The 60,000-nt window shown below is 39.6% G+C and overlaps 1 protein-coding gene and 1 long non-coding RNA gene across 2 annotated transcripts; both read right to left on the minus strand.

Annotated features, from left to right (window-relative positions):
- Positions 1-22,601: 22,601 nt before the first annotated feature.
- On the minus strand, positions 22,602-24,785 carry LOC131348948 (doublesex- and mab-3-related transcription factor A1-like). The gene is made up of 2 exons (XM_058384198.1): positions 24,413-24,785; positions 22,602-23,606 (listed from the first exon to the last, which is right to left on the minus strand). Exons 1-2 carry the CDS (start codon positions 24,783-24,785, stop codon positions 22,840-22,842), a joined length of 1,140 nt encoding a protein of 379 aa, XP_058240181.1. The 3' UTR covers positions 22,602-22,839.
- Positions 24,786-25,590: 805 nt separating this feature from the next.
- LOC131348949 (uncharacterized) lies at positions 25,591-51,645 on the minus strand. Its single transcript, XR_009204003.1, has 4 exons — positions 51,009-51,645; positions 29,650-29,716; positions 28,521-28,565; positions 25,591-25,837 (listed from the first exon to the last, which is right to left on the minus strand). It is a non-coding gene; the product is annotated as an uncharacterized LOC131348949 (long non-coding RNA).
- Between the last annotated feature and the right edge of the window lie 8,355 nt (positions 51,646-60,000).

The following is a 60,000-nucleotide window of genomic DNA, read 5'->3' on the forward strand; positions in this document are numbered from 1 at the left end:
GTTGGTGTTTGATGGAGTGTGTTGGTGTTTGATGGAGAGTGTTGGTGTTGTGTGTGTTGGAGTTTGATGGAGTGTGTTGGTGTGTGTTGGTGTTTGATGGAGTGTGTTGGTGTTGTGTGTGTTGGTGTTTGATGGAGTGTGTTGGTGTTGTGTGTGTTGGTGTTTGATGGAGTGTGTTGGTGTTGTGTGTGTTGGAGTTTGATGGAGTGTGTTGGTGTGTGTTGGTGTTTGATGGAGTGTGTTGGTGTTGTGTGTGTTGGTGTTTGATGGAGTGTGTTGGTGTTGTGTGTGTTGGAGTTTGATGGAGTGTGTTGGTGTTGTGTGTGTTGGTGTTTGATGGAGTGTGTTGGTGTTGTGTGTGTTGGTGTTTGATGGAGTGTGTTGGTGTGTGTTGGTGTTTGATGGAGTGTGTTGGTGTTGTGTGTGTTGGTGTTTGATGGAGTGTGTTGGTGTTTGTTTGATGGAGTGTGTTGGTGTTGTGTGTGTTGGTGTTTGATGGAGTGTGTTGGTGTTGTGTGTGTTGGTGTTTGATGGAGTGTGTTGGTGTTGTGTGTGTTGGAGTTTGATGGAGTGTGTTGGTGTTGTGTGTGTTGGAGTTTGATGGAGTGTGTTGGTGTTGTGTGTGTTGGAGTTTGATGGAGTGTGTTGGTGTGTGTTGGTGTTTGATGGAGTGTGTTGGTGTTGTGTGTGTTGGTGTTTGATGGAGTGTGTTGGTGTGTGTTGGTGTTTGATGGAGTGTGTTGGTGTTGTGTGTGTTGGTGTTTGATGGAGTGTGTTGGTGTTTGATGGAGTGTGTTGGTGTTGTGTGTGTTGGTGTTTGATGGAGTGTGTTGGTGTTGTGTGTGTTGGAGTTTGATGGAGTGTGTTGGTGTTGTGTGTGTTGGTGTTTGATGGAGTGTGTTGGTGTTGTGTGTGTTGGAGTTTGATGGAGTGTGTTGGTGTGTGTTGGTGTTTGATGGAGTGTGTTGGTGTTGTGTGTGTTGGTGTTTGATGGAGTGTGTTGGTGTGTGTTGGTGTTTGATGGAGTGTGTTGGTGTTGTGTGTGTTGGAGTTTGATGGAGTGTGTTGGTGTTGTGTGTGTTGGTGTTTGATGGAGTGTGTTGGTGTGTGTTGGTGTTTGATGGAGTGTGTTGGTGTGTGTTGGTGTTTGATGGAGTGTGTTGGTGTTGTGTGTGTTGGTGTTTGATGGAGTGTGTTGGTGTGTGTTGGTGTTTGATGGAGTGTGTTGGTGTTGTGTGTGTTGGTGTTTGATGGAGTGTGTTGGTGTGTGTTGGTGTTTGATGGAGTGTGTTGGTGTGTGTTGGTGTTTGATGGAGTGTGTTGGTGTTGTGTGTGTTGGTGTTTGATGGTGTGTTGGTGTTGATGGAGTGTGTTGGTGTTGGTGTGTGTTGGAGTGTGTTGGTGTGTGTTGAGTGTGGAGTGTGGTGTTGTGTGTGATGGTGTTGTGGAGTGTGTTGGTGTGTGTTGGTGTTTGATGGAGTGTGTTGGTGTGTGTTGGTGTTTGATGGAGTGTGTTGGTGTTGTGTGTGTTGGTGTTTGATGGAGTGTGTTGGTGTGTGTTGGTGTGTGTTGGTGTGTGTTGGTGTTTGATGGAGTGTGTTGGTGTGTGTTGGTGTTTGATGGAGTGTGTTGGTGTGTGTTGGTGTTTGATGGAGTGTGTTGGTGTGTGTTGGTGTTTGATGGAGTGTGTTGGTGTTGTGTGTGTTGGTGTTTGATGGAGTGTGTTGGTGTGTGTTGGAGTTTGATGGAGTGGTGGTGGTGTGTGTGTTGGTGTTGATGGAGTGTGTGTGGTGTGTGATGGTGTGGGTGGTGTGTGATGGTGTGTGTGGTGGTGGGTGGTGTTTGATGGAGTGTGTTGGGTGTGTGGGTGGTGTTGATGGAGTGTGTTGGTGTTGTGTGTGTTGGTGTTTGATGGAGTGTGTTGGTGTGTGTTGGTGTTTGATGGAGTGTGTTGGTGTGTGTTGGTGTTTGATGGAGTGTGTTGGTGTTGTGTGTGTTGGTGTTTGATGGAGTGTGTTGGTGTTGTGTGTGTTGGTGTTTGATGGAGTGTGTTGGTGTTGTGTGTGTTGGTGTTTGATGGAGTGTGTTGGTGTTGTGTGTGTTGGTGTTTGATGGAGTGTGTTGGTGTTGTGTGTGTTGGTGTTTGATGGAGTGTGTTGGTGTTGTGTGTGTTGGTGTTTGATGGAGTGTGTTGGTGTTGTGTGTGTTGGTGTTTGATGGAGTGTGTTGGTGTTGTGTGTGTTGGTGTTTGATGGAGTGTGTTGGTGTTGTGTGTGTTGGTGTTTGATGGAGTGTGTTGGTGTTGTGTGTGTTGGTGTTTGATGGAGTGTGTTGGTGTTGTGTGTGTTGGTGTTTGATGGAGTGTGTTGGTGTTGTGTGTGTTGGTGTTTGATGGAGTGTGTTGGTGTTGTGTGTGTTGGTGTTTGATGGAGTGTGTCGCTGCTTGATGGAAAAAGTTGTAGTGTGTTGAAAATGAAATGATGTTTCATGTTGATGTTTGTTGAGGTTTGATGAAGAAATATTGGTGTGTTATTGTGCTGGTGAATTCTGGCCTGTAGTAAAGTCCAAAATGCTTTAAGATGGGGTTATTCATCATACTGAATTAGTGCTGGAGTTATACAACGTTCACAGCCACAGAAAAAATATACCCACAGAAGCACATACTGTAATGGAAATAAAAGACTTGGCCGAAGCGTGTCTCGCCTGACAGAGAAGGATGTTTCCTGCAACTTAGGAAAATGTTTTATTTGAAAATTTTTCTGCTCCTGAATTAACTTAAGCATTCAAGGGGATACTGCATTTATCACAGGAGAGAAAACATAAAAGCACAAATAAAGGTGAGAGATACGCAGTGTGTAAGGGTGAGATGAAGACAGATTAGCGGAAAGACAGGAAGACACACAAACAAAGGATGATCTAGAAGGATGTCACTCAGATGCAACTGAACAATCAATATCCTGCTACGGATTGTAGAAAATGCACACGCGCAAATGAGTAGATCCTGAGCTGAACTGGATGAACCCAGTGCAAAAATCAGTGTACTGTACTGTTGATTGTCGTCATCGCGAGGAACTGCCAGGAGTCTTTGATTACAAGTGGGTGCTGTATGCTAAAAATAGCAAAAACTGCAATCAGCTCCTCTTATCATGGCATGGATTCATCCCGTGCCATCAGCACACGAAGCATGATGGGAAAATGTAGTTGAGAGCTCCCAACAGGAGTGATCCCAAAGCAGGAATCTTAGTCACATATTCAGGAACCAGGGCTGGTCGTCATAGCCCTTGTTCAAGAGGACTTGTTTTGTGACAGGAAACTATTCAGGCTGAGTGTTTAGACCGTAAAAAGCTTCTAAGAATGATTCACGTTTTTCATTATACTATTTGTGTGTTTTTTGAACAGACATGGTATGGCAACACAGAACATTTTCACTTCTGTTTCTACGAGAGTGCATTTTGTACATGTTTTCACTGACACACTGCCTGCAGCAAAAATAGACATAAAGCGCGAAACCGCTATGTGCTACATAAATATTAACATCGTGCTCAGTCTTTTTTTATTTACCCAGTGTTGCCAGATTGGACTGGTTTCGCCCAATGGGGCTCCTTTTGGTCACGTCTAACCGGGAAACAATGCATTAGGCGGGTTGATAAAATTTGGGCTTGTTCTTGATGCAACTTTTTATTTTAGACTATAAACATGATCAATCTGGCAACCCTGTACTTACCTTGTTGCTGTGTTTTTGGCGTCTGCTAAAATGATGTCGGGTTTGTGTCCCCTCAGTTATTTGTCAGTACTGTCCTGGTGCAGTGGGAATGTAGAACAGGAACCCATTCTTGAAAGTTCAGGATCTCAAAGGAATCATAGCCCTTGATGAGACACATCATTTACCAACCTTTAATTAACACAGTATTCAAATCACCAAATATCATTACATGCTAAGCAGAGCTTCATTATCCTGTACACTGTGAATGACGGTGGGAAACACCTGACCTCCTCCATTATCCTGCATCATAAGGCTGACATACCCATATTATAAACATCATATGGCAGTTGTACACCTCTCTTTCATATCAAAGACAAAAATACAACACCTATCAGGCATAACATTATGACCACTGACAGGTGAAGTGAATAAGACCGATGATCTCCTCATCATGGCACCTACTAGTGGGTGGGATATATTAGGCAGCAAGTCAACATTTTGCCCTCAAAGTTGATGTGTTAGAAGCAGGAAAAATGGACAAGCGTAAGGATTTGAGCTTTGAGTCTGAGGAAGGGCCAAATTGTGATGCACTGGATCAGAGCATCTCCAAAACTGCAGCTCTTGTGGGGTGTCTGCAGTGGTCAGTATATATCAAAAGTGGTCCAAGGAAGGAACAGTGTGGTCCGATCCAACAGACAAGATACTGTTGCTTAAATTGCTGAAGAGGTTAATGCTGGTTCTGATAGAAAGGGGTCAGAATACACAGTGCATGATGGGTCAGGGAGACCCACACACTATTAGGTAGGTGGTCATAATGTTATGCCTGGTCAGTGTAAGGTCTAGTTTGTGGCACTCACGTTAGTTTTGCGAAACCAAACCACAGCATCGGCAATGGCACAGATCCTGTGGCTGAATTCTTTCTAGTGCAGACTGTAGACTTACGCTATCCGCCAGTGTCAGGTGATTACATGATGAAACACAACTAATCTCCATTTTGCCTGATATTTTTCAACTGGCTTTACTATGTGGACTTGTTATGTGATATGACACTATACCAAGACATGAGACTGTAAATACTGCCCTCTGTTTTACCCGGACTGAAAATGCCAATCATATGCCAAATGACTTGTGTCCAGTGCAACAACATTCACAGCTGTTCGGCGGCTAACGAGGGCGGAGATCTGTTGGAAATCTCTGTGTGTTGCATTTATCTCCTAACGCACAGTACCGTGTTATGAGTTCAGCACTCCCCCCCCCCCGCCTTTTCTATATGTAGAGCTGTGCTATTTGCATTTCTGTTGCATCTGCTCGTCGAGGCCATTAACGTCGTTGCTTATGTAAATTGCTCGTTAACCACAATCACTGGCGGTCGGCGCAAAAAACGCAGAGCTTGATAGTCGCTTCTTTTGATTACAGCTAAGTGTGTATTTGCATGCTCATGCATATTCATATGTTTGGCATGTAAAAAATAAATAAATAAATAAAAGGGGGGAAAAAAACTCATTATAATTCATTGCCGTTCAGCTCTTTGTTCTCGGCGGTTGACAAAAGTCGTTATTAGTGAGCCGTTACGGGTGTTCGCATTTCCATTAGGATTATGATGAACTGCAGGGTAAGCCATTGCTTAAGAAGCATTAGACACATTCCAGTGGGTGAGAATCATTCTGAGTAAAATAACATTACTGGAATTTGACATGGCATTTAAAGCGACTACTCATACGCACGGAAACATATATTTTCACAAGATCATCAGTACCGTGGCCAAGTGTCACTCTACAGACCGCTGATCTATAATGTACATACACCTGTAACCCTGTGTATCCATGGGGGCATAAAGTGCATAAGTTCTCTTTTGTTTGTCTCAGTCTCCATCCCTGACTTTGTTCGTGTTCTCGTCTGCCTGTATTGATCTGTTTTTGTTTCTGTTTGGCACTTTCCTGTATCGTCTGTTAATTGTAATTTATTAAAGTTCTCTACTAGGTCGATGTGCTCAGAATCTAAATTGTCTTTGAGCTGTGGAAAGGTGCTCTGTAAAACAAAACATTATTACTATTATTTTTTACTATTCTTCTTATTATTTAATCATAGTGATTCAGTTCAGGATGGTCACATGTAACATCAGAGTAGAACAGTTTCAGTAAGCATTAGTTCTGCTTTGTCGATGAGAGAGGGTCAGAAGAGAAGAGGTATACTGTTCCAAGCTGACAGGAAGGATCGGGTAACTCAAATAACCACTCTTTCGAATGTGGTGGATTCCTGTTTTATGTACAAATGCATAATGTGCAGGTGGATGGTCAGTAAACACCCATTGTCACATTATGACCATTACATATAAGAATATCAAAATATATATTATAATATCAAGGATCAGCCATAACGTTCTGAGCAGTGAGAGGTGAAGTGAATAAGACTGATTATCTCCTCATCATGGCACCTATTAGTGGGTGGGATATATTAGGCAGCAAGTGAACATTTTGTCCTCAAAGTTGATGTGTTAGATGCAGGAAAAATGGACAAGCGTACGGAGTTTGATGAAGGGTCAAATTGTGATGGCTAGACCACTGGATCAGTGCATCTCCAAAACTGCAGCTCTTGTGGGGTGTTCCCGGTCTGCAGTGGTCAGTATCTATCAAAAGTGGTCCAAGGAAGGAACAGTGATGAACCGGTGTCAGGGTCATGGACGTCTAAGGCTCACTGATGCACGTGGGGAGTGAAGGCTGGCCCGTGTGATCCGATCCAACAGACGAGCTACTGTTGCTGAAATTGCCAAAGAAGTTAATGCTGGTTCTGATAGAAAGGGGTCAGAATACACAGTGCGTGACGGGTCAGGGCTGTTTCGGCAGCAAAAGTGGGACCAACACAATATTAGGCAGGTGGTCATAATGTTCATGTTAATATTTGTGTGAGGAAAGTTATGACTATTTAGAGACTAGTTGATATTCTGGGTTTCCCATTCAGATAATCACAATAATCTGCCTCTTCCAATGTTGAGAAAAGACTGTAAATAAACCAGTATATAAAATACAGTTGAAGTCAATTTGCTCAACGTTGACCAATCATGACCTATAATAGTGCAGTTAGCTGTAGGTAAAATGCATGCAGATTCTGTTACCCCTCTGTTCATATAAGGCTGATCTCAGATCAGTAGCATCTTTTCTCCTGAAACCTTTTTTTTTATTCCACACAGAGACTTTTACGAAGTGTGAGACACAGTTAAAAGTGGAACAGATGGTCTTGTTCTCTTGCACACACACACACACACACACACACACTCACACACACAGACACACACACAGACATACACGCACACACACAGACACACAGAGCTTTGAGGAACACCATTTGTCTAAACTGTGCTTGTCACGCTCTGAATCCAAATGGAGGTGTTATGCATTTTAGCTGAGAACACAAGCAGAATCTTAATGAAAATATCTGATCTCTCTCTCTCTCTCTCTCTCTCTCTCTCTAAAGCTTTCTTATTCAGAGGAGCCATCGCTCACCTCTTTCCTTGTGATGGATGACACTCGGCCAGCCTTCATCCACTTTTGTTACCTGCAATACAGAGAAATGCATCTTGGTGAATTTTGATTATTCCAATAGCACCGGTCGTATTATTAATCAAATGATTACACCGATTCATACAGCGTATATTAAAGTGAGTTATTTGGTAATGTCGGTCAGGTCCGTGAAGGAGGCGTGGCCTCTGTGCCAATCACTGTATTTATTTTGCAGAGACCAAAGCAGGATGCTGTCTTATTAATGACTTACGATCAACTAATGGTACGTCAGATTTTATTGGTGTATATTTTCTACACAGGAGTTTAACACTTGATGTGAAGTATTATTAATGCTTCGTAATAAATTATTTGCACTACACCATCCTAACCCTGATGGAAATGCTTAGGGTTGATAGTGGTCCTATAGTCATGTGCTTTGTGCCGATATATTTCTGAGATCTTTATGTGGGCCAAGTCACCGGGGTGAAACGCATACAGGTACAGTTTTATTTCCTAATCTAAGAAGAAACTGCATCACCTTTTCTTTTTATTATCCTGTCTAGCCTATATCTGACATGGAATCTAATATTTTTCCTCTAGAGACAGAGCGATACAATGACGACGGAGAGTAGCCTTGGAATCAGATTTGGTCTAGACCTTTTTAAACCCAATTTAAATATTTATATCCTGGGAGGTAACCCCATAATACAACATGACTAGATATGACGAGAAATGCAATTAAAACAGATTGTCATTTCCTATTAGGGAATTACTACTCTAACGCAACTAGTGAATAAAAATAATAAATAATTAATTGAACTGCAGAGGGGAAAAGAAGATGTGTGTGTGTGTGCTGAATGTTTCGGAAAAGCCAGATTGGTCAAAAGGCGAGGCATATCACTTGATGCAGATGCTCCATATAGATGGATGTAATTATGGATATGGGGAAATTGTCTATGAGGAGATATTTCAGGAGACAGTGAGGAGTTTATTTAGAGTTTATGAAAGGAGTCTCCTGTTTAGGACACAGAGGTTTACACTTTGAGGTTTTGTTTGTTTTGTCTTGGTAAAGAGACGTTGTGCTTGTATCCGCAAGAAAGCGATAAATGGGTTGCATATGTCGCATAACATTAAGTGTAAAAGAAAAAGCAAAATGTTTACCAATAACAATAAAATATGGCAGTTCTGTAACCGCTGTGGTATAAGGGGAATAAAGCACTTTGGAACAAGCTGTTATTGGATAAATAATGGTAATAATACTTCTGCTGTATCATTCTACTGCATTGTTAATTATTTTCCTCTAGCCCCCAAGTGTTTTTCCTTACTTCTATAGCAATATATTATTTATAGCTGGATTTTAACTGCATCAGCAATGTTCTCCCAATGTTGTGGGGTATGTTTGTAGTGCATTTTGTCATGCTCTCTCTCTCTCTCGTTCCTCTCCATTTCTCTCTCTTTTCCCCCAATCCATTTTTTCCCCCCTCCCATACTCCACGTTTCATTCTTCTCTGTTCCTCTCTTCTCCTTTTTCTCCCCCTCTGTTGGTTTAAACATTAGCGATTCCTTGTGGACCCTCCTGTTTTCTAAGCCCAGAGGTAAAATTTGAACAAAAAACCCCACTGAAAAGTCTCACACTCTCCTCCTGAGCCAGAATGCGAAAAGGCCTATAAATCGTCTTTTCACCATAGAAAGGAGACGAACGATGGGAGAACAGAGATTCTCTGCTTTAACAAACGATGGTGCGAGGCTGCTGGAGGTGGGTGGACGTCCTCGCTCGCGTCCCATTCTGAGCCCATGAATCAAAATCGAGCTGCTAAAGAGCTCAGGGATAATGGAGAAAACAACCTGCTCTCGAGTTTGATGAATTAACATGGCGCGAACCTCTGCGCTGATCGATGCGATACAATTCGGTTGACATAATTGAACCGGCTCAGTGATGTGTTCGTGTCAGTATGAAAAGGCAGACGCTTCTGAGCTGAACTGCATAACTCAACAAGATCTAGAGATCATTAGCATGAAAGGAGCAAACGTACTGTACAAGCCTTGCGGTAGAGTCACGTATTTCTACTTAAAGCCGCAGTGCAGGGACACGGGCAAAGCCGTGAATAATAGTTTTATTTTTCTTAAATGTGGAAAACATATGAAAGGAATATTTGACATTATGAAATCCTTAATTAAAAACACACTCTTAGTATCTCTACACAAATGTGAGTCTCCATTATCAGCACTTTGTAACACTCAGTACATTTTCTGACATGTCTTTAAGACAGAGGACTTCCTGTTGAGAGAAAAAGGGAGGTTGGTGAGGAAACAACTTTTTTCCTAGCTGCTATACTGTGTCACGTCGTCATGGAGCGGATGCGGGTGCAGAAATCGCTTTTATTTAGTGTTGAACGAACAACTCTGAACAAAGAAAGAAGAAATTAAAACAAATGCGAGAAGACAGGAAATTAAAAGCATGTCCCTGAGTGTTCCCCTTACTGTAACGAGATGAACGTAGCAGGTTAATACACATTAGCCAACAATGAGAAATATTACTGGGTCTTTATTTAAAGAAAAATTGTGTCTATAATTAATTCCACATTGTGGATAAAATATTTCATAGCTTTCGATGTATATTATATAGTTGCCTTCAGTAATATCAGGTGAAAATCTCTTGCAAACAGATATAATATTTCTATTTCTTTCTTGACACTGTTACTAACTTCAGGCTCGAGCGACAATTTGCATTTTTGTTTTTCCCCCTTGAAAATGCTTAAAATTATTCGTCAACAGGAAAAGACAATTCCAAGCTCGAGATATTCTTAAAAATTTAAGGAAAATATTTCATAAATCTCTATATCTATATATATTTTTGAGTGCTAATATATCTTTTTTTTTTTCCCACTGTACAGCCTCGTGCCCAAAGAGGTGAAAGAGATGAGGAGGAGGAGGAGGAGGAGGAGGGCAGGAATTGCCTGAAAAGGCAATCAGGCACAGACAAAGAGAGAGAAAGATGCTAAAATTCAAGCTGCAATCAGTGGCCTTTGTACTGCCAGCTAAGCCTGATGACGGTAGCTCTCAATGTTACACACACACACACACACACACACACACACTGAATAGAAAAAAAAAACCCTCAAATCTCTTCCTCTGCCTCAGATTGGCTTTTTTTGGAGTGTGGGTTAAAGTGGCAGCAGTTGGGAAAAGAAGATCCACGTGACTCAACATGCCCTGACTAATTACACTGCTTCCGCTGTGAACCAGGATGATTTAGGAAGAGGATAATCACCAAACTAAATTTTGGGGTTGAGTAGAGGCACGGCTGCCGAGCTACAAACTCGGCAGGGAAGGTCCCAGATGTGGCCTTTTTTAAATGATTAACGTTATTCTTTTCTCTCTCTCTCTCTCTTTTTGATCAGGTACACAGGTTCGCTCCAAAAACCTAGCTAGAGCTCAATATTTTGTGCCTATGCTGTGTGTTCAACTGCCTGCAGAAGAAATAAATGCTTTCCTAATTTATCAAGTGAAGAAGACTTTGAAATGTAAGTGACAGCATCTTGCAAGTGGTGACAAACATTAAATTAAAGGCTTTACATGTGGGAGTCACTGATGCTAAAGTCTAAGAGACAAAGCCAATCAAGTGGTTCTGTTGATTCCTTGTGCCAGTCATATGGTGTGTGCAGTACAACATTTCCCAACAATCAGTTCCTATGTACAAAACAGGAAGTGAAACATATACACACGACCAGGCATAACATTATGAACTAATATTGTGTCGGTCCCCCTTTTGCTGACCCGTCATACACTGTGTATCCCCTTTCTATCAGAACCAGCATTAACTTCTTCAGCAATTTGAGCAACAGTAGCTTGTCTGTTGGATCGGATCACACGGGCCGGCCTTCGTGCCCGGCGTCCATCAATGAGCCTTGACTTATCACCACATCTTCACATCTTCACTCATCACCACATCTGTTTCATGTGGAGATGGAACAGGCATAACTGCCTAATATTGTGTCGGTCCCCCTTTTGCTGACCCGTCCTGCACTGGGTATTCTGACCCCTTTCTATCAGAACCAGCATTAACTTCTTCAGCAATTTGAGCAACAGTAGCTTGTCTGTTGGATCGGATCACACGGTCCAGCCTTCACTCCCCACGTCCATCAATGAGCCTTGACCACCCATGACCCTGTCTCCGGTTCATCACTGTTCCTTCCTTGGACCACTTTTGATAGATACTGACCACTGCAGACCGGGCCATCACAAACTCGCTCAAATCCTTACGCTTGTCCATTTTTCCTGCTTCTAACACATCAACTTTGAGGACAAAATGTTCACCTGCTGCCTAATATATCCCACCCACTAACAGGCGCCATGATGAGGAGATCATCAGTCTTATTCACGGCACCTCTCACTGGTCAGGATGTTATGCCTGATCAGTGTATCTGTGGTTAAGTCTTATCCTGTATGACAACCTCTTATTAAATGTGTATACGAGGAGATCACTGGTATCTGTGGAGAATGTTTGTGTTGTTCAGTTAGCTTGCCCTTCTAATCTGCTGACAGCTAAAATGAAGCCTGGCACATAACGTGCAAATCAAAAGCTAATTTTCGCACTGATGGACGGGTAATATTATGTACTATATACATGCCCACGAGGGACAACAGTAGCTCTGGTTTCAGAGACAAACTATAAGTGACACAATTGACATGTCGCTCACTCTAGTGAACCCAGGGTAACAGTACACAAGACTGGAAATAAGCTTTAAGGTCCTTATGTGGCGGTTGTTGTCGTTTCTACTCAATGGGGCAACAGAGTTTAGTGTCAGTAAACTTTTCTTTTCTAAATGTTTTAGTTCTAATACTGTATAGCAAAATGTATTCCAAAAATATTGCTACTAACATATTAAATTATTTTACACCAGTGCTAATGAATTTAGTTTCGGATAAAGTTCACAAACTTGCAAAAAATTTCATTACAGTTACATTTTATAGGATTATAAATTTTAACGTTAATGAAATTCCTATGTAGCTAGTTTCCTGACATGGTAACATTAGCTTCTTGGTGGAATGAAGTGTAGAGCTTGTTCAGGTTCATTCACATGTGGATAAACCGCATTGCTAACATAGCAAGCTGACGACAAATGTTCCTACCACTAGATAGGTTGCGATAGACGTTAGTCTGGTTACTAGACCAACGTCTTTCGCAACCTATCTAGTGGTCTAGTAACCAGTTAATAGTTTATTAGTTAAAACAGACACTATTTTTAAGAAAAAAATAATCCTGTGAACAGGGAAGTCAGGATCCTTGGGGTTTTTAAATATGCCTTAGTTATGCTAATTAGCCATACATGTACACATACTCACACACACACACACACATAAAAGTGTGTTTATTTCTCTGATAGAAAACAATGCAATTCCAGTCGAGGCACAAACTCCATTAGCAGATTCACATCACGTTTTTAACTCGCAGAAATAAGCTACGGTGTTTTATGCCCCGGCTTCTAAGACAGCACCTTCGGTGCATTTTAATTACTTGAGCAAAATTAAAATTCACGCAGTGGCTTATCAGGCAGCAGCGCCGAACAATAACAATAAAAAATGGCTCATAAAGTGCAGCCGATTTATTGAACAACCGATTTGATGGCTCCTGCAAGATTTGAAATTACTAATCAACGTTCTCTCTGTTTTCTACTTGTGTGTGTGCGTGTGCTTGCGTGTGTGTGTGTGTGTGTGTGTGTGTGGGTGTGTGTTGGGTACTGCAAGTGCTACTAAACTGGTGCTCAGTTCAATAAAAGTTAACTTAAGAACTTAAGTTTGGATCTAACAGTACAGTGGGCAATAATATCAAGTATCACGATATAAAGACTTCCTGTTTCCAATCACAAGGTCCAATCAACATACTTTTTCATGATATCTATATCATATCATCATATTGCCCAGCCCTAACAAATACAGATCCATTTAGTGCACTGAAACAGCAACTTCCTGAGCTAGAGATGCTCTATATTAATGAGACATAAATTGCTGAGGTGAAAAGTAATAAAACCTCGCTGTTAAAGGAAAATAAACAACTTGATTATTTTCCTATAAGAGCACACCATGATGTGTTTTATTACTCATATACCACAGCAGTTCTCTGTCATTTTATAGATTTTCTTTTTGCTGAATCAGGGGGTCACGTGAGAGTGATTAGCATGTCATTAGTATCAACAGCTGAAGGTCAGTAAGTGAGATGGATATGTACGAGCCTCCTTCAGTCTCTGAGGGGAAATTTCTCCACAGACCCAGAGGAACTGCTACAGATAATCCATCACCAGGAAGCCTGAAGAGACACAATGACTCTGCTAAATTTGTAAAACCTTTGTAGTCGTTCTACAAAATCACTTTGTTTGATACTGACTTCCACTGAAGATGACAAGGACTTTAACACAGCGCAACTCCGTGCTTTAAGATATTATTATATCTGTAGCTGTGAATCAGATATGGTGATCAACTGAATAATTAGCGCGTCTTCAAAGGCTAGGCTAAAGAAAATGCTTACACAACCAAGAATAACACAAAGGAAAAAATGCTAGCAAAATCAATGTAATGAAATGCTAGCATGTACAGGCACAAAAGAAAGTATCAATGCCTTCTCGTTGATCCCAGGAGCACCACAAATAGCAAAATGTTGTGGTAATTTATCTTGTGAACTTTTGTAAAGCAACCTACTTTTCGAAATATGTTCCGGAGCCTATACTTGGGGAACAAGACGGACACTTGAATAAATGACACTGTCCTGATAGTATTAATCGTCATCAAGACAGTGTAACACCGATCAGGCATAACATTATGAACACTGTCAGGTGAAGTGAATAAGACTGATGATCTCCTCATCATGGCACCTGTTAGTGGGTGTGATATATTAGGCAGCAAGTCAACATTTTGTCCTCAAAGTTGATGTGTTAGAAGCAGGAAAAATGGACAAGCGTAAGGATTTGAGCGAGTTTGACGAAGCCACTGCATCTCCGAAACTGCAGCTCTTGTGGGGTGGTTCCCGGTCTGCAGTGGTCAGTATCTATCAAAAGTGGTCCAAGGAAGGAACAGTGGTGAACCAGAGACAGGGTCATGGGTGGACAAGGCTCATTGATCCGATCCAACAGACGAGCTACTGTTACTCAAATTGCTGAAGAAGTTAAGGATAGAAAGGGGTCAGAATACACAGTGCAGGATGGGTCAGGGCTGTTTTGGCAGTAAAAAGGGTGACCAACACAATATTAGTCATAATGTTATGCCTGATCGGTGTATGCACACAAGTTCTTCATGTGACCTGTATATTTCCTATATTAAAATTTCTTTCCATTCCTATTTTTACATTCAATTTTGTTTTTAAAATCCCATTGCTGTTAACAGATTGTTAGAGTATAAACACATTATGTAAATAATAATTAGAGTAAGTCCCTGGCAGTGTAATGAGATAATGGTTAAATACAGACAATGAGACACGAAGAGCAGAGATAACAGAACAGAACAGAACAGCTGTCCTTATATCAGGACACAGGAAGGGTTATTATTATTTATTTATTTTTTTTTCCTCGTAAGGTTACATAAAGTGAAACTAGATCGTCTCAAAAATGGCACAATGTTAGCAGGTGCAGCAGTGACAGCTCTGAATAGCAACGTATCACTGAGTCCATCTGGATATTAGCATCTTAAACAGTGCAGCTCACACAAACAGGGTAATAAAAATAGGTTATCTATTGAAGAAATGGGGCCACGAATACGTAGGAATCTGGAGCCGTGTGTGAAACCAAGTGGCTTTTTTTACGAGTGTTGAGGGATCTGATTTTCAGTTATAAATCGCTTCCATCAAACCACACGGCTGCAATGACAAACAACTACAGAGAGTTATGGTCTACATTCCCCATCTGCTGGCACCATTATTGAAAAAAGCCAACCTGCTTGTGCATGTGTGTGTGTGTGTGTGTGTGTGTGGGTATGCCGCCTTCCATTCCAATTTCCCAAGGAGAATTTACCCATAATGCAATAATGTATTCCATCAGCACGACTTCGTCTAAGCATGGCTGCCTTTCTAGGGCAGGAGCATGGGAAAAAAAAAATAATAAAACGCAGCCCAAACTCGCCTACTGAAGAAATTAATAAGACTCTATTTCAGATATCCAGACTTCTCCCATTCTCACCCCTTTCTGTTTTTACTTTTGCATTCCTCACTCTCACCCTGTTCTCTCATTCTCACTCTCATTTCTGGCCTTTTTCAGGGGAAATAATAGAGGAATAAAGTCTATAAGGCGATGTTCTGACCTTAAACTTTACCTGCGGTTGTGGTGCATACAAAAGAGAAACTTATTTCGGATATGGAATGTACGGGAATGTAAACATTTTACCGTACATAAAATACACTATATTTGCCAAAAATATTGGGACACCCCTCCAAATCATTGAATTCAGGTGCTGTTTTTCAGGGGTTTGGACTCGGCCCCTTAGTTCCAGTGAAAGGAACTCTTAATGCTTCAGCTTCAGACATTTTGGACAATTTCATGCTTTTGTGGGAACAGTTTGGGGATGACCCCTTCCTGTTCCAACATGACTGTACACCAGTGACCAAAGCATCGTCCATGGATGAGTGAGTTTGGTGTGGAGGAACTTCACAGAGTCCTGACCTCAACCCCATAGAACACCTTTGGGATGAATTAGAGTGGAGACTGCGAGCCAGACCTTCTCGTCCAACATCAGTGCCTGACCTCACAAATGCTCTTCTAGTGGAATGGTCAAAAACACATTCCTAAACCTTGTGGAAAGCCTTCTCAGAAGAGTTGAAGCTGTTATAGCTGTACATGGCGGGAGAACTCCATATTACATTCATGTGCATGTAAAGGCAGACGTCCCAAAACTTTTGCCAACTTAGTGTATATTCCCCACTTGAAAAAGCATAGAATCTTCTCCTGAATGGTATTAAATGTTTCCAGCTAACAGTTTATTTCTTTCCAGCTAATCTTTGAGAAATTTTATCTAAGGAATCAGTAAAAAATGGTTTACGTAAAGAGGGCTTAGAATTTTTTAATGGTTAATGAATCAAGTGGGATGTTAAGGGTGCAGTTTTGGATTTAAAATGGCTTCTTCTGGAGACTAGTAGGTGTGTCAGACATTTGAGACACTGCAGTCTTACAAACAGTGAAGTATTGCGTGATTTCAGACTACGAATATTCTCTAGCTTTCTGGTATTTAATTGATTATTGTTTTGCGGCTTAAAAGACTAAGTCGCACGGAACTAAGCAATATCATCAAAATCCACCTTAAAACGAGGAGCATTCATTCTACTAATAAATCAATACAGCGGCATTGACTCGAAAAGCATAATACTCCAGTGCAGAGCAGACTCTGGAGAACACGATCTAATCTGAGACCTGTTCAGTCGATCAGAGTGACACTTCTAGGACGATGGGTGGGGTCAAAGGTTGTCCCGCCTCACAGTCTGAATCTGTCAACCATGCCGAAGTGGAGAAGAGTGTGGCAACAGCAGGACAAGCCCCTAGAGCATTGAGCTGAGCTAAACTAACAGGTGTGTGTGTCCCCAGAAAACCCTTAAGAAATACTTTCATAAAAAAGCCGTTCACGTTCCTTCAAGTTTCACTTCTAGTCAAAGAAATTCTTTCTCTAAATTTCTTGTCTTATATTCGATTAATTGCCACAAAGAGTTCTTGAAATAATTCCTGAATTTTGCATATAACATAATGTGCTCTCCATGTCAATTGCACTGATCAGGCATAACATTATGACTACCTGCCTAATATTATGTTGGTCCCCCTTTTTCTGCCAAGACAGCCCTGACCCGTCGAGGCATGGGCTCCACTAGATCCCTGAAGGTGTGCTGTGGTATCTGGCTAGCAGCAGATCCTTTAAGTCGTCTAAATTGCAAGGTGGGGCCTCCACAGATTGGACTTGTTTGTCCAGCACATCCCACAGATGTTGGATTTGGATCGAGATCTGGAGAATTAAGTCAAACTCGATGTGGTCATCAAATCATTCCTGAACCATTTCTGCTTTGTGGCACGGTGTATTATCCTGCTGAAAGAGGCCACAGACATCAGGAAATACCATTACCATGAAAGGGTGTACATGGTCTGCAACAATGCTTAGGTAGGTGTCAAAGTAACATCCACATGGATGGCAGGACCCAAGGTTTCCCAGCAGAACATGACACTGCCTCCGCCGGCTCGTCTTCTTCCCATAGTGCATCCTATCCTATCCTGCAGGTGCCATGATGAGGAGATAATCAGTGTTATTCACTTCACCTGTCAGAGCTCAGAATGTTATGGCTGATCGGTGTAAGTTCCTCTAGTGAGAGAACTGAGATTAAAACCATTACTATATTCTGTTTATATCATTTATCAGTTTTTCTGTCCATTAGCAAATTTCATTTTGTTGTTGTCGTGTGAGTTTTGCCTCATTATATGCCGTCCTCCTGCTGCCTTTTCTTAAAAGTGCCTGAGTTTTGACATTGCCAGAACTTTATCGTCTGCATTGTTTACTTGCTGTGTTTGGTTGTGTACAGGCAGCCATTTTGGACAACCAGTTTTCCTTTGCTCCTATCCTTTTGTTTATGATTTGTTTATAAGGAAGCGGTGGCTACAATTTTGATTCTGTTAATTAATTACCTGCTATAATCCCTGTCCCTTATCGGTTCAGTAGTGCATGATGGGATTGTTTAGTCCGTAAACATCTCTCCACACCTGACTGAAAATACAGTCCAATTACACCGATCAGCCATAACATTATGAACAGTGAGAGGTGACGTGAATAAGACTGATGATCTCCTCATCATGGCACCTGTTAGTGGGTGGGATATATTAGGCAACATTTTGTCCTCAAAGTTGATGTGTTAGAAGCAGGAAAAATGGACAAGCGTAAGGATTTGAGCGAGTTTGACTTTCTCTTCCATTCTCCCCTCTAGTTAGCTAATGCAGTGACATTATTGTGTACATTTCTCAGCAGGTCCAGCTCCAGCTGTGTGCACACAGCTGCAGTCTAAAGACACACGCTTCATAATAAACCTCTGTGGAGACACACTGCCCCCTGCTGGACAAGAGAAAATTTAGAAATTTCTAAATTGAAATGTTTTACAAATAAAAAACTTAAATGCTGCAAGTGTTAATGTGAAAACCTTGAGTCATTTCAACCCATCTTAGGTCCCTTTGACTTTTTGTTTATTTAGTTTCTCACCTGAGTTTGTCAAGGCAGTGTAGTGGGCTGTTGCAGGAAGCCGAAGAACTCTTGACTTCCTTCAAATGATTCAATACAACAAAGTTTTCCATCTGAAACACAACCTGATACAAATAGTCACCTTATTAGCAAGAGTTAAATCTTCGGTGTTAAATAGAACAAATATATTTTTAAATATAATACCTGACACTGAAAGTACACAGGGAGCTTCATTTCTGTGGTTTCTTGCTCAGTTTAGTAAATATTAGAGTTCTACATATCTTTAAAGACTGGTACATTACTACCTACAGACAGAATTTCTGTAAATAAATACATAAATTTAATTTGTTTTCTTTTTCTTCATCATGCTAATGCTACCATTCATTCCAACAGCCGCAGAAAACCAATCTATAGCATCTGAGAGGATAAACTTCCCACACAGAGTGCTTATTAGCATATCGTAGCTGTTAATGGACCAATACATGAACCGTAACCTTTAAATAAATCAATACCTATTGTGACATGGTGTGTTGTTCATGTTAAAGTAATTGGACTGTTTGATTTCAGAGCAATTTTAAATGAACGAATTCACATTATTGATCCGCAGGAGCTAGCTACGGCATGGACGAATGCTCAGACTGATGTATCAGTCCATAGATATCCATATCAGGATGAAAGAAATGATACAGAAGTGGCAGAGAGATCACAGAGTAAGATAAACCTCAGTGCTCTGAGCGTAGCCACATGGCTAATGATCAGTGGCAGCTAGAAAGGGTTAGCACGGCCATGCTAGCTTCTATTCGCATTAGCATACGGCTGAGGTGTCCTTATTCTGTCACGTTAAAATGACAGAAAAGGCCATTTGTCAGCAGATTGTGTACGTGTGTGTGTGTGTGTGTGTTTAATCAATACAAAGAAAACAGCATCATGACATTGGGGCCCTGCACTCATTAGTCGCTTGACTGCAGCTATTAGGAAAGCAATACAGAGGCAGCTTAAACACAGGTCAATAACCTCCACGGAAACATGCTGAGCCGAGGCGTCCCAGGACACACACACACACACACATACACACAAAGCGCAAAAAGCAGATTTTCTTGTTAACTGCAACCTTTAAAAGTCAGATGCTATTGAATTCCATTAGGCTGCAGATGTGTCCAATAATCCGATTCTGTGTATCCCTTCTGCGTGAGTAAACACACACACACACACACAAATGACATGGAATTTACATCAGACAGTCAAGCTCTGCACTGATTTGAGCTCTGACTCTTTACATGCACATGATAATCTGATCATTTGGATTTGGTCAGTAATTTATCCACTTTATTTACCTGTACTAGTCCATCCATCATCATACAGCTGTCAACGATGAACTTATTCCCTCCATGACTACTTTTTAACAGCGGAGTGTGGACTTTTTTATCTCCGTTCTGAGTGTTCGACCTTGGTGAAGGTGTCTATACGAGTTTAAACAGTGAGACATTTTTTTCCCTATAAAATTTTAAATTAAAGAAGGCATTAAATGAGGAAATGAGCCATTAAATGAGAATCAGATCCACTCAGTTCTTTCATGCATCTTCTAGAAACAGAGCTTTAAAACAAAACAAAAAAATCAGTGCAAATCTACAGGACACACACACACACACACACACTGAAGTATGTAACTATACTTTTTGATGGAATTTTGGCACCAAATGCACTTCTTTCCATCACCCACACATGCCAAAATCTCTAGATAATCCAAATTCTTCCAAATAGTTTTTTGGTACATTGCATAGAAATGTGTGCCAACAGAGATACCTGGGGGGCGGGGCTAGGAACTTTGTTCGGATTGAAACACATGAGGTTGTAGGAAAATAATCAATGGATAGTGTGGTGTGATACAGCAGAGTTAGTATTAAGAACCTGATGTTGATCAATTTACCATTATCAGCATGTCCTGAGTGTTTTATTCCCTTTCATACAGATGACAAATTTCTATTTATTACACATCGTACTTTATGTTGAGGAATAGCTGAAAAACATGAATAAGTTATCACTTATATTATGCAAATCTGACGGAAAACTAAGTTGCAGCTACAAGACGTTTTTCCATAAAACATAATATACATTATGTAAAACATCTTACATTTCTGCTACACCACACTGGCAAAAGTTTTAGGACACCCTGCACCCTGAGTCCTGACCTCAACCTGATAGAACACCTCTGGGATGAATTAGAGTGGAGACTGCGAGCCAGGTCAAAACTGGGACGTCTGCCTTTACATGCACATGAATGTAATATGGAGTTGTCCTGACCTTTGCAGCTATAACAGCTTCAACTCTTCTGGGAAGGCTTTCCACAAGGTTTAGGAGTGTGTTTATGGGAATTTTTGACCATTCCTCTCTAGAAGAAGCGCATTTGTGAGGTCAGGCACTGATGTTGGACGAGAAGGTCTGTCTCGCAGTCTCTGCTCTAATTCATCCCAAAGGTGTTCTATCAGGTTGAGGTCAGGACTCTGTGAAGTTCCTCCACACCAAACTCACTCATCCATGGACCTTGCTTTGGTCACTGGTGTGCAGTCATGTTGGAACAGGAAGGGGTCATCCCCAAACTGTTCCCACAAAGCATGAAATTGTCCAAAATGTCTTGGTATGAAGGTGAAGCATTAAGAGTTCCTTTCACTGGAACTAAGGGGCCGAGCCCAAACCCCTGAAAAACAACACCTGAATTCAATGATTTGGAGGGGTGTTACAATACTTTTGGCAACATAGTGTAAAAATCCAGAGGGACTTAAAAAAATTTTCACTTGTACAACTGAGGTTTAAGAACATTGCTCAGGGGCCCAGAGGTGGACACATGGCAGCTCTGGGATTCAAACTCACAACTTTCCAATCAGTAGTCCAACAGTTTAACCACTAAGTTACCACATCGTCATGAAAGGGTCATTTAACCTTTTCTGTATCATTTATACCACACAGGGTCACAGGGAACGAGAATCTCATCCCAGGGGACTCAGACTCAGGGTATGAGCCAGTGAACACCTCTCCCACCCACACACACACACACACACACACACACCCATTCACACACTATGGACAGTTAGAGATGCCATTCAGACCAAAACACCAGTATTTAGACTGAAGGAGGAAGCTGTAATACCCAGATTAAACCCCTGAAGCATGAGGAGAACATGCAAAATTCAGAGAATAGGTGTGAGGAAAACATACTAACCACTGAGCCACACTCTTGAGTCAATTTAACACTTATATCCATGATTGTTTTAAATTGATGCTGCCATGTCACCAGCAGGGGGCACTGTTGCATCACATTTCTGTGTAACATGGACATTTAAGCTGTGTAAAGCTTTCTGGTCTGTAAAGTTTATCTGTTCCCTGAACCCAAGCACTATAACCCATCATCACATCATGGTGAGTGGAGAAAAATGTAACTTGTTAGATAAAAACTTAACATTTTCACTCAGAAGATGATTATAACTGGACAGGTGAGTGCAAACTTCGAAATGTTACAACAACTAACAACTAAGACATTTAATGTAGCTTCACAATTTTATTACTAAAAGTGAGAGATTAATAATGAGACAATCAAACGATTTCTGAATGTAATATGTAATAAGTGAAGGTCTTTAGGTGAAATTTGCTTTGTGATATTGACAGTATTTTCTCGTTTAGGTTTCACCCACATGTTTCAGCCTCAAGCTTGACCCTGATCAAACATTTTATGAGTAAAACATCCCACTCAAGGGTTCGATGGAAACTTGTTTTGGACCTTATGTTGCTGAAGGGTAGATTTCTGGGAGGAACACTGATCTGAATGGGGGAGTAGCACCTGTAAAGGATGGAAATACCCTAACTCCCCATGGAGAACTAATCCCTATAAGGGTTGTACAAATGTAATCTCACACTCAGATCTCACATATCCAGTGGTAAACCAACCAATCTGGCTATATTATGGATTTTGGATAAAAAAAAGACCAAATTATCCATGTTTATTTAAATGAAGACTGAAGAAGGATCTGGTGTTGATCTGAATTTGGACTATTATTCAGATTTGTGGTAATTTAGTTGATTAACTAATTAACTAGGATTGTTTCTGGCTACATTTACAGCCATTTCTGAACCTTTTAAAGATATTTCCCACCAGTTGAATGAAGTTTTGTGAAGAAGACCCTGAACACTACAGACACCAACAACACCATTCTGATGTAGACATTTGTTTTTTTTTTCTCCAAGTGGAGTGTTTATTTACAAAATGTGAAAATATAGGCTATGTACAGGTCAGGCTACTTAAAAAAAATAAAGCTAGAAGTACAAAAATAAACTGGATCTGACATTTCAAGGCAAGAGAGGTTAATTTACAGTATAGGCTACGAAACTGGAGGCATATAAAACTGCATCACCACATTCAGTACTGTAAATACACACACCAAAAATTAACTTAATGAGTCTTAATCACTTCCGGTGACCTGGGTAGAGAGATGTGGCGTTGAGATTGTCTTTGCTCTGATAGGCCAGATCCCGGATCATGGTGGGAAACGGGTAATCGACGGGCGCGCGCAGAGGCACGGCGGGAAGCAGTCCGGATGTCAGGTACGGAGAGATGAAACTCGGTAACGCGCCTCCGGAACCGGAATACGCTACACGCAGTGGATTGATCCCGAAACAAGGACCGATCCCGTAGAAGCCGTCACTTCCGAAAGATTTCACAGCACTGGACTGCAGCGGGGAGAAGGCCGACTTTGATGCGGGAAGTTGGAGCGCGTGAGGCCGCTGTGCCGCCGACGCGTTCTCCGTTAACGCAGCGTCCGGCTCGTCTTTAGAGGCGAGCAGCATTTCGATCGCCTTCACGATGTCCCCCGTGCACGCGCTCAGAGCTGCCTCCAGAACATCCTGCTTCACATGAGGGAAGATTTTCATCAGCACCTCAGCAGGCTCGCGCTCTCTACCGGAGGAAACCGGCCTCGTGACGTCTCCGGACGCCTCGACTTTCGGTTTATCCGACTCGCTTCCCGACTCCAGATCTGAGGAAGACAGAGACCGAGGGCTTGTAGTATGGTCAGACAGCTGGTCAAACGCGGGGGACTGGTTTCCACTTAGCCGGAGTGGTTCTGTGGGACTGACCTCAGGGCCGAGGTCAATCTTAGCCACCGGAGGCGACACCGGGAGCACGTGAGAGCCGACCATGAAGCCGTTAAACATGTATTTTTTCAGTTCGTCTCCTGCAAACAAACAAATAAAAAAATGCGTTCGTTAATAATAATAATAAGAAGAAGAAGAAGAAGAAGAAGAAGAAAGATATGAAAGCAACTATAATGAAAATAATAAAATAGAACGGAATATGAAGTGAGTAGAACTAGACAGAATAATATAGACTTCCAGTGGAAAAGGAAATAATACAACTATATAAGAAATAATAAAATAGAACAAAAAAGGTAAAGAAAAATATAGAATGGAATAGAAAAGTAGGACATAATAGAGTAGAATAGAATTGAGGTATAAAAAAATATAGAATATAATGGAGTGGAAAATAGAAGATAAAATTAAAATGAGTATAAAAATACAATAAAATATTAAAATAAAAGGTAGAATAAAATATCCAACCTATTATAGAGTTTACAGACCAACACAGTGTCAACCAATGGACACTATAACCATTAAAGAAGGCTACTAAAAAACAAATAATGGACACTGATTAGCAACCCGCTATTAATAGATCCGAAAATAAAGATATAGAAAACATCTATAGTGGACTTCACTTCACTTTTTCTTACTGTACCTTACAACCTACAGATATTATCCAACTGCAGTTTTTTTTTATGCAAATGCAAAAAGATTTTTTCTAATTAACATTTAATTAACAAAACATTAAAACGTGAAAAATATAGATTTTAAAAAAACACCAATATCTGAGAAAAACGTAAAATAATCAATCTGTCCATAACTACACAACTTGATAGTCTACTACTACTACTACTACTACTACTAATAATAATAATAATAATAATACTGAGGGTGATGGACGCACCGTTCTTCCTGTGCTCGGTTGTGAAAGCAGCGTGTAGCCCCGGTGTGTTGCTCGGGGTGACCCTTCTCTCCATGAGCCCTGACCCCGGGTAGATGAGCTGCATCTGTCGCGCCTCACTCTCCTCGTGCGCTTGTTGCCGCCGGAGCGCTACCTGCGCTGCCATGACCCGCTGGCGCTCGGCGATGAGCGCGCACTTGGCGCATGCGCAGTCCCTCCAGCGGCAGAAGCGCTTGTGGCCCTTGAGCGCCGACACGACGCCGTGGTTCCTGCAGCGCGCGCACTTCGGGCTCCTCGCGGGGTACTGAGCCCGGTCCAGGAGGCGCGGGCCGCGTAGCAACAAGGGCGCGTGCAGTGGGGGAAGAGCGCCGTCCATGTCTGCAACGTGTGTGTGTGTGTGTGTGTATGATTGGAGAGACGCAGGTTTTTAAATCCTCTGACAGGTGTGAAATTGGACTCCCGCGCGCAAACGCACGCACACGCGCGTACACACGGACACGCCCCTGCCTGTCAGATGAAGGCTCAGCCAATCAGCTTTACGCAAAACTTTCATTGTTCTGAAGTGCCAGCAAATGTAACACACACACACACACACACACACACACTTCCCAACAATACCATGTTTAGAGTAACTGAACTCTAAAATCATTTGAATTTGATGTGTGCATGAGAAGGTGTGGAGAGCATTTAGAAGATTTTTAACGTCCAGTGCTTCATTACTCTGCCTCAGTGTATAAACTCTTATCTATTTGTACTTGAATGTTATTGAAAGAAAACACTTTTACCATTACATGTCCATAGAAATACTCTTTTATCATCTAATGATTTCGGTGTAGCAGGCAATCAGAGCAGAGAAGAGAAACCTCCAGAATCGTGCAAACTTATCACCTGCTCTAATCTTCTCATCCTACCCAAGATACTGAACCTTTCTGTTGCCCTCAGTGTTAAACCTGAGGATGAGGATACACCTCAGGAAAACCTTTCAATATGCTGCATTAAAAGAAAGACTATGTATAAAATAAGGCATCTGGGTTACCTCCTAAGAGGTGTGAACTATATCTAAGATCATACCGGGAAAAAGGAATGCTAATTTGCATAATAAGTTACCTGGCTAAATATTACTGAGTTTGCTAATGCCAGGTTAGATTAGCATCGAATCTTAACTAGGCAGCATGATCGCGAGTGTTTAGTATTTTATTTTGATGTGTCTTGTAGATAGTCAGCCTCATGTAGTGTCTCTATGTGTGTGTGTGTGTGTGTGTGTCCTTGCCCAGGCTCTGAAGCAGCACTCATTGTCATCATTAAGCCATCGTGTCATTCTGTAACATAATGAACCCATCTGCACCTCTCACCATCCTCTATTGTTCTTCTCCAAGTGGCTCACGTTTTCTTTTCTTCCTGAACAATTCAACTCCCATCAGGTGTCATCTGCACACACACACACACACACACACACACACACACACCTGCTGAACACCTCTACAAACACACACTCCTTAGAGAGAAAGCATTATTTATTTTTGCATCATCTTTTTGTCAAAAACTGTGGTGGAGATTAAACCCACGAAAGACACTGCTTCACGACTCCGTACAAGAAGGACAGAAAATGTTTCAGACAAAGGAACAGTAGTGTATGAAATAGTAAGGTATGAAAGAAGGTATGGTAAAGTATGCAGTGAGGAGTTACTAGTAAATTACTAGTTATTAGTTTGCAGTGACTAGTAAAAATTATTTGTAAGGAGTCTCCAGTGTCAGCGGTTTATAGCAGTTCAAGTCACTATAAGGTTTCCTATATGTTTTAACCCTTTAGGAAGGAGGAGTTTTGCTGTTTCTCTGTTACATAACAAGCTTCGCAAACGTTCCACAGCATTAACTGTAACTTTAATTGGATAAAAAGTACGAAGAGTCGTTCATTAATTAATACAAAAGTGTCATCTTTGGCTAATTGCACTTGTTATACAAAACAAAGGAAAATATTCCTATTATTTTGTCATGAGTGTCACATCTTGCCGTTGATTATTTTCCTATTTATTTTCCTTATGCATTTCATAGTAAAGTATTTATTTATTTATTTACTTACTTACTTACTTATTTACTTACTTACTTACTTACTTACTTACACATTCAGATTGCTGGACACACCCATGCATGTAGAAAATAAATAAGTGTCATTTTTATTTGTTCACATTTCTACAGTATAATATCACCATGCAAAAGATTATTTATTTAATTTCTTATTCGTTTCTGATCTCGCCTGATGATGGACAGCCTCAATTCTCCATGCTGTGATATGAAACACATTTTACTTAGGATGAATTTCAGAAATACAGCAATAGCATTTAGCGACACTTCCAAAGCATGCAAAGACTGAGCCATCTAAATGGCAGAAGCATATAGGGATTAGTGAGATCCTATCCTATCAGTGTGTGTGTGTGTGTGTGTGTGTGTGTGTGAAGGAGAGAGAACAAGTGAGTGTTATCAGTTCATCCCCCACCTGCTTTCTGAAGGAGCTCATCCAGAGATGCAGCGATCAACATGCCTGTGTACACGTGTGTGCGTATGTGTGTGTATATGTGTGTGTGTATATATATATATGTGTGAGAGTGTTATCTGTCCATCCCTCACCTGCTTTCTTATCACACACTGCTCAGACTCGTATCTGGATTCCTTTTGTTTAATTGCACAAGCTTGGTCAAGAAGTACCACTATAACAGGCAAATCCTGTGTGCATGTGTGTATGTTTTCTTTAAAAGATCATAATCTCATTTGTGGGTTTGAGAAAACACACACACACACACACATGGTTAAGGTGGCCAACATCCCTCAGATGTGGGAAATCTCTGTGTAGGTGCCCCATTTTGTCATCATGCAAAAGTTTATGTCTAAATCATCACACAAAAGTGAATTCTTATGATTGACTATAAAAATTGTGAGAAAGTTGTTGCTAGGCAACCGAGTATACACTAATAACTAAGACTAACTATACTGTAAATATATATATATATATATGCATATATATGCTCACAGGCCACTTTAATAGGAATCCCTGATCACTTTTCCAATCAGGTGGCTGCAGCACAGAGCATTAAAATCATGCAGATTCAGGTCAAGAGCTTCAATGACTGTTCACATCAAAGATCACAATCAGGAAAAATACAATCTCAGTGACTCTGACATGGTTGACGTGGCATGTCAGATTGCTGATCTGCTGAGATTTTCACATACCCATGCAAAATGGTGCGAAATGTCATTGTTTTTGAGAGAGCACATTGGATAGTGAGAACCGTCAGACTGGTTTAGGCCATGGTGACTCAAATACACACTCTATACAATCATGTTGAGGAGAAAAGCATCTCAGAATGCACAAATTGTCTTTACTTGAGGCAGATGAACAAAAAGAGCAGAGGATCACATGGGATTTACCTTTGGTCAGCCAAGAAAAGGAATCTTAGGGCACAAGCTGAACAAAGACCAAGCAATCTGCAACTGTCCAGGTTTGGACACCCCTCAAAATCATTGAGTTCAGGTGTTGTTTTTCAGGGGTTGGGCTCAGCCCCTTAGTTCCAGTGAAAGGAACTCTTAATGCTTCAGCTTTGTGGGAACAGTTTGGGGGATGACCCCTTCCTGTTCCAACATGACTGCACACCAGTGACCAAAGCAAGGTCCATAAAGACATGGATGAGTGAGTCTGGTGTGGAGGAACTTCACAGAGTCCTGACCTCAGCCTGATAGAACACCTCTGGGATGAATCAGAGCTGAGACCTTCTCGTCCAATATCAGTGCCTGACCTCACAGATGTGGGATGACCAAAAATTCCCATAAAGACACTCCTAAACCTTGTGGAAAGCCTTCCCAGAAGAGTTGAGGCTGTTCTAGCTGCAAAGGGCAGGACCAACTCCATATTACATTCATGTGCAGGTAAAGGCAGACGTCCCAAAACTTTTGGTCAATATAGTGTACGTGAGATTATGTTAAAATGAACATAATTCATGACATTGAAAACACTCAGACAGACTAGTATCTCAAATTTTCCACAACAATCAATGCAGCTATAACAGTTAAATAAACAATCAAGCACAATGCATTATTATTAAGTCATTGTTTGCCATACCTTTGTGTCAGGCCATATCACACCATCTTGCTGTGGATTATTTTCCTATAAAAAGCACAAAGCACACTCCACCATGTTTATTCTGTACTTAATTAAACTTTTCCACTGATACAGGATTTTTTTTGTTCAAATATAAAAATAACATCATCATTTAAGATTTTCACGAATTAGATTTAAATTATATTTAGGTTTTAATCTCCAGAGGTTTGGGTTTTTTTGCAATGTGTTTGAGCACGTGTGAGTACGTGTGTGTGTGTGTGTGTGGGTGTGTCACATCGAGTGGTGGTTTGTTGTGCTATGATTGGATCAGTGTCAAATTAGTGTGTAGTGACATAGTGTATGAGAGATAAACATGCCCTATCAGGGCAGGATAGCTGATGTCTTGTCTTATCTCTCTCTCTCTCTCTCTCTCGCTCTCTCGCTCTCTCTCTCACACACGTACACGCATTACTTTTGACCATGTACAGTCTTGTCAGCCCTTTTAATGCATGAAGGCAATAAAACAACCACCATGTGTGTGCTTGAGAGACAGGGACTTGCTACTTCTATGAGGAAGAGAGAAAGAGAGAGAGCAAAACACACACTCAGTTGGTGACGTGTGTGTGTGTGTGTGTGTGCAGTCAGCGAGGCAGAGTAAGGGGCCCTGATGGAGGTCTATCTGTCCACTGGACCACCAGAAAAGTGCTGAAAGAGGGAGGGGGGAAAAAATGAAAAATGAAAGAGGAGTGGATACGTCAGGAACTCATGCTTCATCTGAGTGAATGTTTCTCTGTAACCATAGCGACAGCAAGCGTCCACCTTTAAACACGGCTAGCATTTCGAGCCGTATAATAATAACCAGATACGAGATCGTGATTTGAGATTTTAAAAGAAATTTATCCAGCACTATATTGCAGTTTCAGGAAACACTCACATGGAGCTAGCAGCTTAGCAACATGGCACTGTATACAGATCACTCTGTTTATTATAATAATAATAATAATAATAAACTCCTGTAAATATTACATTTGAACTGTTTGTAGACTGTGAACTGTTAACAAGGTGGATTAAACAGGCCGTGTTTGAACAGCGACTCTCACCGAGTGCCGAGTGAGTTTATAAAGCTGTGTATATAAACCACATATTCTACCTGCATGTACATGTTGCTTGTCCTCCACTTTCTCCAGAGAGATAGACATGAATCCAGGATTTTTTACCTGGAAGCATAGAATAAATAGGTTAATAAGGTAATGCACTGATCAAAGCAGTGAGGTTGTGTATTTATTATCAAATTTTCTACAGATTAATTAAAGCCATTGCTGCAGCATGCTCTTTCCTATTAATATCTCTCTCTAATGTTCTGAAAACCGACATTCTGTCATTACAGCGCTCAAAACCCGAAATCTTCCTCGTTCTCCGTCCTTCGGCTCGGTCTCAGACGCCAGTGTGTTGCGGGTCGGTGAATTCTAGACCTGTCGAGTTTCAAATATCCGCTAAACATCGCTAATGGATCTCCAGGGCTTGCTAGTGAGGTTGCGCTTAGCAGAACTACGCTAGTCTGCATGATACAATGACTGTACCTGACCCGCGACTCATGACCCCTTGACCTGTAACCTTCATGTCTGTGGCTAAGTGCTAATGTGACAGCCTGCCATGTGCACGCAGTTTCACTAGAGAACTTCAATATTTGGAAAGGTTTTATGAATAATGCATTGTTTTAGGTGTGAAGAAAGAGAAGGGATGTGACTCCTTTTTGACCGGCGGTTAATAACCACAATCCACGCGAAAATAATAATCCAAGTGCCGAAAGCTCGGAAATGTTATGTGGGGGCTAGCAATCTAGGAAACTCCCACTAGGTTCAATTAAATGAAAACTACTGCTATATTTAGCATCCGAAACATTACTACCAGCACTGGGAAAACTGGGAAAATTTTATCTTTTGAAAAAATATTGGAAGAAATATATTAGTGTACATAATTATTAATAGCAGTATAGTGTGTGTACACTGTAGAACTTCATCTGAATATCGATGATCCTGTAGTTGATGAGGAATTAGTAAAGAGGGATTATTACAGTTAATCGTATCATTTAAGGATCATTAAAATAGTGAGGATTTGCTAACAATCGCTGAGCACTTCAGGTTTTGTTGTTTTTTTTTAGTGCGGATCTGTCATCTCTGTTTATTCTCTCTGGAGTGAGTGGCGTCGAGGGCTGTTTACAAGGTTTGGGTTGAAAGATTGACCTGTCATTCCAGATACCTGAGTGTGTGTGTGTGTGAAAAGAAAACCTGTTAACATCTTAAACCCGTTAAGTAGATGTGCTAATCCTTGCAAAAAGATCCGTTAGCTCGAAGAACAATAATTCCTTCGCTAGGGGACAAAAATATCCACCGCAACATTCCTTCCTTTTTCTTGCTACTTAAAGGATAATGAAGCAGCGGTTCTGTGTGAGGAACCCAACCAGGTACAGAGACCTCGAGAGCGCAAAGAAACATGGTGAAATGGCAACATCCATGCAAAAAAAGAAGTGATCGTTATGGATAAAAAAGAATGTAGGTGGGGAAAAAAAGAAAACAAGGAGATAACGAGTGAGACAGACGGAAAGAACTAACTGTTCTATCAGATGTGAGAAAAAGAGACATCAGCGTGTTTCATCTCTCTATCGCGGCTTTGGTGTTATGGGAAAAGACTCGTTCTCGCTGGTAGACAATAACAGTTCGGGTTCCTGATAGTGAGCTGTAACGATCAGACACATCCAGGCGAGATTTGACTGATCACACTTAGCAAAGGCTGGGGAGATAAAAGTAAAGAGTGTGTGGTGTTGTGCCTGGACAGGCAAAAAAAAAAGAGCCAACATTGCTAACAGAAATATTCTAGCAGGCAGGTGAGGGGAAAAAATGGATTTAAACACCAAATGTTAACCCAGATTAGCAGACAAGACTGATATCATAAACAAGTATATACTTTATTTATGATCACATGATCCCAGTCCCACCTACTAGATTTCTATTGGTTCAGTTAATTAAGGTCTGCCTTTCTCCTTCAAGGTGTCTCCTGTCTCATAGCAAGGAATCAAAAATCACTAACCCATAGAGCTGAAAAAGTTAGAGAGAAAAAAACAAAAAGCTAGTAGAGATATGGATGTCTATTCATTTTTAATCATAACTTTTGGATTTGTTGTTAAAGCTACTACCCTGAGCTACTAGTTTAGCATTATCAAGCCTCACAAGGAGCCTTTCAGCTCAGTAATACCGACCGTCATAAGCATGCACGATGCTAAACTGGTGGCTGCTAGATGTTGGCTACATTACAGCAAACCTGTTAAATACACGTACGCAAGAAGGCAGCCGCACGTATTTAGTCCTCAGAATCTAAAAGGATGTGATACAATAACAATATAAACAGTGGAGGCGGTCTAGTGTCTGACACTGTCTGCAAGTGACTAAACAAATAAGGCCTCGTCTCAAATCACGCTCTTGTACACTAGGAGCATGCTAGCTACTCGAAATTGTTCTTTTGTATGTAGCTCTGTGTTGTTGTTGTATGTAGCTCTGTGTTGTTGTATGTAGCTCTGTGTTGTTGTATGTAGCTCTGTGTTGTTGTATGTAGCTCTGTGTTGTTGTTGTATGTAGCTCTGTGTTGTTGTATGTAGCTCTGTGTTGTTGTATGTAGCTCTGTGTTGTTGTTTTATGTAGCTCTGTGTTGTTGTATGTAGCTCTGTGTTGTTGTTTTATGTAGCTCTGTGTTGTTGTATGTAGCTCTGTGTTGTTGTATGTAGCTCTGTGTTGTTGTTGTATGTAGCTCTGTGTTGTTGTTGTATGTAGCTCTGTGTTGTTGTTTTATGTAGCTCTGTGTTGTTGTTTTATGTAGCTCTGTGTTGTTGTTGTATCTAGCTTTGTGTTGTTTTATGTAGCTCTGTGTTGTTGTATGTAGCTCTGTGTTGTTGTTGTATCTAGCTTTGTGTTGTTTTATGTAGCTCTGTGTTGTTGTTTTATGTAGCTCTGTGTTGTTGTATGTAGCTCTGTGTTGTTTTATGTAGCTCTGTGTTGTTGTTTTATGTAGCTTTGTGTTGTTTTATGTAGCTCTGTGTTGTTGTTTTATGTAGCTTTGTGTTGTTTTATGTAGCTCTGTGTTGTTGTTGTATGTAGCTTTGTGTTGTTTTATGTAGCTCTGTGTTGTTGTTTTATGTAGCTTTGTGTTGTTGTATGTAGCTCTGTGTTGTTGTTGTATGTAGCTCTGTGTTGTTTTATGTAGCTCTGTGTTGTTGTTGTATGTAGCTCTGTGTTGTTTTATGTAGCTCTGTGTTGTTGTTGTATGTAGCTCTGTGTTGTTTTATGTAGCTCTGTGTTGTTGTTTTATGTAGCTTTGTGTTGTTGTATGTAGCTCTGTGTTGTTGTATGTAGCTCTGTGTTGTTTTATGTAGCTCTGTGTTGTTGTTGTATGTAGCTTTGTGTTGTTTTATGTAGCTCTGTGTTGTTGTATGTAGCTTTGTGTTGTTGTATGTAGCTCTGTGTTGTTGTTTTATGTAGCTTTGTGTTGTTGTATGTAGCTCTGTGTTGTTGTTGTATGTAGCTCTGTGTTGTTTTATGTAGCTCTGTGTTGTTGTTGTATGTAGCTTTGTGTTGTTTTATGTAGCTCTGTGTTGTTGTTTTATGTAGCTTTGTGTTTTTTTATGTAGCTCTGTGTTGTTGTATGTAGCTCTGTGTTGTTGTTGTATGTAGCTCTGTGTTGTTGTTTTATGTAGCTCTGTGTTGTCGTATGTAGCTCTGTGTTGTTGTTGTATGTAGCTCTGTGTTGTTGTTTTATGTAGCTCTGTGTTGTTGTATGTAGCTCTGTGTTGTTGTTGTATGTAGCTCTGTGTTGTTTTATGTAGCTCTGTGTTGTTGTTTTATGTAGCTCTGTGTTGTTGTTTTATGTAGCTCTGTGTTGTTGTATGTAGCTCTGTGTTGTTTTATGTAGCTCTGTGTTGTTGTTGTATGTAGCTCTGTGTTGTTTTATGTAGCTCTGTGTTGTTGTTTCATTTAGCTTTGTGTTGTTTTATGTAGCTCTGTGTTGTTGTATGTAGCTCTGTGTTGTTGTTGTATGTAGCTCTGTGTTGTTTTATGTAGCTCTGTGTTGTTTTATGTAGCTCTGTGTTGTTGTTTCATTTAGCTTTGTGTTGTTTTATGTAGCTCTGTGTTGTTGTTTTATGTAGCTCTGTGTTGTTGTTTTATGTAGCTCTGTGTTGTTGTTTTATGTAGCTCTGTGTTGTTGTTTTATGTAGCTTTGTGTTGTTTTATGTAGCTCTGTGTTGTTTTATGTAGCTTTGTGTTGTTTTATGTAGCTCTGTGTTGTTTTATGTAGCTTTGTGTTGTTTTATGTAGCTCTTTGTTGTTTTATGTAGCTTTGTGTTGTTTTATGTAGCTCTGTGTTGTTGTTTTATGTAGCTTTGTGTTGTTTTATGTAGCTCTGTGTTGTTTTATGTAGCTCTGTGTTGTTGTTTTATGTAGCTCTGTGTTGTTGTATGTAGCTTTGTGTTGTTTTATGTAGCTCTGTGTTGTTGTTTTATGTAGCTTTGTGTTGTTTTATGTAGCTCTGTGTTGTTGTTTTATGTAGCTTTGTGTTGTTTTATGTAGCTCTGTGTTGTTTTATGTAGCTCTGTGTTGTTGTTTTATGTAGCTCTGTGTTGTTGTATGTAGCTTTGTGTTGTTTTATGTAGCTCTGTGTTGTTGTTTTATGTAGCTTTGTGTTGTTTTATGTAGCTCTGTGTTGTTGTTTTATGTAGCTTTGTGTTGTTTTATGTAGCTCTGTGTTGTTTTATGTAGCTCTGTGTTGTTGTTTTATGTAGCTCTGTGTTGTTGTATGTAGCTTTGTGTTGTTTTATGTAGCTCTGTGTTGTTGTATGTAGCTTTGTGTTGTTTTATGTAGCTCTGTGTTGTTGTTTTATGTAGCTTTGTGTTGTTTTATGTAGCTCTGTGTTGTTTTATGTAGCTCTGTGTTGTTGTTTTATGTAGCTCTGTGTTGTTGTATGTAGCTTTGTGTTGTTTTATGTAGCTCTGTGTTGTTGTTTTATGTAGCTTTGTGTTGTTTTATGTAGCTCTGTGTTGTTGTTTTATGTAGCTTTGTGTTGTTTTATGTAGCTCTGTGTTGTTGTATGTAGCTTTGTGTTGTTTTATGTAGCTCTGTGTTGTTGTATGTAGCTCTGTGTTGTTGTTGTATGTAGCTCTGTGTTGTTGTTTTATGTAGCTTTGTGTTGTTTTATGTAGCTCTGTGTTGTATTTGTATGTAGCTCTGTGTTGTTTTACGTAGCTCTGTGTTGTTGTTGTATGTAGCTTTGTGTTGTTTTATGTAGCTCTGTGTTGTTGTTGTATGTAGCTCTGTGTTGTTTTATGTAGCTGTGTTGTTGTTGTATGTAGCTCTGTGTTGTTTTATGTAGCTCTGTGTTGTTGTATGTAGCTCTGTGTTGTTGTATGTAGCTCTGTGTTGTTGTATGTAGCTCTGTGTTGTTGTATGTAGCTCTGTGTTGTTTTATGTAGCTCTGTGTTGTTGTTGTATGTAGCTCTGTGTTGTTTTATGTAGCTCTGTGTTGTTGTATGTAGCTCTGTGTTGTTGTATGTAGCTCTGTGTTGTTGTATGTAGCTTTGTGTTGTTTTATGTAGCTCTGTGTTGTTGTATGTAGCTTTGTGTTGTTTTATGTAGCTCTGTGTTGTTGTTTTATGTAGCTCTGTGTTGTTGTTTTATGTAGCTCTGTGTTGTTGTATGTAGCTCTGTGTTGTTTTATGTAGCTCTGTGTTGTTGTTTCATTTAGCTTTGTGTTGTTTTATGTAGCTCTGTGTTGTTGTATGTAGCTCTGTGTTGTTGTATGTAGCTCTGTGTTGTTTTATGTAGCTCTGTGTTGTTGTTGTATGTAGCTCTGTGTTGTTTTATGTAGCTTTGTGTTGTTTTATGTAGCTCTGTGTTGTTGTTGTATGTAGCTCTGTGTTGTTTTATGTAGCTTTGTGTTGTTTTATGTAGCTCTGTGTTGTTGTATGTAGCTTTGTGTTGTTTTATGTAGCTCTGTGTTGTTGTTTTATGTAGCTCTGTGTTGTTGTATGTAGCTCTGTGTTGTTGTTGTATGTAGCTCTGTGTTGTTTTATGTAGCTCTGTGTTGTTTTATGTAGCTCTGTGTTGTTTTATGTAGCTCTGTGTTGTTGTTTCATTTAGCTTTGTGTTGTTGTTTTATGTAGCTCTGTGTTGTTGTTGTATGTAGCTCTGTGTTGTTGTTGTATGTAGCTCTGTGTTGTTGTTTTATGTAGCTCTGTGTTGTTGTTGTATGTAGCTCTGTGTTGTATGTAGCTCTGTGTTGTTGTATGTAGCTCTGTGTTGTTGTTTTATGTAGCTCTGTGTTGTTTTATGTAGCTTTGTGTTATTTTATGTAGCTCTGTGTTGTTTTATGTAGCTCTGTGTTGTTGTTTTATGTAGCTCTGTGTTGTTTTATGTAGCTTTGTGTTGTTTTATGTAGCTCTGTGTTGTTGTTTTATGTAGCTCTGTGTTGTTGTATGTAGCTTTGTGTTGTTTTATGTAGCTCTGTGTTGTTGTTTTATGTAGCTTTGTGTTGTTTTATGTAGCTCTGTGTTGTTGTTTTATGTAGCTTTGTGTTGTTTTATGTAGCTCTGTGTTGTTGTATGTAGCTTTGTGTTGTTTTATGTAGCTCTGTGTTGTTGTATGTAGCTCTGTGTTGTTGTTGTATGTAGCTCTGTGTTGTTGTTTTATGTAGCTTTGTGTTGTTTTATGTAGCTCTGTGTTGTATTTGTATGTAGCTCTGTGTTGTTTTATGTAGCTCTGTGTTGTTGTTGTATGTAGCTTTGTGTTGTTTTATGTAGCTCTGTGTTGTTGTTGTATGTAGCTCTGTGTTTTTTTATGTAGCTCTGTGTTGTTGTATGTAGCTCTGTGTTGTTGTATGTAGCTCTGTGTTGTTTTATGTAGCTCTGTGTTGTTTTATGTAGCTCTGTGTTGTTGTATATAGCTCTGTGTTGTTGTTGTATGTAGCTCTGTGTTGTTGTTGTATGTAGCTCTGTGTTGTTTTATGTAGCTCTGTGTTGTTTTATGTAGATCTGTGTTGTTGTATGTAGCTTTGTGTTGTTTAATGTAGCTCTGTGTTGTTGTTTCATTTAGCTTTGTGTTGTTTTATGTAGCTCTGTGTTGTTGTTGTATGTAGCTTTGTGTTGTTTTATGTAGCTCTGTGTTGTTGTTGTATGTAGCTTTGTGTTGTTGTATGTAGCTCTGTGTTGTTGTTTTATGTAGCTTTGTGTTGTTTTATGTAGCTCTGTGTTGTTGTTTTATGTAGCTCTGTGTTGTTTTATGTAGCTCTGTGTTGTTGTTGTATGTAGCTTTGTGTTGTTTTATGTAGCTCTGTGTTGTTGTTTTATGTAGCTTTGTGTTGTTTTATGTAGCTGTGTTGTTGTTGTATGTAGCTTTGTGTTGTTTTATGTAGCTCTGTGTTGTTGTTTTATGTAGCTTTGTGTTGTTTTATGTAGCTCTGTGTTGTTGTTGTATGTAGCTTTGTGTTGTTTTATGTAGCTCTGTGTTGTTGTATGTAGGTCTGTGTTGTTGTTGTATGTAGCTCTGTGTTGTTGTTTTATGTAGCTCTGTGTTGTTGTATGTAGCTCTGTGTTGTTGTTGTATGTAGCTCTGTGTTGTTGTATGTAGCTCTGTGTTGTTGTTTTATGTAGCTCTGTGTTGTTGTTTTATGTAGCTCTGTGTTGTATGTAGCTCTGTGTTGTTGTATGTAGCTCTGTGTTGTTGTATGTAGCTCTGTGTTGTTGTTTTATGTAGCTCTGTGTTGTTTTATGTAGCTCTGTGTTGTTTTATGTAGCTCTGTGTTGTTGTATGTAGCTTTGTGTTGTTTTATGTAGCTCTGTGTTGTTGTATGTAGCTCTGTGTTGTTGTTGTATGTAGCTCTGTGTTGTTGTTTTATGTAGCTTTGTGTTGTTTTATGTAGCTCTGTGTTGTATTTGTATGTAGCTCTGTGTTGTTTTATGTAGCTCTGTGTTGTTGTTGTATGTAGCTTTGTGTTGTTTTATGTAGCTCTGTGTTGTTGTTGTATGTAGCTCTGTGTTTTTTTATGTAGCTCTGTGTTGTATGTAGCTCTGTGTTGTTTTATGTAGCTCTGTGTTGTTGTATGTAGCTCTGTGTTGTTGTATGTAGCTCTGTGTTGTTTTATGTAGCTCTGTGTTGTTGTTGTATGTAGCTCTGTGTTGTTGTTGTATGTAGCTCTGTGTTGTTTTATGTAGCTCTGTGTTGTTTTATGTAGATCTGTGTTGTTGTATGTAGCTCTGTGTTGTTGTATGTAGCTTTGTGTTGTTTTATGTAGCTCTGTGTTGTTGTATGTAGGTCTGTGTTGTTGTTGTATGTAGCTCTGTGTTGTTGTATGTAGCTCTGTGTTGTTGTTGTATGTAGCTCTGTGTTGTTGTATGTAGCTCTGTGTTGTTGTTTTATGTAGCTCTGTGTTGTTGTTTTATGTAGGTCTGTGTTGTTGTTGTATGTAGCTCTGTGTTGTTGTATGTAGCTCTGTGTTGTTGTATGTAGCTCTGTGTTGTTGTTTTATGTAGCTCTGTGTTGTTTTATGTAGCTCTGTGTTGTTTTATGTAGCTCTGTGTTGTTGTATGTAGCTTTGTGTTGTTTTATGTAGCTCTGTGTTGTTTTATGTAGCTCTGTGTTGTTTTATGTAGCTCTGTGTTGTTGTTGTATGTAGCTCTGTGTTGTTGTTTTATGTAGCTTTGTGTTGTTTTATGTAGCTCTGTGTTGTATTTGTATGTAGCTCTGTGTTGTTTTATGTAGCTCTGTGTTGTTGTTGTATGTAGCTTTGTGTTGTTTTATGTAGCTCTGTGTTTTTTTATGTAGCTGTGTTGTTGTATGTAGCTCTGTGTTGTTGTATGTAGCTCTGTGTTGTATGTAGCTCTGTGTTGTTTTATGTAGCTCTGTGTTGTTTTATGTAGCTCTGTGTTGTTGTATGTAGCTCTGTGTTGTTGTTGTATGTAGCTCTGTGTTGTTGTATGTAGCTCTGTGTTGTATGTAGCTCTGTGTTGTTTTATGTAGCTCTGTGTTGTTTTATGTAGCTCTGTGTTGTTGTATGTAGCTCTGTGTTGTTGTTGTATGTAGCTCTGTGTTGTTTTATGTAGCTCTGTGTTGTTTTATGTAGATCTGTGTTGTTGTATGTAGCTTTGTGTTGTTTAATGTAGCTCTGTGTTTTTGTATGTAGCTTTGTGTTGTTTTATGTAGCTCTGTGTTGTTGTATGTAGCTCTGTGTTGTTGTATGTAGCTCTGTGTTGTTGTATGTAGCTCTGTGTTGTTTTATGTAGCTCCGTGTTGTTGTATGTAGCTCCGTGTTGTTGTATGTAGCTCCGTGTTGTTTTATGTAGCTCTGTGTTGTTTTATGTAGCTCTGTGTTGTTTTATGTAGCTCTGTGTTGTTTTATGTAGCTCTGTGTTGTATGTAGCTTTGTGTTGTTTTATTTAGCTCTGTGTTGTCTTATGTAGCTCTGTGTTGTCGTATGTAGCCCTGTGTTGTCGTATGTAGCTCTGTGTTGCCTTATTTAGCTCTGTGTTGTCTTATGTAGCTCTGTGTTGTCGTATGTAGCTCTGCGTTGTCGTATGTAGCTCTGTGTTGTCGTATGTAGCTCTGTGTTGTCTTATTTAGCTCTGTGTTGTTTTATGTAGCTCTGTGTTTTTATGTAGCTCTTTGTTGTTGTATGTATCTCTGTGTTGTTGTATGTAGCTCTGTGTTGTATGTAGCTGTGTTGTATGTAGCTCTGTGTTGTTTTATGTAGCTCTGTGTTGTTGTATGTAGCTCTGTGTTGTTTTATGTAGCTCTGTGTTGTTGTTTTATGTAGCTCTGTGTTGTTTTATGTAGCTGTGTTGTATGTAGCTCTGTGTTGTTTTATGTAGCTCTGTGTTGTTTTATGTAGCTCTGTGTTGTTGTTTTATGTAGCTCTGTGTTGTTGTTTTATGTAGCTCTGTGTTGTTGTTTTATGTAGCTTTGTGTTGTTTTATGTAGCTCTGTGTTGTTTTATGTAGCTCTGTGTTGTTGTTTCATTTAGCTTTGTGTTGTTTTATGTAGCTCTGTGTTGTTGTTTTATGTAGCTCTGTGTTGTTGTTTTATGTAGCTCTGTGTTGTTGTTGTATGTAGCTCTGTGTTGTTGTATGTAGCTCTGTGTTGTTGTTTTATGTAGCTCTGTGTTGTTGTTTTATGTAGCTCTGTGTTGTTTTATGTAGCTCTGTGTTGTTGTTTTATGTAGCTTTGTGTTGTTTTATGTAGCTTTGTGTTGTTTTATGTAGCTCTGTGTTGTTGTTTTATGTAGCTCTGTGTTGTTGTATGTAGCTTTGTGTTGTTTTATGTAGCTCTGTGTTGTTGTTTTATGTAGCTTTGTGTTGTTTTATGTAGCTCTGTGTTGTTGTTTTATGTAGCTCTGTGTTGTTTTATGTAGCTCTGTGTTGTTGTATGTAGCTTTGTGTTGTTTTATGTAGCTCTGTGTTGTTGTATGTAGCTCTGTGTTGTTGTATGTAGCTCTGTGTTGTTGTTTTATGTAGCTTTGTGTTGTTTTATGTAGCTCTGTGTTGTATTTGTATGTAGCTCTGTGTTGTTTTACGTAGCTCTGTGTTGTTGTATGTAGCTTTGTGTTGTTTTATGTAGCTCTGTGTTGTTGTTGTATGTAGCTCTGTGTTGTTTTATGTAGCTGTGTTGTTGTTGTATGTAGCTTTGTGTTGTTTTATGTAGCTCTGTGTTGTATGTAGCTCTGTGTTGTTGTATGTAGCTCTGTGTTGTTGTATGTAGCTCTGTGTTCTTGTATGTAGCTCTGTGTTGTTTTATGTAGCTCTGTGTTGTTGTTTTATGTAGCTCTGTGTTGTTTTATGTAGCTCTGTGTTGTTGTATGTAGCTCTGTGTTGTTGTATGTAGCTCTGTGTTGTTGTATGTAGCTTTGTGTTGTTTTATGTAGCTCTGTGTTGTTGTATGTAGCTTTGTGTTGTTTTATGTAGCTCTGTGTTGTTGTTTTATGTAGCTCTGTGTTGTTGTTTTATGTAGCTCTGTGTTGTTGTATGTAGCTCTGTGTTGTTTTATGTAGCTCTGTGTTGTTGTTTCATTTAGCTTTGTGTTGTTTTATGTAGCTCTGTGTTGTTGTATGTAGCTCTGTGTTGTTGTATGTAGCTCTGTGTTGTTTTATGTAGCTCTGTGTTGTTGTTGTATGTAGCTCTGTGTTGTTTTATGTAGCTTTGTGTTGTTTTATGTAGCTCTGTGTTGTTGTTGTATGTAGCTCTGTGTTGTTTTATGTAGCTTTGTGTTGTTTTATGTAGCTCTGTGTTGTTGTATGTAGCTTTGTGTTGTTTTATGTAGCTCTGTGTTGTTGTTTTATGTAGCTCTGTGTTGTTGTATGTAGCTCTGTGTTGTTGTTGTATGTAGCTCTGTGTTGTTTTATGTAGCTCTGTGTTGTTTTATGTAGCTCTGTGTTGTTTTATGTAGCTCTGTGTTGTTGTTTCATTTAGCTTTGTGTTGTTGTTTTATGTAGCTCTGTGTTGTTGTTGTATGTAGCTCTGTGTTGTTGTTGTATGTAGCTCTGTGTTGTTGTTTTATGTAGCTCTGTGTTGTTGTTGTATGTAGCTCTGTGTTGTATGTAGCTCTGTGTTGTTGTATGTAGCTCTGTGTTGTTGTTTTATGTAGCTCTGTGTTGTTTTATGTAGCTTTGTGTTATTTTATGTAGCTCTGTGTTGTTTTATGTAGCTCTGTGTTGTTGTTTTATGTAGCTCTGTGTTGTTTTATGTAGCTTTGTGTTGTTTTATGTAGCTCTGTTTTGTTGTTTTATGTAGCTCTGTGTTGTTGTATGTAGCTTTGTGTTGTTTTATGTAGCTCTGTGTTGTTGTTTTATGTAGCTTTGTGTTGTTTTATGTAGCTCTGTGTTGTTGTTTTATGTAGCTTTGTGTTGTTTTATGTAGCTCTGTGTTGTTGTATGTAGCTTTGTGTTGTTTTATGTAGCTCTGTGTTGTTGTATGTAGCTCTGTGTTGTTGTTGTATGTAGCTCTGTGTTGTGGTTTTATGTAGCTTTGTGTTGTTTTATGTAGCTCTGTGTTGTATTTGTATGTAGCTCTGTGTTGTTTTATGTAGCTCTGTGTTGTTGTTGTATGTAGCTTTGTGTTGTTTTATGTAGCTCTGTGTTGTTGTTGTATGTAGCTCTGTGTTTTTTTATGTAGCTCTGTGTTGTTGTATGTAGCTCTGTGTTGTTGTATGTAGCTCTGTGTTGTTTTATGTAGCTCTGTGTTGTTTTATGTAGCTCTGTGTTGTTGTATATAGCTCTGTGTTGTTGTTGTATGTAGCTCTGTGTTGTTGTTGTATGTAGCTCTGTGTTGTTTTATGTAGCTCTGTGTTGTTTTATGTAGATCTGTGTTGTTGTATGTAGCTTTGTGTTGTTTAATGTAGCTCTGTGTTGTTGTTTCATTTAGCTTTGTGTTGTTTTATGTAGCTCTGTGTTGTTGTTGTATGTAGCTTTGTGTTGTTTTATGTAGCTCTGTGTTGTTGTTGTATGTAGCTTTGTGTTGTTGTATGTAGCTCTGTGTTGTTGTTTTATGTAGCTTTGTGTTGTTGTATGTAGCTCTGTGTTGTTGTTGTATGTAGCTCTGTGTTGTTTTATGTAGCTCTGTGTTGTTGTTGTATGTAGCTTTGTGTTGTTTTATGTAGCTCTGTGTTGTTGTTGTTGTATGTAGCTCTGTGTTGTTTTATGTAGCTCTGTGTTGTTGTTGTATGTAGCTTTGTGTTGTTTTATGTAGCTCTGTGTTGTTGTTTTATGTAGCTTTGTGTTGTTTTATGTAGCTCTGTGTTGTTGTTGTATGTAGCTTTGTGTTGTTTTATGTAGCTCTGTGTTGTTGTATGTAGGTCTGTGTTGTTGTTGTATGTAGCTCTGTGTTGTTGTTTTATGTAGCTCTGTGTTGTTGTATGTAGCTCTGTGTTGTTGTTGTATGTAGCTCTGTGTTGTTGTATGTAGCTCTGTGTTGTTGTTGTTGTATGTAGCTCTGTGTTGTTTTATGTAGCTCTGTGTTGTTGTTGTATGTAGCTTTGTGTTGTTTTATGTAGCTCTGTGTTGTTGTTGTATGTAGCTCTGTGTTGTTTTATGTAGCTGTGTTGTTGTTGTATGTAGCTTTGTGTTGTTTTATGTAGCTCTGTGTTGTTGTTTTATGTAGCTTTGTGTTGTTTTATGTAGCTCTGTGTTGTTGTTGTATGTAGCTTTGTGTTGTTTTATGTAGCTCTGTGTTGTTGTATGTAGGTCTGTGTTGTTGTTGTATGTAGCTCTGTGTTGTTGTTTTATGTAGCTCTGTGTTGTTGTTTTATGTAGCTCTGTGTTGTTGTATGTAGCTCTGTGTTGTTGTATGTAGCTCTGTGTTGTTGTATGTAGCTCTGTGTTGTTGTTTTATGTAGCTCTGTGTTGTTTTATGTAGCTCTGTGTTGTTTTATGTAGCTCTGTGTTGTTGTATGTAGCTTTGTGTTGTTGTATGTAGCTCTGTGTTGTTGTATGTAGCTCTGTGTTGTTGTTTTATGTAGCTTTGTGTTGTTTTATGTAGCTCTGTGTTGTTGTATGTAGCTCTGTGTTGTTTTATGTAGCTCTGTGTTGTTTTATGTAGCTCTGTGTTGTTGTTGTATGTAGCTTTGTGTTGTTTTATGTAGCTCTGTGTTGTTGTTGTATGTAGCTCTGTGTTTTTTTATGTAGCTCTGTGTTGTATGTAGCTCTGTGTTGTTTTATGTAGCTCTGTGTTGTTGTATGTAGCTCTGTGTTGTTTTATGTAGCTCTGTGTTGTTGTATGTAGCTCTGTGTTGTTGTTGTATGTAGCTCTGTGTTGTTGTTGTATGTAGCTCTGTGTTGTTTTATGTAGCTCTGTGTTGTTTTATGTAGATCTGTGTTGTTGTATGTAGCTCTGTGTTGTTGTATGTAGCTTTGTGTTGTTTTATGTAGCTCTGTGTTGTTGTATGTAGGTCTGTGTTGTTGTTGTATGTAGCTCTGTGTTGTTGTATGTAGCTCTGTGTTGTTGTTGTATGTAGCTCTGTGTTGTTGTATGTAGCTCTGTGTTGTTGTATGTAGCTCTGTGTTGTTGTTTTATGTAGCTCTGTGTTGTTGTTTTATGTAGGTCTGTGTTGTTGTTGTATGTAGCTCTGTGTTGTTTGTATGTAGCTCTGTGTTGTTGTATGTAGCTCTGTGTTGTTGTTTTATGTAGCTCTGTGTTGTTTTATGTAGCTCTGTGTTGTTTTATGTAGCTCTGTGTTGTTGTATGTAGCTTTGTGTTGTTTTATGTAGCTCTGTGTTGTTTTATGTAGCTCTGTGTTGTTTTATGTAGCTCTGTGTTGTTGTTGTATGTAGCTCTGTGTTGTTGTTTTATGTAGCTTTGTGTTGTTTTATGTAGCTCTGTGTTGTATTTGTATGTAGCTCTGTGTTGTTTTATGTAGCTCTGTGTTGTTGTTGTATGTAGCTTTGTGTTGTTTTATGTAGCTCTGTGTTTTTTTATGTAGCTGTGTTGTTGTATGTAGCTCTGTGTTGTTGTATGTAGCTCTGTGTTGTATGTAGCTCTGTGTTGTTTTATGTAGCTCTGTGTTGTTTTATGTAGCTCTGTGTTGTTGTATGTAGCTCTGTGTTGTTGTTGTATGTAGCTCTGTGTTGTTGTATGTAGCTCTGTGTTGTATGTAGCTCTGTGTTGTTTTATGTAGCTCTGTGTTGTTTTATGTAGCTCTGTGTTGTTGTATGTAGCTCTGTGTTGTTGTTGTATGTAGCTCTGTGTTGTTTTATGTAGCTCTGTGTTGTTTTATGTAGATCTGTGTTGTTGTATGTAGCTTTGTGTTGTTTAATGTAGCTCTGTGTTTTTGTATGTAGCTTTGTGTTGTTGTATGTAGCTCTGTGTTGTTTTATGTAGCTCTGTGTTGTTGTATGTAGCTCTGTGTTGTTTTATGTAGCTCCGTGTTGTTGTATGTAGCTCCGTGTTGTTGTATGTAGCTCCGTGTTGTTTTATGTAGCTCTGTGTTGTTTTATGTAGCTCTGTGTTGTTTTATGTAGCTCTGTGTTGTATGTAGCTCTGTGTTGTTTTATTTAGCTCTGTGTTGTCTTATGTAGCTCTGTGTTGTCGTATGTAGCCCTGTGTTGTCGTATGTAGCTCTGTGTTGCCTTATTTAGCTCTGTGTTGTCTTATGTAGCTCTGTGTTGTCGTATGTAGCTCTGCGTTGTCGTATGTAGCTCTGTGTTGTCGTATGTAGCTCTGTGTTGTCTTATTTAGCTCTGTGTTGTTTTATGTAGCTCTGTGTTTTTATGTAGCTCTTTGTTGTTGTATGTATCTCTGTGTTGTTGTATGTAGCTCTGTGTTGTATGTAGCTGTGTTGTATGTAGCTCTGTGTTGTTTTATGTAGCTCTGTGTTGTTGTATGTAGCTCTGTGTTGTTTTATGTAGCTCTGTGTTGTTTTATGTAGCTCTGTGTTGCTGTTTTATGTAGCTCTGTGTTGTTTTATGTAGCTCTGTGTTGTATGTAGCTCTGTGTTGTTTTATGTAGCTCTGTGTTGTTTTATGTAGCTCTGTGTTGTTGTTTTATGTAGCTCTGTGTTGTTGTTTTATGTAGCTCTGTGTTGTTTTATGTAGCTCTGTGTTGTATGTAGCTCTGTGTTGTTGTATGTAGCTCTGTGTTGTTTTATGTAGCTCTGTGTTGTTGTTTTATGTAGCTCTGTGTTGTTGTTTTATGTAGCTCTGTGTTGTATGTAGCTCTGTGTTGTTGTATGTAGCTCTGTGTTGTTGTATGTAGCTTTGTGTTGTTTTATGTAGCTGTGTTGTTGTTTTATGTAGCTCTGTGTTGTTGTTTTATGTAGCTCTGTGTTGTATGTAGCTCTGTGTTGTCTTATTTAGCTCTGTGTTGTCTTATGTAGCTCTGTGTTGTCGTATGTAGCCCTGTGTTGTCGTATGTAGCTCTGTGTTGTCTTATTTAGCTCTGCGTTGTTTTATGTAGCTCTGTGTTGTTGTATGTAGCTCTGTGTTGTCTTATTTAGCTCTGTGTTGTTGTTTTATGTAGCTCTGTGTTGTTGTATGTAGCTCTGTGTTGTTGTATGTAGCTCTGTGTTGTCTTATTTAGCTCTGCGTTGCTTTATGTAGCATCATGGTCCTGGTGAAACCTGGTTTCATTTCACTATGTATTGCATCAGCTATATATGGTTGAAATGACAAGAAAAGATTCTTGACTTATGATCCCAGGATTATTTTTGCCCTTTCCCCCACCTGCAGTGTGTTCAAAGAGCCAAACAAGTGATGAAACAGACAGGATGGATAACTGAACAAACCTCAACTCTATTCATCACTAAAGACTGATGATGGTGGATAGATAAAAAACTACAAATAAAGTGTGAGACCACCTCAAGTCCTGTTTTATGTCTTTCCTCTCTCTCTCTCTCTCTCTCTCTCCCCTTTTAACTAGTCACGACAAACACAAGGCATCTGATGGTAACTGTGCAACCAAACCTGAATAGAAGCCAAAATCCCAAATGAAACAAAACAAGCCCTGTATGTGGGTACAACTATACAGGTTTTATTTTATCATTGTTCTACAACAGCTACAGAACAATCTACACACATCGGATAAAGCTTCTATAGAGGCACATATTAAATGTAAATTATTGAATCGGCCCTGACCGTGAAGTTTATTGTCCCAAAGTTTTTGCTTCATTTCTAGAAAGGATCTAACAACGTTAATAGCTTGGTTAATGAATTGGTTAGCTAGCTAAAAACGTAAGCATATCTCACACAGAATCTTAACTGTAGATAGTATCACACATTTTTTAATATAGTTTTACAACTTATTTTCACCTTTAGCCCAAAATGCACTCATTCTGCCATAACAACCATGTCTGTAGTCCTTTTGTAGCTCTACATTAGCTAGAAAGCTAAACTATTTGCAGTTGAAAACCTGAACCAAAGTCTAGATGCTGTGCATGTGGCATGAGTATGGACTAACGACTGCTACAACAAATTTTGGCAACTAAGTCTAACTATAAATGTTAGTCTTAGTAGCTAGCATGTCACCTTCATAAGCTAGTAGGGTGGATTGATGCTAGCTAGCATGTTCTGACAACCTAAGTTCTTAGCATTCTATAAGACTATAGCTAATTAAATTTGGCAAGGTAGCGTTACTTCTCAGTTGGAGCATTAATTCTCGGTCAGTTCACTGTATTTGTTGGACAGAATTGTCTTGAACAAGAATGATCAATAAACGATATGGAAAATTAAAGGACGTTTCACGAGTTCGTAAGCTGTACCTCAGGATAAAGGATAAAGCTTGATAACTACAAAGATGCCTTCTGATCTAAATGCACTGGTTCTTTATTATTAGAACATAACTGAAGGACTGTTTGAGCAATGATAGAGGAAATAATGAAGAAAGAGAAAAGGGGTGAAACTGAATGAGAGAGAGAGAGAGAGAGAGAGAGAGAGAGAGAGAAGGTTGTCACAGTTTGGTTTTACCGAGGGGCAGGATTAACAGGTTAAGTGGGCATTTAACACATTCAAGTGTCTCCTTTCAGCCCCACTCCAAAGCCTGTGGGAAACCAACACACACACACACACACACAAAAATCAGGCTTGTGATAACACACACTAACTTTGCTCTCAAGCTAACAATATACTATTACAACCTAAACTTGTCATTGTGATCCGAAAGACGTGTCGAAGTTCCGCTGTGATGCATTTTTGGCCCTGAAAGACAATTTTTTTTGGCTCGTTCTTTATTCCGGCACAGGAAGTGTTAAGAATCAAAGGGTGTCATATTGAGCACCGCCTTAATACATTCCAAAGTGCCTGCATGTTCGCTCAGACCACAACTTTTTAGGCTCAAGTGACCCCAAGGAGGTTATGCCAGGGTCAGTCAGGGTTCAAAGGTCACCTAATGACAGAGTGGGAAGCTGACGGTCAGAGCAACAAAGGAGAGATTAGCGTCCTCTGAAGTTAAGGGAACATGACGTTATAGATGTGAGGGGTTTTTTTTGTTTGCTTTAATTGGCAGGTTGTGTGGCGCTGATGCGCATCTGATTGACTTTATCACACCTCACACAATCCACTGCAATCCTGCAAAAAGGTTTTAATGCACTGTTTTATCTCATTTATTGGAACTGGATCAATAAACAGTACAGTGATGATTTGGATTAGAGGGATGAGGGACTGTGGTTATTGTTAGTGTTGATACACCTTTCTAATTCAATCCATTTGGAATTTGTGCACTTCTTACCATGTCCACATGGGTTTCCTCCTGGTTCTTTGGTTTCTTCCTACCTACAAAAATAGCAGACGATGGTTTGGCAATGTTAAATCAGTGTGTGTGTGTGTGTGTGTGTGTCTATGTTGTTTTGTTAAAAGACTGATGTACCATCCAGAGTGTATTCCCACCTCCGTCCAGTGTTTCCAGTAGAGTCTCTTGATCCTGCTCCAACCTGATCAACATAAAGTTGATATTGTTTCAGCTGCTCCCTGTTCAGGGTCACCACAGCGGATCATTTGGTCCACATATTTCGATTTGGCACATGTTTTAGACAAGATGCCCTTCCTGACACAACCCTTCCATTTTTATCCAGGCTTGGCACTGGCATTGAGAGTTAACTCTTCAGTTGCTGGGTTAGCACCCTGCCCGGAAATCAGACCTGGGCTGCGGCAGTGCGAATGCTGGATTCTAGCACTGGACCACCAGGAGGCTCTGATCAACATAAAGTGCTTATTGAAAATGAAGCACATATTTGACAGTCCTTCTCAAACCCCAATAACAGGGGTACCTCTACAGCTTCCAGCCCTTACCAAGGGGTCCATTTAGACCCAAATTCCATCCTAAAGCCCACTGATTTCTGTATTTATTAGGATCCAGCTCCTGCCAGCCTGATCAATGTCTTGACACTATACCTGCTATCCCAAGGGTCTACACAAGCCAAAGTTCCTACCAGAGCCCTATTTCTGACTCATCACCTCAGAGAGTCCTCCATCCTGGAGACTTGACTTCTCCCAGTGTTGGAAACAGTTGCATCTCTACCAAAGCTCTGACACGGGAAACTCCTTCCACAAACGTTAAATAAATGTACCCTACCAAAAACATACCAAAAGGAGCTTCTACCATACCAAGTCCCTGAGTCAGTGGTATGGTAAAAAATAATGTACAAGAACAAGTGCATTAATATACACATGCAAATTGTTTATAGCACTGTCAGAGCTTCTGTTACAGAAAATTAACCAATACCTTCCGACCAATCAGAATCGATAATTCGAAAGACCTCTGTATCTAACAGTTAGTCTCAACTTAAACACACAATGCTTTTAAATCCTGTGTGTCATTATTTAGATCTGTAGTACCTCAAGGGCCGCGCCTGAATGACCGATTTAACCTCTTTTTGTGTGTCTTCTACAAGTAGTAGACAAAAACCCGGCTAGTTTTCCCCTTTGATTCCGATTTATTTTTGCCGCAGCACATGAATCTCACAACAGAGTTGTTCTTGGCACGCTGGGTTCACCTTTCAGTGTGAAAAAAAGTCCAGCTTTGTCCCGTTAGGATGACTAGTTTCCTAAAACTAGCAGGGAGCGCTTGCCCTCTTGTCCTGCACACTGCGGGGGTCCCGTCATTTCCTCAGTCTGCCGAGAGAAAGGAGGAACGCCTGAAAGGAAGCAGTTCTGAAATTAAAGGTTCTGCTGCAGAAATGATTGTTTATATTACATGGCGCGAGAGTCGGATAGATAGACAGAGAGGGATGGACTGTTATCTGCTGAAACCTGCGGAGATAATAATGGAGTTGTTGCTTAGAGATAAATCAGCACACTTGTTTGATGTTGCACAAATTTCCAAGTGAGAGTGTGACTACGTTTAGGTCTCGTTATAGCAAGGACGTGGTATGAAGCGCACCTGATCACACTAAAGTTGATCATTTTCCATGCCTCAACGTGTTTTATTCCTTTTATACCACATTATATTTTGCCACCACGCGACATTCTTCTATTTATAGTCACCGTCCATGTCATGAACCATCCAACAAACACGTTTCTGCTATCAGTTTATTTATAAACAGACGTATCCTCATCGGCTTGATATTAAACTCCGTGTATCACGTTACAAAGAAACCAAAACCCTCCATCTTTCAGGTCAGGAAATGTAAAGGAGCTGCTTTATCTGTGTCTGTAAACTTTACACACACACACACGTATTTTTCATTCTTTTTTCCTCCTCATCTGACTTTCTCTATTCCCAATCTTTTCTGTTGTTTTATTTTTTCTTCTTCTCCATTGCTACAGTTTCATGTTGATTTGTCCATCCACTGACAGACGCTATGTGATATATCGCCATAGTAGGAAAACCCCTATGGATGTGACTCACGGTCTGACCCTCAGACTTGCAGTGTACGGGACGTTGAGACACAGAGCAATACACACATTCAGGTAAAAATGAGTCAAATTCCTGTATCACATCTCCAATCTACTTTCAAAACATTCCTGACAGTAATAGACCTTAAAAGAAAAACAAATTCATTGTGTGGTTTCTACATAGTATTAAACGATTTTTATCTGGTTTTTTATCTGGTTTCTGATAATACCAAACTCACTATTTATTTTAACCTCCTAAGACCTGAGCTTGCATTTTAGATTTCTTCTACCTATTTGGGGTTAGGAGGAACCAATAAATATAATAACCAGATATTATCTTTGAACATGAAGCCACTTCTTTTTTGAACAACAGGTTCCAGTTACAAATAATTAAGTATTATGGTGCATACAACCAAAAAATGTGATGTCCACGTATGTGGATGCCAAGTTGTAGGAGGTTAATTCCATTATAATAATTATAATTCCATCAAATAATTCTATTTGAAACCTATAGCGTATGACTAAGAAACTACTAGAAATCAGTCGGCGATGAGACTCGAGCATTTTTCTCCAGTTAATTCGAGTGCAGCGCTCCGAATTAAGAGAGGAAGAGGTCCTCCAGATTTACCAAATAATCCTCTTTTTTGTCCTTTTGTCTTCTATTGTCTCTACGCTCGTCCTCTTAAGAGGATTTCCACAAGTTTGTCCCACGCTTAGCGCCGGCCTTTACAAAGACTCTCTGTGAACTAATAGCAGATAACACAAATCCCAGAGCTTGTTATTTTTATTTTTTTTTTCGGCGTCAAAACAAAAAAGATCTACAAACAAAGTGACAAAGTTAGCGAATCTTCAAATGAATCGAATGTTCCGTGCTAAACCCGATATATGATTATTAAACGCATCAAGTCTTGTTTTATTGTTTATTTCCTTGATTTATTTAATTCATTTATGCCAAAAGAATAAGAAAATGAAGACTGAACATGCCTTAAAATCAATTTAATTAGTGTGTATATTTAGCATATTATAATTATATAAAAGGAAAATGAGCTATATTTGAGACATTGGCGTTTGCTAACATGCCGTTATTTACAACGTAGTGCCTCAGAAACAGTTGCATTAGGGGAAATTCTTACTATTTGCTTGTGTGTTCATGTAAATCACTGTACCTCACTCATGTAAAGCAAATTCCCGTGTGTTTTTCTTTCACACTGAGGTGTTAATCTGTAGAGTTTGCATAGTGCCAGAAGCTGTCATCACCGCACTTTAATCCTCATCGCTCTTCCTGGTTTCCGGGAATCCGATCTGCTTAAAAAGTACATAAGGTTTAGTAATAAGAGCAAGCTTAGTGTAATGACCCGTGAACACACAATGCTTGCATGTGGATCTTTAAATATCGGAGACTTTTTGGCATGGGGTCAATACGCGGTCAGTGTTAAATCAGGAGGAGGAGGGTGGAGGATGGAAGGAACACTAGACTGTGGATTATAATAATGTTTACACACTTCAGCTTCCACTCACTACTGTAATGTATGCTAAATTTTTACCAAAAGGGAAACATTTTCTAATATGAGACTTCTACAGCACTAAGCGTAACTGTAACCGGATAAAAACTATGATGTATCGTTCGTTATTAATATACAATATAGGAAAAATCAGCGTTTGAGGTGGTAATAGTAACTTTGCTGTAACCATCACAGCACCTTGGACATGGTGTGTAAGTAAGAAATAAAATACTCTTTAGAAATCTTCCATCCGAGTCAGGTTTCATCACTGAGGAAAAACAACTGCAGAACATTGCGACAATGGGTTTTTCTTCAAAGGATTTCAGAAAGCTAGAACCAATAACTGCCCAGAGAACATCTGGGCTGAATACATATCACAGCTGAGATTTTCATGTCACTCTCGAGACAATTTGAGACAGATTTCGTTCAGCTTTAATTCATTACATCGAAATTCAAGTCAGAAATTCATGTAATGACTTTTAGAAGCTTCTGATTGGCCGACTTTCAAAATTAGGAGTTAGTAGCTGTACCTGATGATAAAATCTATGCAACCTGTGTGAACCTCCACAAGTCTAGATCCTCCTTAGGAGCAATTTTCAAACATCTGAAAGCATCACAGGTATCTGTACCAACAATAGTATGCAAGTAGAAACATCTTGAGTTCACACAGATACTGCATCCATCAGAAAGGAGGAACTCCCAGGGATGAATGAACTTTGGTCCACAAGAGAACAACAAGGGAATTGGTGAAGGAGTTTGAGGCATCAGGTTCCAAAGTATGGACATCTACCATTCAGAGTACTGGGGTGGTGGTGGCTTAAGTGGTTAAAGCTCTGGGTTGTTGACCAGCACCACCAAGCTGCCATTATTGGGCCCTTGAGCAAGGCCCTCAACCCACCCTGCTCCAGAGGTGTTGCATCATGGCTGACCCTGCGCTCTGACCACAGTCGGATATGCGAAGAAAGTGCAGTAATGTATATGTGACAAAGAAAGGCAACTTAACTTACCTTGTTAGGGGCTGAAAGAAGAAACTTCTACTACAAGACTGGCTTAAAGATTTTGTAGGAGTGTTCTCTGGTCAGAACCGCTCGGCTATAATGATCTGTATTATTCATAAGCTTTTAATCCACCGGCTCTGAAACATGGTAGTGGCAGTAAATAGCATCACAAGTTACAAAAACACTGAGCCTGAAGAGTCATCAGGAGAAATGAATGCTAACACAGAATCTGAGTGTAAATATCTTTAGCCTAGGTGTAGCTACACTTTTGGCCTTAGCTGTAAATGCAACTCGATGAAGTTACCCCAGCACATCTCACTCGATCACTCATCATCATGAACCGCTTTATCGTCCCGTAATCGGGCCGTGACTGTAACCTGAAACAAAGTACAACAATAACAAACTGCTTTTCTATAATCCTTAAACAATGTCTTTCTGTTCAACTACATTCTCACCTCCACATCCGTTTCGACAGAACTGCTCAGCTCTTATCAGGGTTTTTATTGCTAATCTTTTCCTTGTAATGCATGTTTCTGTTACTTTCTCCATATCTGTACTATCATCTCCTTGTAGATGTAGAACTGAAAAACAAGATACTGTATATATTTAATCAAAGTAATAAAGCTATTTAATAATTAAATGGTCAAATTAAGATTTAAATTAAAGGTATGGTCATTGGAATATTGGAATGAATGATGATACTGAATGATGAAGAAAAGTCGAACTTGAATGATTTATCAGCATTACATGCAGCAATATAATGTTAAGTATCTTTTATCAAATAGCTTTTCCCCACATATTTTCACCCTCATAGTTTATTACCTTCTCATTTCCGCCCACTTCCGCCCACTCATCCTGTATTCATGACAGCAATGACCCAGGATGAATGAATGAAGGGGAATATGTGCTTCCTGCTTAAACATTTGAAGCCGGAAAACATCTTTCTGCTAGTGCGACATTGTACATGGGGAAGAACGCTATCTGACCTCTTCCGCGTAAATGAGCTCCCAGATGGCTGTGATTAGCCGTGTGTTATTGTTAACGATCAGGGAGAGACTGCTGAAGGAGTCACTTTTCAACATGAAACTATTTTATTAATCATCAAAGATAAATAGTACATTCATTCATTCATTCATTCATTCATTCATTCATTCATTCATTCTTTCTTTCTTTCTTTCTTTCTTTCTTTCTGTCTCTCTCACTCACTTTTCTTTCTTTCTTTCTTTCTTTCTTTCTTTTTCTTTCTTTCTTCTGTCTTTCTGTCTGTCTTTCTTCTTTCTTTCTTTCTTTTTTCTTTCTTTCTGTCTGTCTTTCTGTCTCTCTCACTCACTCACCTTTCTTTCTTTTTTCTTTCTGTCTGTCTTTGTCTCTCTCACTCACTCACCTTTCTTTCTTTCTTTCTTTCTTTCTTTCTTTCTTTCTTTCTTTTTTCTTTCTGTCTGTCTTTCTGTCTCTCTCACTCACTCACCTTTCTTTCTTTCTTTCTTTCTGTCTGTCTTTCTGTCTCTCTCACTCACTCATCTTTCTTTCTTTCTTTCTTTTTCTTTCTTTCTTTCTTTCTTTCTTACTTTCTTTCTTTCTTTCTTTCTTTCTTTCTCACCTTTCTCACTCACCTTCCTTCCTTCCTTCCTTTCTCACTCACCTTCCTTCCTTCCTTCCTTCCTTCCTTTCTCACTCACCTTCCTTCCTTCCTTCCTTTCTCACTCACCTTCCTTCCTTCCTTCCTTCCTTCCTTTCTCACTCACCTTCCTTCCTTCCTTCCTTCCTTCCTTTCTCACTCACTCACCTTCCTTCCTTCCTTCCTTCCTTCCTTTCTCACTCACTCACCTTCCTTCCTTCCTTCCTTCCTAACATATTTTACATGATTAAAATGAACCAGTTAGAGTGTTAGTAATGAATCGATGTGTTTATCTGTATCTTAATAAACGGGTCTTTTAAATCACAGTAACGGAGATAATTAGGGACTTAATAGATTATCCCTTGTTGGAAGATATTCCCAATGAGTTATAAAATTGTGAACACTTTCCACAGATGCTTTAAGGAGAACCTAAAGGCAACCTAAAGCTCAGTAAAGCAGCGAGAGAGACAGACAAGTAGAGACAGGCAGGGCTAGTCCTGAGTGCTTGGATGTTGGTGGACATCTTTTGTTTCACTTCAACGATCAGATATTTTATTAAAAGCTTCAGGAAAAGTGTTGTGACTTTATCACTGACCTCTCTCTCTCTCTCTCTCTCTCTCTCTCTCTCTCTCTCCCTAGTCCCCCCTCATTCACTCTCTCTCTCTCTCTCTCTCCCTAGTCCCCCCCTCACTCACTCTCTCTCTCTCTCTCTCTCTCCCTAGTCCCCCCCTCACTCACTCGCTGTCTCTTTCTCTCTCTCCCTAGCCCCCCCCCCCTTCTCAGTTCAGCGTATCCTCCATTCCCGGCTCTCCCCTCCAGTCTAATCTCTGGTGAACATCTCAAGCTTGTCTCAGGCTGTCTCTGGGTTTCATGTTATCACAGATAAAGCGAGTGTACACAGTGTTAATCAGATGAGAGTTAATCAGTGTTAACCACCATAGTGACGATGCTGTGCTCTTGCGCACATTACGCATCATGCTACTCGCATCCCAGATATTCAGATTTAATCTTTCTCATACCTTCTGAGTAAAACAGAGCACAGATTTCTCTCTCTCTCTCTCTCTTTATCCCTTAACTTTTATATTCGCTTTATATCTTCTTGTGTCTAAATAAAGTGCAGCGTTCATTTGTGACTTTAATCGATCCACAAGCTCTCCTGTGAAACGTTTTAGAAATCATGTGGAGGAAATCGAATTCCTTCCTTTCTCAAAATCATTACAGAAGGAATAAAACACGTAGGGACGTTGTGTTAGAGGAAACTAATCAGTGATATGAAGTGAAGTTAATGTCATCGCTGCAGTTTAAGTTGGTTTCCCAAGGAGATTTATTTCTTTTACACCGCAGCAATTTGAAAAAGAATTAATGAACATCACTTCAAATATTTATCTATTTATTTATCTGTTTCTTTTAATGTCAATGCAGAGTTATTCTCTGTTATTACTCACATCACAGCAGATATTGTAGTGCATTTCTATGCTATATTTTTCATTATTTATTTTTCCTTATACAGCTAATTCCATTTTTTTTATTTTTTATTTTTTTATTTTTTTTTAACATACACTCCTTAAGATCACAAAACCCCGGACTTCTGGTAGTTCCCAGAATATCAAAGTCTACATAAAGGGTGTAGAGCGTTTTCGTATTTAGCTCCTACTCCTTTGGAATAGCCTTCCTGACAGTGTTCGGGTCTCAGACACAGTCTCCTAGTTTAAAAGTAGGCTAAAGACATATCTCTGTAGCCTGGCATACACTTAATACATCCTATATAACCTCGCACTCCAGTACATCTGATCAAATGCACATTATCATCTAGTTCTGCTAATATTATGAACAGCAGCTACGCTAATTCCCTTCCAGCTGTTCCTTTTTCTACCCATCTGGAGATTGTGCCAGTTCCAGTAGACAGAGGTCAACCCTGAGGCATCCAGAGATGGACCAACCTCAGCTGGATTCTGCTTCATGAGGATTTGGGTCTATCAAAGCAACGCTGCTGACCCTAAGTGGACTTTGTGGACGACAACAACCTCCTAATTAATACACACACTAACATTATACACACTTCAGTGTTTAAAATAATTTATAATCACACTCTCCGTTGTCGCCCAAGTGAGGATGAGGTTCCCTTTTGAGTCTGGTTCCTCTCAAGCTTAATTCTTCATACCATCTAAGGAAGTTTTTCCTCGCCATAGTCACCTCAGGCTTGCTCACTATAGGGATGATTTTGTCTAACATCTAGGACATTTGCACTATGCTCTGTAAAGCTGCTTTGAGACAATCTTCATTGTTAAAAGCGCTCTACAAATAAAACTGAATTGAACTGAATATTATTTTCATTTATGCCACATATTTTTGCCTCTTTTTTTTAAAAGCACAGATTGTCATAAAAGGCATTTCGCTGCATGTCATACCTCATAAAATTGACAAATTCTTTATAATAATTGGATTTGAATTTGATAGAACACCATCTGACCAATCAGATTTGAGAATTCAGAGGCACTCTGGTATTAAACTATTAATCCTAATAATTCAACTATTTCCCAAACACCAGTTATGGATTAATATGTTATTAATTGAATTAATTAAGCCTAATTATTTATTAAACCTTAAATATTAAACATAGTATTTTTTTTGTTATATTCCTATCTTATTTTTTATTTATTACCTATGCTTGTGGATACTGCTGGAAGTTGTAAATTTCCCACTGGGATGAATAAAGTATCTATCTATCTATCTATCTATCTATCTATCTATCTATCTATCTATCTATCTATCTATCTATCTATCTATCTATCTAAATTGTGATTAAATTCACATTCACTGTACAGTAAATTAAAATAGCTCTAAAACATAATTGGACTTGAGTGTAAACAAATAAGTAGCAGCATCTGCCACCTTAAGAGGAATAATTGTTTCTTTAGAGCTGAAAGACAAGAATCTGACGGCCTCCTCGGGGCGAAACCGCAGGGGATTATTAAGGAGAATCAGCAACGGTGATGCTTAATGAGGAAAGCCGCTGTTTCTCCACCTCCTGAACACAGCAAAGTGAGGTTTATACAGGTAACAGTGTGACAATCTGTCTGTCCTCTTCAATCTGTACAGGTTAAGGTACACATCACACCTCACACCTACTGTGATTAGACTGAGAGAGAGAGAGAGAGAGAGAGAGAGAGAGAGAGAAAAGATATCAGAAAAAGATAACTAAAGAGAAGAAGCGAAAGAGAAGGCTAAAATCAAGACAGAATAAAAGTAAAGAATAGATGATACAGAGAGTGAGACAACTAAGAGAAACAGAGAGAACGCTGTAGATGGAGAAGTAGGAAGAAAAAGAGAGATGAACAGAAAGGAAAATACAGACAGATAGGCAGATAGAGAGGTTTAAAAAAGAAAAAAGACTGGGATGGGAAAATGAAAGACAAACAGACTAACAGACATAGAGAAAGTGAAAGACAGATGATGAGATGGAAATAGAGTGAGACAGACTGAGAGATGGGGAGATGGAAACAGCGTGAGACAGTTTTACTCTCTTGATGTGTCATCTCTCTGTATATAGATATCTGTGTGTTCTGTCTGTCTGTCTCACCCTCTTTTTTCTGTGTTTCTCTCATTCTTTCATTCTATACCTTCCTCTCTCTCTCTCTCTCTCTCTCTCTCTGTTATTGTTACTCTTCTGTCTGTCCCTCTGTGTCTCTTTTACCTTTCCTGTGAAAGACACAGAAAGACAGCGAGATAGAAGTGAAAGAAGGATAGAGGGCAAATGAAAGACAAACAGAGAGAGACAGAAGTGAAAGACAGATGATGAGTTGAAAATAGAGTGAGACAGACAAAAAGATGGGGAGACAGAAATAGAGTGAGACTGTTTTACTCTCTTGATGTATGACCTATCTGTATATCTGTCTGTCAGTCTCACCCTCTTTCTCTCCCTCCCTTCTATTTTCTCACTTTTGTTCTATTTCTCTCATTCTTTCTCTCTTTCTCTCTCTCTCCCTGTCATTATCTGTCTCTTCTGTCTGTCTTGACAGAAATGAAAAAAGGATAGCGGGACATAATGACGAATAATGAATAAAAGTGAGAGTTAGAGAGGAAAAGAATTACAAAAAAAAGGGAGAAAACAGACCTAAAATAGTACCAAAAGAAAATAATGACACATTAAAAGGTTGAGAGAGAGAGAGAAAGAGAGAGAGATAGAGAGGGGAAAAGAGGGATGAAGACAAACAGAAAAAGAGAGAAATATTAGCAGTTAAAAAAAGGGAGGCAAAGAGTAATCGTTACTAAGCAATGAAGGATGGAGGAAACTGAATGGGATGTCAGGGAACCTCAAGACAGGAGAGAGAGAGAGAGAGAGAGAGAGAGAGAGAGAGAGAATATTCCTTTTGTAAGCAGGATGAATGGATGATGACGAGGCCGGAGAAGTGCAGCTCCAGGTAGCGTGTAATTAAGAGCTTAGCACTGCGCTATTCCACAATAAACAGGTCACAGCAGGTAACGAGAGGATTAACACCTTATTAACACACCACCAACAATAACGCTACACACACACACACACTGTGTGCTAACACTACCTGTGTCAATATACACACACTTTGCATGCAAATGCTGCTTTCTACTGACTTTAAATGTAGGAAGTTGGAGCTCAAAGGGCAAAATGGCCACCTTCATGTTCGTCTTCTGTTAGCGACCTGTGATAACCATGTTTGTTTCTCCCTGAAAACAGCAATGTTATAGATTTAACAAACGGATATCTGTATGTTGATTCGACAACAAATGCTTGTAACGTAAATTTAGTTGCTGTGAGCAGCCATTGTGATTTTACTTCATTAGCTAAACTCTAAGGAACGCTTCCCTTAGTTCCCTAGTAAAAAATTCCAAGCATGAGCAGACATTTTTCATTTGGAAATAGGAAATGAATGAATGAATTATGATGTGTTGTTGAATGCAGCGCTTCCCTGGCCAAATAAACCGGAGTTACTGCAGAAGAAAAGAATCGAAGTTAAGAAAACATTGTGCTAACATTGTGAAGAGCTAGCTAGCTGAGGAGAGACATGGGCTAATGATGGAGGTGGAGGGTGATGACTGGGAGATGGAGGGGAGAGAGAGAGAGAGAGAGAGAGAGAGAGAGAATAGGAGACAGAGGAAAGACATAGGATAGTGATAGAAGTGAGAGAGTGATGACTGGAGATGGAGGAGAGAGAGTCAGAGATGGAGGACAAAGCGGGATGACTGGGATCCGGAGGAGAGAGAGAGAGAAATGCATGGGAAATGGAAAGAAGAAAGAGAGAGTAGAAGAAAAAGGAGAGAAAGAGGTAGATGGAGGAAATAGAGGGAAGAGTGGGAGATGGAGGAGAGAGAGGGATTTTGCATGGTGCCTTGTGCCGCTTCATTACCACACAAACACACAGGTGTGGGTAATGCAGGTGCCTGCTTACTGTAGTGGGTGGCACTGCGTGTGTGTGTGTGTGTGTGTGTGAGGATGTACATTTAGCCGAGCATGAAATCCTAAATGCACTGTCAGCAGAGTTAAAATAAACATCCAGGTTCATTATACAGACACACACACACACAGCCTTGACCTCTGACAGTCCTTTTCTCAATAAGAGATTGATTTAACAAATATGACCAATTACAAATAGCAGAAACATGAGTGGTAATAGAAATCATGCATCCATCCACTTTCTATATTCTTAATTAGGGTCACGGGGATCTGCTGGAGTCTATCCCAGTACACATTGGGTGAAAGGCAGGGGTACACCCTGGACAGGTCACCAGTCCATCACAGGGCCACACATATAGACAGACAACCACACACACTCATGGGCAATTTAGAATTACCAATCAACCTAATGTGACAGTGTGAGGAAACCGGAGTACCCAGAGTAAACCCATACCCATAGGGGTATAGAAAATGGATGCATGGCTGTTATGTTCAGGGAGTTAAAATCAAGATCTGCTCTTACAGTAGCTCAGTGTATACAACAGTGCCGCCTAGTGGTGATTTAATATTCAACAGATTTTTATTAAACGTCTTCTGATCATCACAGGTGAT

This window comes from Hemibagrus wyckioides, linkage group LG29 (assembly GCF_019097595.1).
Source record: "Hemibagrus wyckioides isolate EC202008001 linkage group LG29, SWU_Hwy_1.0, whole genome shotgun sequence".
Classification (NCBI taxonomy): domain Eukaryota; kingdom Metazoa; phylum Chordata; class Actinopteri; order Siluriformes; family Bagridae; genus Hemibagrus; species Hemibagrus wyckioides.

Bases quoted from the DNA above. Each gene is read 5' to 3' on its own strand.
- LOC131348948 (XM_058384198.1), bottom strand. From the start codon at position 24,785: ATGGACGGCGCTCTTCCCCCACTGCACGCGCCCTTGTTGCTACGCGGC. The intron at 23,607-24,412 runs GTGCGTCCATCA...GTTTGTTTGCAG, and splicing joins AACCGAGCACAGGAAGAACG to GAGACGAACTGAAAAAATAC.